This window comes from Leuresthes tenuis, unplaced genomic scaffold (genome assembly GCF_036924035.1).
Source record: "Leuresthes tenuis unplaced genomic scaffold, fLeuTen1.0.hap1 SCAF_12, whole genome shotgun sequence".
NCBI classification, from domain to species: Eukaryota; Metazoa; Chordata; class Actinopteri; order Atheriniformes; family Atherinopsidae; genus Leuresthes; species Leuresthes tenuis.
The window spans coordinates 13040562-13112650 of record NW_027325366.1 but is presented as its reverse complement, the minus strand read 5'-3'; the positions used below and the strand labels follow the sequence as shown (position 1 = coordinate 13112650).

Below are 72089 nucleotides of genomic sequence, written 5' to 3'. Positions count from 1 at the left end.
TCAAAACAGGGAGCGGAGGTGTTCTGCTGTAAGAAGGTGTGAATGTCCAACCATAGTTGGTAAAAAGCGGGTAAGAAAAGGTTAAAATACCCGACTGTACACAATCAATAGCGGGAGCGGAGTTGTTCGGCTACTAAAAGGTGTGAAAGTCCGACCATGGTTTGTAAAAAGCGGGTAAGAAAAGGTGCGAATGCCCGACAATGTATGATCAAAAGAGGGAGTGGAGGTTTTCGGCTGCAAGAAGGTCTGAATGTCCAACCATAATTTGTAAAAACCGGGGAAGAAAAGGCTCGAAAGCCCGACTATACACCATCAAAAGTGGGAGCGGAGGTGTTCAGCTGCAAGACGGTCTGAATGTCCATCAATAATTGCTAGAAAACATGAAAGAAAATTTTCGAATATCAAACTGCACATGATCATAAGCGGGAGAGGAGGTGTTCAGCTGCAAGAAGGTGTGAATGTCTACCCATAATTACTGAAAAATGGGTAAGAAAAGGTGCGAATGCCTAACCATACATCATCAAAAGAGGGAGCGGAGGTGTTCCGCTGTAAGACGGTGTGAATGTCCGACCATAGATGGTAAAAAGCGGGTAAGAAAAGGTTAAATTACCCGACTGTACACAATCAAAAGAGGGAGCGGAGTTGTTCAACTAAGAGAAGGTGTGAAAGTCCGACCTTGGTTTGTAAAAAGCGGGTAAGAAAAGGTTCGTATGCCCGAATATACACCATCAAAAGCGGAAGCGGAGGTGTTTGGCTGCAAGATATTGTGAACGTCCGACCAAAGTTTGTAAAAAGCAGTTAAGAAAAGGTTCGAATATCTAACCAAACATAAGAATGAGTCTTTTCCGCTGTAGAATGCCCGACTATAGACCATCAAATGCGGGAGCGGAGGTGTTCGGCTCTGAGTAGGTGTGAATGTCCGACCATAATTGCTGAAGAATGTGTTAGAAAAGGTAAGAATGCTGGACCATACATCATCAAAAGCGGTAGAGGTGGTGTTCGGCTGCAAAAAGGTGTGACTGTTCGACTAAAGTTTGTAAAAAGTGGGTAAGACAAGGTGCGAATGCCTGACAATGTATGATCAAAAGCGGGAGCGGAGGTGTTCAGCTGCAAGAAGGTCTACATGTCCATCAATAATTGCTAGAAAACATGAAAGAAACTTTTCGAAAATCAAACCGCACATGATCATAAGTGGGATAGGAGGTGTTCAGCTGCAAGGTGTGAATGTCCACCCATAATTCCTGAAAAATGGGCAAAAAAAAGGTGTGAATGCCCAACCATACATCATCAAAAGCAGGAGTGGAAGTGTTCGGCTACAAGAAGGTGTGAACGTCCAACCAAAATATGTAAAAAGAAGTTAAGAAAAGGTTTGAATATCCAACCAAACATAATCAAAAGTGGGAGCAGAGCTGTTCGACAGCAATGTGGTGTGAATGTCAGATCATAATTTGCAAAAAGCTGATGAGAAAGGGTGAAAATGCCCGACTATACATCATCAAAAGCGAGAGAGGTTGTGTTCGGCTGCAAGTAGGTGTGAATGTCCAGCCATAATTACTCACAAACGGGTAAGAAAAGGTAGTATTGCAGGACCATATATGATCAAAACAGGGAGTGGAGGTGGTTCAGCTGCAAGAAGGTTTGAATGTGAAACTAAAGTTCAAATATATTAACAAAAGCGGGAGGAGAGGTCTTCGGATGAAAGTGGTTGAAAATTTCCATCCATAATGTATAAAATGCGGTGAAAAAAAAGGTGTGATAGAACACTAAAAGGTTGAGCGGAAGTGTTCGGCTGCAAGAAGGTGTGAATGTCCGACTATATTTGGTGAAAAGCAGGTGAAGCAAGGTCTGAATGCCCAACCTTACATCATCAAAAGCAAGATCAGAGTTGTTTGGCTGCAAAAAGGCCATAGTTTGCCAAAAGCGGGTAAGGTGCGAATGTCCGACTAAATATCAACAAAATTTGGGGCGGAGGTTTTCGGATGCAAGTGGGTGTGAATATCCCACCATACAAGTATGGTGGAGCGGAAGCTGTGAATAGCCGACCATAGTTTGGAAAAAGCGGGTAAGAAAAGGTTAAAATACCCGACTGTACACAATCAATAGCGGGAGCGGATGTGTTTCGCTACAAGAAGGTGTGACAGTCCGACCATGGTTTGTAAAAAGCGGGTAAGAAAAGGTGCGAATGTCCGACAATGTATGATCAAAAGAGAGAGCGGAGGTTTTCGGATACACGAAGGTTTGAATGTCCTACCATAGTTTGTAAATAGCGGGTAAGAAAAGGTTCGAATGCCCGACTATATATTAACAAAAGCGGGAGGAGAGGTCTTCGGATGAGAGTGGGTGAGAATTTCCAACCATAATCTATAAAATACGGTGAAAAAAAATATGTGAATGCCTCATAGAACACTAAAAGCGGAAGTGTTCGGCTGCAAGAAGGTGTGAATGTCCGACTATATTTGGTGAAAAGCAGGTGAAGCAAGGTCTGAATGCCCAACCTTACATCATCAAAAGCGAGATCAGAGGTGTTTGGCTGCAAGAAGGCCATAGTTTGCCAAAAGCGGGTAAGGTGCGAATGACCGACTAAATATCAACAAAAGTGGGGGCGGAGGTCTTCGGATGCAAGTGGGTGTGAATATCCCACCATACAAGTATGGTGGAGAGGAAGCTGTGAATGGCCGACCATAGTAAAAGGCGGGTGAGAGAAGGTGCGAATGTCAAACCATACATAATCAAAACAGGGAGCGGAGGTGTTCTGCTGTAAGAAGGTGTGAATGTCCAACCATAGTTGGTAAAAAGCGGGTAAGAAAAGGTTAAAATACCCGACTGTACACAATCAATAGCGGGAGCGGAGTTGTTCGGCTACTAAAAGGTGTGAAAGTCCGACCATGGTTTGTAAAAAGCGGGTAAGAAAAGGTGCGAATGCCGACAATGTATGATCAAAAGAGGGAGTGGAGGTTTTCGGCTGCAAGAAGGTCTGAATGTCCAACCATAATTTGTAAAAACCGGGGAAGAAAAGGCTCGAAAGCCCGACTATACACCATCAAAAGTGGGAGCGGAGGTGTTCAGCTGCAAGACGGTCTGAATGTCCATCAATAATTGCTAGAAAACATGAAAGAAAATTTTCGAATATCAAACTGCACATGATCATAAGCGGGAGAGGAGGTGTTCAGCTGCAAGAAGGTGTGAATGTCTACCCATAATTACTGAAAAATGGGTAAGAAAAGGTGCGAATGCCTAACCATACATCATCAAAAGAGGGAGCGGAGGTGTTCCGCTGTAAGACGGTGTGAATGTAGATGGTAAAAAGCGGGTAAGAAAAGGTTAAATTACCCGACTGTACACAATCAAAAGAGGGAGCGGAGTTGTTCAGCTAAGAGAAGGTGTGAAAGTCCGACCTTGGTTTGTAAAAAGCGGGTAAGAAAAGGTTCTTATGCCCGAATATACACCATCAAAAGTGGAAGCGGAGGTGTTCGGCTGCAAGATATTGTGATCGTCCGACCAAAGTTTGTAAAAAGCAGTTAAGAAAAGGTTCGAATATCTAACCAAACATAAGAATGAGTCTTTTCCGCTGTAGAATGCCCGACTATAGACCATCAAATGCGGGAGCGGAGGTGTTCGGCTCTGAGTAGGTGTGAATGTCCGACCATAATTGCTGAAGAATGTGTTAGAAAAGGTAAGAATGCTGGACCATACATCATCAAAAGCGGTAGAGGTGGTGTTCGGCTGCAAAAAGGTGTGACTGTTCGACTAAAGTTTGTAAAAAGTGGGTAAGACAAGGTGCGAATGCCTGACAATGTATGATCAAAAGCGGGAGCGGAGGTGTTCAGCTGCAAGAAGGTCTACATGTCCATGAATAATTGCTAGAAAACATGAAAGAAACTTTTCGAAAATCAAACCGCACATGATCATAAGTGGGATAGGAGGTGTTCAGCTGCAAGGTGAGAATGTCCACCCATAATTCCTGAAAAATGGGCAAAAAAAAGGTGTGAATGCCCAACCATACATCATCAAAAGCAGGAGTGGAAGTGTTCGGCTACAAGAAGGTGTGAACGTCCAACCAAAATATGTAAAAAGAAGTTAAGAAAAGGTCCAAATATCCAACCAAACATAATCAAAAGTGGGAGCAGAGCTGTTCGACAGCAAGTAGGTGTGAATGTCAGATCATAATTTGCAAAAAGCTGATGAGAAAGGGTGAGAATGCCCAACTATACATCATCAAAAGCGAGAGAGGTTGTGTTCGGCTGCAAGTAGGTGTGAATGTCCAGCCATAATTACTCACAAACGGGTAAGAAAAGGTAGTATTGCAGGACCATATATGATCAAAACAGGGAGCGGAGGTGGTTCAGCTGCAAGAAGGTTTGAATGTCAAACTAAAGTTCAAATATATTAACAAAAGCGGGAGGAGAGGTCTTCGGATGAAAGTGGTTGAAAATTTCCATCCATAATGTATAAAATGCGGTGAAAAAAAAGGTGTGATAGAACACTAAAAGGTGGAGCGGAAGTGTTCGGCTGCAAGAAGGTGTGAATGTCCGACTATATTTGGTGAAAAGCAGGTGAAGCAAGGTCTGAATGCCCAACCTTACATCATCAAAAGCAAGATCAGAGTTGTTTGGCTGCAAGAAGGCCATAGTTTGCCAAAAGCGGGTAAGGTGCGAATGTCCGACTAAATATCAACAAAATTTGGGGCGGAGGTTTTCGGATGCAAGTGGGTGTGAATATCCCACCATACAAGTATGGTGGAGCGGAAGCTGTGAATAGCCGACCATAGTTTGGAAAAAGCGGGTAAGAAAAGGTTAAAATACCCGACTGTACACAATCAATAGCGGGAGCGGATGTGTTCGGCTACAAGAAGGTGTGACAGTCCGACCATGGTTTGTAAAAAGCGGGTAAGAAAAGGTGCGAATGTCCGACAATGTATGATCAAAAGAGAGAGCGGAGGTTTTCGGATACACGAAGGTTTGAATGTCCTACCATAGTTTGTAAATAGCGGGTAAGAAAAGGTTCGAATGCCCGACTATATATTAACAAAAGCGGGAGGAGAGGTCTTCGGATGAGAGTGGGTGAGAATTTCCAACCATAATCTATAAAATACGGTGAAAAAAAATATGTGAATGCCTCATAGAACACTAAAAGCGGAAGTGTTCGGCTGCAAGAAGGTGTGAATGTCCGACTATATTTGGTGAAAAGCAGGTGAAGCAAGGTCTGAATGCCCAACCTTACATCATCAAAAGCGAGATCAGAGGTGTTTGGCTGCAAGAAGGCCATAGTTTGCCAAAAGCGGGTAAGGTGCGAATGACCGACTAAATATCAACAAAAGTGGGGGCGGAGGTCTTCGGATGCAAGTGGGTGTGAATATCCCACCATACAAGTATGGTGGAGAGGAAGCTGTGAATGGCCGACCATAGTAAAAGGCGGGTGAGAGAAGGTGCGAATGTCAAACCATACATAATCAAAACAGGGAGCGGAGGTGTTCTGCTGTAAGAAGGTGTGAATGTCCAACCATAGTTGGTAAAAAGCGGGTAAGAAAAGGTTAAAATACCCGACTGTACACAATCAATAGCGGGAGCGGAGTTGTTCGGCTACTAAAAGGTGTGAAAGTCCGACCATGGTTTGTAAAAAGCGGGTAAGAAAAGGTGCGAATGCCTGACAATGTATGATCAAAAGAGGGAGTGGAGGTTTTCGGCTGCAAGAAGGTCTGAATGTCCAACCATAATTTGTAAAAACCGGGGAAGAAAAGGCTCGAAAGCCCGACTATACACCATCAAAAGTGGGAGCGGAGGTGTTCAGCTGCAAGACGGTCTGAATGTCCATCAATAATTGCTAGAAAACATGAAAGAAAATTTTCGAATATCAAACTGCACATGATCATAAGCGGGAGAGGAGGTGTTCAGCTGCAAGAAGGTGTGAATGTCTACCCATAATTACTGAAAAATGGGTAAGAAAAGGTGCGAATGCCTAACCATACATCATCAAAAGAGGGAGCGGAGGTGTTCTGCTGTAAGACGGTGTGAATGTCCGACCATAGATGGTAAAAAGCGGGTAAGAAAAGGTTAAATTACCCGACTGTACACAATCAAAAGAGGGAGCGGAGTTGTTCAGCTAAGAGAAGGTGTGAAAGTCCGACCTTGGTTTGTAAAAAGCGGGTAAGAAAAGGTTCGTATGCCCGAATATACACCATCAAAAGCGGAAGCGGAGGTGTTCGGCTGCAAGATATTGTGAACGTCCGACCAAAGTTTGTAAAAAGCAGTTAAGAAAAGGTTCGAATATCTAACCAAACATAAGAATGAGTCTTTTCCGCTGTAGAATGCCCGACTATAGACCATCAAATGCGGGAGCGGAGGTGTTCGGCTCTGAGTAGGTGTGAATGTCCGACCATAATTGCTGAAGAATGTGTTAGAAAAGGTAAGAATGCTGGACCATACATCATCAAAAGCGGTAGAGGTGGTGTTCGGCTGCAAAAAGGTGTGACTGTTCGACTAAAGTTTGTAAAAAGTGGGTAAGACAAGGTGCGAATGCCTGACAATGTATGATCAAAAGCGGGAGTGGAGGTGTTCAGCTGCAAGAAGGTCTACATGTCCATCAATAATTGCTAGAAAACATGAAAGAAACTTTTCGAAAATCAAACCGCACATGATCATAAGTGGGATAGGAGGTGTTCAGCTGCAAGGTGTGAATGTCCACCCATAATTCCTGAAAAATGGGCAAAAAGAAAGGTGTGAATGCCCAACCATACATCATCAAAAGCAGGAGTGGAAGTGTTCGGCTACAAGAAGGTGTGAACGTCCAACCAAAATATGTCAAAAGAAGTTAAGAAAAGGTTCGAATATCCAACCAAACATAATCAAAAGTGGGAGCAGAGCTGTTCGACAGCAAGTAGGTGTGAATGTCAGATCATAATTTGCAAAAAGCTGATGAGAAAGGGTGAGAATGCCCGACTATACATCATCAAACGCGAGAGAGGTTGTGTTCGGCTGCAAGTAGGTGTGAATGTCCAGCCATAATTACTCACAAACGGGTAAGAAAAGGTAGTATTGCAGGACCATATATGATCAAAACAGGGAGCGGAGGTGGTTCAGCTGCAAGAAGGTTTGAATGTCAAACTAAAGTTCAAATATATTAACAAAAGCGGGAGGAGAGGTCTTCGGATGAAAGTGGTTGAAAATTTCCATCCATAATGTATAAAATGCGGTGAAAAAAAAGGTGTGATAGAACACTAAAAGGTTGAGCGGAAGTGTTCGGCTGCAAGAAGGTGTGAATGTCCGACTATATTTGGTGAAAAGCAGGTGAAGCAAGATCTGAATGCCCAACCTTACATCATCAAAAGCAAGATCAGAGTTGTTTGGCTGCAAGAAGGCCATAGTTTGCCAAAAGCGGGTAAGGTGCGAATGTCCGACTAAATATCAACAAAATTTGGGGCGGTGGTTTTCGGATGCAAGTGGGTGTGAATATCCCACCATACAAGTATGGTGGAGCGGAAGCTGTGAATAGCCGACCATAGTTTGGAAAAAGCGGGTAAGAAAAGGTTAAAATACCCGACTGTACACAATCAATAGCGGGAGCGGATGTGTTCGGCTACAAGAAGGTGTGACAGTCCGACCATGGTTTGTAAAAAGCGGGTAAGAAAAGGTGCGAATGTCCGACAATGTATGATCAAAAGAGAGAGCGGAGGTTTTCGGATACACGAAGGTTTGAATGTCCTACCATAGTTTGTAAATAGCGGGTAAGAAAAGGTGCGAATGCCCGACTATACACCATAAAAAGCGGGAGCGGAGGTGTTCCGCTGTAAGACGGTGTGAATGTCCGACCATAGTTGGTAAAAAGCGGGTAAGAAAAGGTTAAAATACCCGACTGTACACAATCAATAGCGGGAGTGGAGTTGTTCGGCTACAAGAAGGTGTGAAAGTCCCACCATGGTTTGTAAAAAGCAGTTAAGAAAAGGTTCGAATATCCAATCAAACATAATCAAAAGCGGGAGCAGAGCTGTTCGACTGCAAGTAGGTGTGAATGTCCAGCCATAATTACTCACAAACGGGGGAAGAAAAGGTACCATACATGATCAAAACAGGGAGCGGAGGTTCAGCTGCAAGGTGTGAATGTCTGACTATAGTTTGTAAAAAGCGGGTAAGACAAGGTGCGAATGTCCAACAATGTATGATCAAAAGAGAGAGCGGAGGTGTTCGGCTGCAAGGTCTGAATGTCCAACCATAATTTGTAAAAACCGGGTAAGAAAAGGCTCGAAAGCCCGACTATACATCATCAAAAGCGGGAGCGGAGGTGTTCAGCTGCAAGAAGGTGTGAATGTTCGACCATAATTGCTAGAAAAATGTGTTACAAAAGGTAAGAATACTGGACCATACATCATCAAAAGCGGGAGAGGTGGTGTTCGGCTGCAAGAAGGTGTGAAAGTCCGACAATGGTTTGTAAAAAGTGGGTAAAAAAAGGTTCGAATGCCCGAATATACATCATCAAAAGCGGAAGCGGAGGTGTTCGGATGCAAGAAGGTGTGAACGTCCGACCAAAGTTTGTAAAAAGCAGTGAAAAGCGAGAAAAAGCATTTCGTGAGTTCTGCATGATTTGGGATTTTGCTTATAAAATGCATTACTTCACTCAAACTATGTTAAAACTGATTTGTCCTTCATATTTACCATGTCTATAAATATTTAAACAAAAAAACAACGTTGGACTTTGCAGTAAAAGAAAGAGCAAATCTAAAGTTTCAGGAATCCGAGTATAAGCCTGCTTTCATGAGTTCTGCACGATTTCGGATTTTGCTATAAAATGAATTGCTTTGCTCAAACCAAGTTAAAACTGCTTTGTCCTTCCATATTCATCAATGTCTAGATCGACTTCAACAAAGAAAAACATTGGACTTTGCAGTAGAAGAAGTTGAAATCCATCTACACATTGATAAATATGAAGGACAAAGCAGTTCCCACTTGCCCATAAGAAAATAAGCTTATTCTCGGATTCCTGATCCTTCAGTTTTGCTCTTTCTTCTACTGCAAAATACAATGTTGTTCTTTGTTGAAGTCGATCTAGACATTGATAAATATGAAGGAAAAAGCAGTTTTTGAGTGAATGAATTCATTTTATACATAAAATCCGAAATCGTGCAGAACTCATGAAAATAAGCTTATTCTCGGATTCCTAAAACTTTTGATTGGCTCTTTCTTTTACTGCAAAGTACAACGTTGTTTTTTTGTTTAAATCTATCGAGACATTGATAAATATGAAGGTAAAAGCCGTTTTAACATAGTTTGAGTGAACGAATTGATTTTATAGATAAAATCCCAAATCATGCAGAACTCCTCAAAAGGGGCGTATGGCTTAATCACAAGTGTGGTTCTTTCTCATTCAGGGTAGTATGAGGAAGTTTATGCTTGAAATATATGTAGAAATGGGTACATATGAAGGACAAAGCAGTGTTAACTTAGTTTGAGTGAAGGAATTCATTTTATACATAAAATCCCAAATCATGCAGAACGTATGAAAAGAAGCTTATTCTCGGATTCCTGATCCTTCAGTTTTGCTCTTTCTTCTACTGCAAAATACAATGTTGTTCTTTGTTGAAGTCGATCTAGACATTGATAAATATGAAGGAAAAAGCAGTTTTAACTTGGTTTGAGTGAATGAATTCATTTTATACATAAAATCCGAAATCGTGCAGAACTCATGAAAATAAGCTTATTCTCGGATTCCTAAAACTTTTGATTTGCTCTTTCTTTTATTGCAAAGTACAACGTTGTTTTTTTGTTTAAATCTATCGAGACATTGATAAATATGAAGGTAAAAGCCGTTTTAACATAGTTTGAGTGAAGGAATTAATTTTATAGATAAAATCCCAAATCATGCAGAACTCCTCAAAAGGGAGGTATGGCTTAATCACAAGTGTGGCTCTTTCTCATTCAGGGTAATATGAGGAAGTTTATGCTTGAAATATATGTAGAAATGGGTACATATGAAGGACAAAGCAGTGTTAACTTAGTTTGCGTGAAGAAATTCATTTTATACATAAAATCCGAAATCGTGCAGAACTCATGAAAATAAGCTTATTCTCGGATTCCTAAAACTTTTGATTTGCACTTTCTTTTACTGCAAAGTACAACGTTGTTTTTTGTTGAAATCTATCTAGACATTGATAAATACCAGCCGAAATTCTGCTGCCGCTTTTGATAATTTATGGTTGGGCATTCTTACCTTTTCTTAACCGCTTTTTACAAATTATGATCTTACATTCACACCTACTTGCAGTCGAACACCTTCTCATCCACTTATGATCATGTGCGGTTGGGCTTTCGCACCTTTTCTTACCCATTTTTCAGTAATTATGGGTGGACATTCAGACCTTGTCTTACCCGCTTTTTACAAACTTTAGTCGGACATTCAAACCTTCTTGCAGCTGAACAACCTCCGCTCCCTGTTTTGATCATATATGGTCTGGCAATACTACCTTTTCTTACCCGTTTGTGAGTAATTATGGCTGGACATTCACACCTACTTGCAGCCGAACACAACCTCTCCCGAGTTTGATTATGTATGGACCGGCATTTTTACCTTTTCTAACACATTTTTCAGCAATTATGGTTGGAGATTCACACCTACTCACAGCCGAACAACTCCGCTCCCGCATTTGATGGTGTATAGTCGGGCATTCTCACCCTTTCTCATCAGCTTTTTGCAAATTATGATCTGACATTCACACCTACTTGCAGTCGAACAGCTCTGCTCCCGCTTTTGATTATTTTTGGTTGGATATTCGAACCTTTTCTTAACTGCTTTTTACAAACTTTGGTTGGACGTTCACACCTTCTTGTAGCCGAACACATCCACTCCTGCTTTTGATGATGTATGGTTGGGCATTCGCACCTTTTTTTTACCCATTTTTCAGGAATTATGGGTGGACATTCACACCTTCTTGCAGCTGACCACCTCCTCTCCCACTTATGATCATGTGTGGTTTGATTTTCGAAAATTTTCTTTCATGTTTTCTAGCAATTATTTATGGACATTTAGACCTTCTTGAAGCTGAACACTTCCGCTCCTGCTTTTGATCATATATTGTCAGGCATTCGCACCTTGTCTTACCCGCTTTTTACAAACTTTAGTCGAACATTCACACCTTTTTGCATCCGAGCACCACCTCTCCCGCTTTTGATGATGTGTGGTCTGGCATTCTTACCTTTTCTAACACATTTTTCAGCAAATATGGTCGGACATTCACACCTACTCAGAGCCGAACACCTCCGCTCCCTCTTTTGATGGTGTATAGTGGGGCATTCTCACCCTTTCTCATCAGTTTTTTGCAAATTATGATCTAACATTCACACCTGCTTTTGATAATGTATGGTTGGGCTTTCGCACCTTTTTTTTACCCATTTTTCAGGAATTATGGGTGGACATTCACACCTTCTTGCAGCTGAACACCTCCTCTCCCGCTTATGATCATGTGCGGTTTTATATTCGAAAATTTTCTTTCACGTTTTAAAGCAATTATTGACAGACATTCAGACCTTCTTGCAGCTGAACCCCTCTGCTCCCGCTTTTGATGGTGTATGGTCTGGCTTTCGAGCCTTTTCTTCCCGGTTTTTAAAAATTATGGTTGGACATTCAGACCTTCTTGCAGCCGAACACCTCCGCTCCCTCTTTTGATCATACATTGTCGGGCATTCGCACCTTGTCTTACCCGCGTTTTACAAACTTTAGTCGGACATTCACACCTTCTTGCAGCTGAACCACCTCCGGTCCCTGTTTTGATCATGTATGGTCTGGCAATACTACCTTTTCTTACCCATTTGTGAGTAATTATGGCTGGACATTCAAACCTTCTTGTAGCCGAACACATCCACTCCTGCTTTTGATGATGTATGGTTTGGCATTCGCACCTTTTCTTAATCATTTTTCAGTAATTATGGGTGGACATTCAGACCTTCTTGCAGCTGAACCACCTCCGCTCCCTGTTTTGATCATGTATGGTCTGGCAATATTACCTTTTCTTACCCGTTTGTGAGTAATTATGGCTTGACATTCCCACCTATTTGCAGCCGAACACCACCTCTCCCGTTTTTGATGATGTATGGACCGGCATTCTTACCTTTTCTAACACATTTTTCATCAATTATGGTCGGACATTCACACATACTCAGAGCCGAAAACCTCTGCTCCCTCTTTTGATGGTGTATAGTCGGGCATTCTCACCCTTTCTCATCAGCTTTTTGCAAATTATGATCTCACATTCACACCTGCTTTTGATAATGTATGGTTGGGCATTCGCACCTTTTTTTACCCATTTTTCAGGAATTATGGGTGGACATTCACACCTTCTTGCAGCTGAACACCTACTCTCCCGCTTATGATCATGTGCGGTTTGATATTCGAACATTTTCTTTCATGTTTTAAAGCAATTATTGACAGACATTCAGACCTTCTTGCAGCTGAACCCCTCTGCTCCCGCTTTTTATGGTGTATAGTCGGGCATTCGAACCTTTTCTTACCCGCTATTTACAAACTATGGTAGGACATTCAAACCTTCGTGTATCCGAAAACCTCCGCTCTCTCTTTTGATCATACATTGTCGGACATTCGCACCTTTTATACCCGCTTTTTACAAACCATGGTCGGACTGTCACACCATCTTGTAGCCGAACACATCCGCTCCCGCTATTGATTGTGTACAGTCGGGTATTTTAACCTTTTCTTACCCGCTTTTTACCAAGTATGGTCGGATATTCACACCTTCGTACAGCGGAACACCTCCGCTCCCTCTTTTGATGGTGTATGTTCGGGCATTCAAACCTTTTCTTACCCGCTTTTTCCAAACTATGGTCGGCTATTCACAGCTTCCTCTCCACCATACTTGTATGGTGGGATATTCACACCCACTTGCATCCGAAAACGTCCGCCCCAAATTTTGTTGATATTTAGTCGGACATTCGCACCTTACCCGCTTTTGGCAAACTATGGCCTTCTTGCAGCCAAACAACTCTGATCTTGCTTTTGATGATGTAAGGTTGGGCATTCAGACCTTGCTTCACCTGCTTTTCACCAAATATAGTTTGACATTCAAACCTTCTTGCAGCCGAACACTTCCGCTCCACCTTTTAGTGTTCTATCACAACTTTTTTTTCACCGCATTTTATACATTATGGTTGGAAATTTTCAACCACTTTCATCCGAAGACCTCTCCTCCCGCTTTTGTTAATATATTTGAACTTTAGTCAGACATTCACACCTTGCAGCTGAACCACCTCCGCTCCCTGTTTTGATCATATATGGTCTGGCAATACTACCTTTTCTTACCCGTTTGTGAGTAATTATGGCTGGACATTCACACCTACTTGCAGCCGAACACAACCTCTCTCGCTTTTGATGATGTATAGTCGGGAATTCTCACCCTTTCTCATCAGCTTTTTGCAAATTATGATCTGACATTCACACCTACTTGCAGTCGAACAGCTCTGCTCCCGCTTTTGATTATGTTTGGTTGGATATTCGAACCTTTTCTTAACTTCTTTTTACATATTTTGGTTGGACGTTCACACCTTCTTGTAGCCGAACACTTCCACTCCTGCTTTTGATGATGTATGGTTGGGCATTCACACCTTTTTTTTGCCCATTTTTCAGGAATTATGGGTGGACATTCACACCTTGCAGCTGAACACCTCCTATCCCACTTATGATCATGTGCGGTTTGATTTTCGTAAAGTTTCTTTCATGTTTTCTAGCAATTATTGATGGACATGTAGACCTTCTTGCAGCTGAACACCTCCGCTCCCGCTTTTGATCATACATTGTCAGGCATTTGCACCTTGTCTTACCCACTTTTTACAAACTTTATTCGAACAGTCACACCTTTTTGCAGCCGAACACCACCTCTACCGCTTTTGATGATGTATGGTCCAGCATTCTTACCTTTTCTAACACATTCTTCAGCAATTATGGTCGGACATTCACACCTACTCAGAGCCGAACACCTCCGCTCCCGCATTTGATGGTCTATAGTCGGGCATTCTACAGCGGAAAAGACTCATTCTTATGTTTGGTTAGATATTCGAACCTTTTCTTAACTGCTTTTTACAAACTTTGGTCGGACGTTCACAATATCTTGCAGCCGAACACCTCCGCTTCCGCTTTTGATGGTGTATATTCGGGCATACGAACCTTTTCTTACCCGCTTTTTACAAACCAAGGTCGGACTTTCACACCTTCTCTTAGCTGAACAACTCCGCTCCCTCTTTTGATTGTGTACAGTCGGGTAATTTAACCTTTTCTTACCCGCTTTTTACCATCTATGGTCGGACATTCACACCGTCTTACAGCGGAACACCTCCGCTCCCTCTTTTGATGATGTATGGTTAGGCATTCGCACCTTTTCTTACCCATTTTTCAGTAATTATGGGTAGACATTCACACCTTCTTGCAGCTGAACACCTCCTCTCCTGCTTATGATCATGTGCAGTTTGATATTCGAAAATTTTCTTTCATGTTTTCTAGCAATTATTGATGGACATTCAGACCGTCTTGAAGCCGAAAACCTCCACTCCCTCTTTTGATCATACATTGTCGGGCAATCGCACGTTTTCTTACCCGCTTTTTACAAACCATGGTCGGACTTTCACATCTTCTTGTAGCCGAACAACTCCGCTCCCGCTATTGATTGTGTACAGTCGGGTATTTTAACCTTTTCTTACCTGCTTTTTACCAACTATTGTTGGACATTCACACCGTCTTACAGCGGAACACCTCCGCTCCCTCTTTTGATGGTGTATGTTCGGGCACTCGAACCTTGTCTTACCCGCTTTTTACAAACTATGGTCAGACATTCAAACCTTCTTGTAGCCGAACACATCCACTCCTGTTTTTGATGATGGGTATTCAAACCTACTTGTTGCCAGCTTTTCATTAATTATGGGTGGACATACACACCTTGTCGCAGCCAAACACCTCCGCTCCCTGTTTTGATCATGTATGATTGGACATTCGCACCTTTTCTCACCCGCTTTTTACTATGGTCGGCCATTCACGGCTTCCTCTCCACCATACTTGTATGGTGGGATATTCACACCCACTTGCATCCGAAGACCTCCGCCCCCACTTTTGTTGATATTTAGTCGGTCATTCGCAGCTTACCCGCTTTTGGCAAACTATTGCCTTCTTGCAGCCAAACACCTCTGATCTCGTTTTTGATGATGTAAGGTTGGGCATTCAGACCTTGCTTCACCTGCTTTTCACCAAATATAGTCGAACAGTCACACATTCTTGCAGCCGAACACTTCTGCTCCACCTTTTAGTGTTCTATGGGGTATTCACACCTTTTTTTTCACCGCATTTTATTGATTATGGTTGGAAATTCTCACCCACTCTTATCCGAAGACCTCTCCTCCTGCTTTTGTTAATATATAGTCGGGCATTCAAACCTTTTCTTACCCGCTTTTTACAAATTATGGTCGAACATTCACACCTACTTGCAGCCGAACACCTCCGCTCCCGCTTTTGATGGTGTATAGTCGGGCTTTCGAGCCTTTTCTTCCCCGGTTTTTACAAATTATGGTTGTACATTCAGACCTTCTTGCAGCCGAAAACCTCCGCTCCCTCATTTGATCATACATTGTCAGGCATTCGCACCTTGTCTTGCCCGCTTTTTATAAACTTTAGTCGGACATTAAAACCTTCTTGCAGCTGAACCACCTCCGCTCCCTGTTTTAATCATATATGGTCTGGCAATAGTACCTTTTCTTACCCGTTTGTGAGTAATTATGGCTGGATATTCACACCTTCTTGCAGCCGAACACAACCTCTCCCGCTTTTGATGATATATGGTCCGGCATTCTTACCTTTTCTAACACATTTTTCAGCAATTATGGTCGGACATTCACACCTACTCACAGACGAACACCTCCGCTACCACATTTGATGGTGTATAGTCGGGCATTCTCACCCTTTCTCATCAGCTTTTTGCAAATTATGATCTGACATTCACACCTACTTGCAGTCGAACAGCTCTGCTCCCGCTTTTGATTATGTTTGGTTGGATATTCGAAACTTTTCTTCACTGCTTTTTACAAACTTTGGTCGGACGTTCACACCTTCTTGCAGCCGAACACCTCCGCTTCCGCTTTTGATGGTATATATTCGGGCATTCGAACCTTTTCTTACCCGCTTTTTACAAACCATGGTCGGACTTTCACACCTTCTTGTAGCCGAACAACTCCGCTCCCGCTATTGATTGTGTACAGTCGGGCATTCGAACCTTTTCTTACCCGCATTTTACGAACTATGGTCGGACATTCAAACCTTCTTTTAGCCGAACACATCCACTCCTGCTTTTGATGATGTATGGTTGAGCATTCGCACCTTTTCTTACCCATTTTTTACAAACTATGGTCGGACATTCACACCTTCTTGCAGCTGAATACCTCCTCTCCCGCTTATGATGATGTGTGGTTTGATATTCGAAAATTTTCTTTCATGTTTTCTAGCAATTATTGATGGACATTCAGACCTTCTTGCAGCTGAACACCTCCGCTCACGCTTTTGATGATGTATAGTCGGGCTTTCGAGCCTTTTCTTCCCCGGTTTTTAAAAAATTATTGTTGGACATTCAGACCTTCTTGCAGCCGAAAACCTCCGCTCCCTCTTTTGATCATACATTGTCGGGCATTCGCACCTTCTCTTACCCGCTTTTTACAAACCAGGGTCGGACTTTCACACCTTTTAGTAGCCGAACAACTCCGCTCCCGCTATTGATTGTGTACAGTCGGGTATTTTAACCTTTTCTTACCCGCTTTTTACCAACTATGGTCAGACATTCACACCTTCTTACAGTGGAACACCTCCTCTCCCGCTTATGATCATGTACGGTTTGATATTCGAAAATTTACTTTCTTGTTTTAAAGCAATTATTGATGGACATTCAAACCTTCTTTTTGATGGTGTGTAGTCGGGCTTTCGAGCCTTTTCTTCCCGGTTTTTACAAACCATGGTCGGACTTTCACACCTTCTTGTAGCCAAACAACTCCGCTCCCGCTATTGATTGTGTACAGTCGGGTATTTTAACCTTTTCTTACCAGCTTTTTACCAACTATGGTCGGACATTCACACCGTCTTACAGCGGAACACCTCTGCTCCCGTTTTTGATGGTGTATAGTCGGGCATTCGAACCTTTTCTTACCCGCTTTTTACAAACTATGGTGGGACATTCAAACCTTCTTGTATCCGAAAACCTCCGCTCTCTCTTTTGATCATACATTGTTGGACATTCGTACCTGTTCTTACCCGCTTTTTACAAACCATGGTCGGACTTTCACACCTTCTTGTAGCCGAACACATCCGCTCCCGCTATTGATTGTGTACAGTCGGGTATTTTAACCTTTTCTTACCTGCTTTTTACCAACTATGGTCGGACATTCACACCTTCGTACAGCGGAACACCTCCGCTCCCTCTTTTGATGGTGTATAGTCGGGTATTCAAACCTTTTCTTACCCGCTTTTTCCAAACTATGGTCGGCTATTCACAGCTTCCTCTTCACCATACTTGTATGGTTGGATATTCACACCCACTTGCATCCGAAGACCTCTGCCCCCACTTTTGTTGATATTTAGTCGGACATTCGCACCTTACCCGCTTTTGGCAAACTATGGCCTTCTTGCAGCCAAACACCTCTGATCTCGCTTTTGATGATGTAAGGTTGGGCATTCAGACCTTGCTTCACCTGCTTTTCACCAAATATAGTCGGACATTCACACCTTCTTGCAGCCGAACACTTCCGCTCCACCTTTTAGTGTTCTATGGGGTATTCACACCTTTTTTTCACCGCATTTTATACATTATGGTCGGAAATTTTCAACCACTCTCATCCGAAGACCTCTCCTCCCGTTTTCTTTAATATATTTGAACTTTAGTCGGACATTCAAACCTTCTTGCAGCTGAACCACCTCCGCTCCCTGTTTTGATCATATATGGTCTGGCAATACTACCTTTTCTTACCCGTTTGTGAGTAATTATGGCTGGACATTCACACCTACTTGCAGCCGAACACAACCTCTCTCGCTTTTGATGATGTATGGACCGGCATTTTTACCTTTTCTAACACATTTTTCAGCAATTATGGTCGGAGATTCACACCTACTCACAGCCGAACAACTCCGCTCCCGCATTTGATGATGTTTGGTTGGATATTCGAACCTTTTCTTAACTGCTTTTTACATATTTTGGTTGGACGTTCACACCTTCTTGTAGCCGAACACTTCCACTCCTGCTTTTGATGATGTATGGTTGGGCATTCACACCTTTTTTTTGCCCATTTTTCAGGAATTATGGGTGGACATTCACACCTTGGAGCTGAACACCTCCTATCCCACTTATGATCATGTGCGGTTTGATTTTCGAAAAGTTTCTTTCATGTTTTCTAGCAATTATTGATGGACATTTAGACCTTCTTGCAGCTGAACACCACCTCTCCCGATTTTGATGATGTATGGACCGGCATTTTTACCTTTTCTAACACATTTTTCAGCAATTATGGTTGGACATTCACACCTACTCACAGCCGAATAACTCCGCTACCGCATTTGATGGTGTATAGTCGGGCATTCTCACCCTTTCTCATCAGCTTTTTGCAAATTATGATCTGACATTCACACCTACTTCCAGTCGAACAGCTCTGCTCCCGCTTTTGATTATGTTTGGTTAGATATTCGAACCTTTTCTTAACTGCTTTTTACAAACTTTGGTCGGACGTTCACAATATCTTGCAGCCGAACACCTCCGCTTCCGCTTTTGATGGTGTATATTCGGGCATACGAACCTTTTCTTACCCGCTTTTTACAAACCAAGGTCGGACTTTCACACCTTCTCTTAGCTGAACAACTCCGCTCCCTCTTTTGATTGTGTACAGTCGGGTAATTTAACCTTTTCTTACCCGCTTTTTACCATCTATGGTCGGACATTCACACCGTCTTACAGCGGAACACCTCCGCTCCCTCTTTTGATGATGTATGGTTAGGCATTCGCACCTTTTCTTACCCATTTTTCAGGAATTATGGGTAGACATTCACACCTTCTTGCAGCTGAACACCTCCTCTCCCGCTTATGATCATGTGCAGTTTGATATTCGAAAATTTTCTTTCATGTTTTCTAGCAATTATTGATGGACATTCAGACCGTCTTGCAGCTGAACACCTCCGCTCCCACTTTTGATGGTGTATAGTCGGGCTTTCGAGCCTTTTCTTCCCCGGTTTTTACAAATTATGGTTGGACATTCAGACCCTCTTGCAGCCGAAAACCTCCACTCCCTCTTTTGATCATACATTGTCGGGCATTCGCACCTTTTCTTACCCGCTTTTTACAAACCATGGTCGGACTTTCACACCTTTTAGTAGCCGAACAACTCCGCTCCCGCTATTGATTGTGTACAGTCGGGTATTTTAACCTTTTCTTACCCGCTTTTTACCAACTATGGTTGGACATTCACACCTTCTTACAGCAGAACACCTCCGCTCCCTGTTTTGATTATGTATGGTTTGACATTCGCACCTTCTCTCACCCGCCTTTTACTATGGTCGGCCATTCACAGCTTCCTCTCCACCATACTTGTATGGTGGGATATTCACACCCACTTGCATCCGAAGACCTCCGCCCCCACTTTTGTTGATATTTAGTCGGTCATTCGCACCTTACCCGCTTTTGGCAAACTATGGCCTTCTTGCAGCCAAACACCTCTGATCTCGATTTTGATGATGTAAGGTTGGGCATTCAGACCTTGCTTCACCTGCTTTTCACCAAATATAGTCGGACATTCACACCCACTTGCATCCGAAGACCTCCGCCCCAAATTTTGTTGATATTTAGTCGGACATTCGCAACTTACCCGCTTTTGGCAAACTATGGCCTTCTTGCAGCCAAACACCTCTGATCTCGCTTTTGATGATGTAAGGTTGGGCATTCAGACCTTGCTTCACCTGCTTTTCACCAAATATAGTCGGACATTCACACCTTCTTGCAGCCGAACACTTCCGCTCCACCTTTTAGTGTTCTATCACACCTTTTTTTCACCGCATTTTATACATTATGGTTGAAAATTTTCAACCACTCTCATCCGAAGACCTCTCCTCCCGCTTTTGTTAATATATTTGAACTTTAGTCGGACATTCAAACCTTCTAGCAGTTTAACCACCTCCGCTCCCTGTTTTGATCATATATGGTCTGGCAATAATACCTTTTCTTACCCGTTTGTGAGTAATTATGGCTGGACATTCACACCTACTTGCAGTCGAACACAACCTCTCTCGCTTTTGATGATGTATGGACCGGCATTCTTACCTTTTCTAACACATTTTTCAGCAATTATGGTCGGAGATTCACACCTACTCACAGCCGAACAACTCCGCTCCCGCATTTGATGGTGTATAGTCGGGCATTCTCACCCTTTCTCATCAGTTTGTTGCAAATTATGATCTGATATTCACACCTACTTGCAGTCGAACAGCTCTGCTCCCGCTTTTGATTATGTATGGTTGGATATTCGAACCTTTTCTTAATTGCTTTTTACAAACTTTGGTTGGACGTTCACACCTTCTTGTAGCCGAACACATGCACTCCTGCTTTTGATGATGTATGGTTGGGCATTCGCACCTTTTTTTTACCCATTTTTCAGGTATTATGGGTGGACATTCACACCTTCTTGCAGCTGAACACCTCCTCTCCCACTTATGATCATGTGTGGTTTGATTTTCGAAAATTTTCTTTCATGTTTTCTAGCAATTATTGATGGACATTTAGACCTTCTTGCAGCTGAACACCACCTCTCCCGATTTTGATTATGTATGGACCAGCATTTTTACCTTTTCTAACACATTTTTCAGCAATTATGGTTGGAGATTCACACCTACTCACAGCCGAACAACTCCGCTACCGCATTTGATGGTGTATAGTCGGGCATTCTCACCCTTTCTCATCAGCTTTTTGCAAATTATTCTCTGACATTCACACCTACTTGCAGTCGAACAGCTCTGCTCCCGCTTTTGATTATGTTTGGTTAGATATTCGAACCTTTTCTTAACTGCTTTTACACAAACTTTGGTTGGACGTTCACACCTTCTTGCAGCCGAACACCTACGCTTCCGGTTTTGATAGTGTATATTCGGGCATACAAACCTTTTCTTACCCGCTTTTTACAAACCAAGGTCGGACTTTCACACCTTCTCTTAGCTGAACAACTCCGCTCCCTCTTTTGATTGTGTACAGTCGGGTAATTTAACCTTTTCTTACCCGCTTTTTACCATCTATGGTCGGACATTCACACCGTCTTACAGCGGAACACCTCCGCTCCCTCTTTTGATGATGTATGGTTAGGCATTCGCACCTTTTCTTACCCATTTTTCAGGAATTATGGGTAGACATTCACACCTTCTTGCAGCTGAACACCTCCTCTCCCGCTTATGATCATGTGCAGTTTGATATTCGAAAATTTTCTTTCATGTTTTCTAGCAATTATTGATGGACATTCAGACCGTCTTGCAGCTGAACACCTCCGCTCCCACTTTTGATGGTGTATAGTCGGGCTTTCGAGCCTTTTCTTCCCCGGTTTTTACAAATTATGGTTGGACATTCAGACCTTCTTGCAGCCGAAAACCTCCACTCCCTCTTTTGATCATACATTGTCGGGCATTCGCACCTTTTCTTACCCGCTTTTTACAAACCATGATCGGACTTTCACACCTTTTAGTAGCCGAACAACTCCGCTCCCGCTATTGATTGTGTACAGTCGGGTATTTTAACCTTTTCTTACCCGCTTTTTACCAACTATGGTTGGACATTCACACCTTCTTACAGCAGAACACCTCCGCTCCCTGTTTTGATTATGTATGGTTTGACATTCGCACCTTCTCTCACCCGCCTTTTACTATGGTCGGCCATTCACAGCTTCCTCTCCACCATACTTGTATGGTGGGATATTCACACCCACTTGCATCCGAAGACCTCCGCCCCCACTTTTGTTGATATTTAGTCGGTCATTCGCACCTTACCCGCTTTTGGCAAACTATGGCCTTCTTGCAGCCAAACACCTCTGATCTCGCTTTTGATGATGTAAGGTTGGGCATTCAGACCTTGCTTCACCTGCTTTTCACCAAATATAGTCGGACATTCACACCTTCTTGCAGCCGAACACTTCCGCTCCACCTTTTAGTGTTCTATCACACCTTTTTTTCACCGCATTTTATACATTATGGTTGAAAATTTTCAACCACTCTCATCCGAAGACCTCTCCTCCCGCTTTTGTTAATATATTTGAACTTTAGTCGGACATTCAAACCTTCTTGCAGCTTAACCACCTCCGCTCCCTGTTTTGATCATATATGGCCTGGCAATACTACCTTTTCTTACCCGTTTGTGAGTAATTATGGCTGGACATTCACACCTACTTGCAGTCGAACACAACCTCTCTCGCTTTTGATGATGTATGGACCGGCATTCTTACCTTTTCTAACACATTTTTCAGCAATTATGGTCGGAGATTCACACCTACTCACAGCCGAACAACTCCGCTTCCCGCATTTGATGGTGTATAGTCGGGCATTCTCACCCTTTCTCATCAGTTTTTTGCAAATTATGATCTGATATTCACACCTACTTGCAGTCGAACAGCTCTGCTCCCGCTTTTGATTATGTATGGTTGGATATTCGAACCTTTTCTTAACTGCTTTTTACAAACTTTGGTTGGACGTTCACACCTTCTTGTAGCCGAACACATGCACTCCTGCTTTTGATGATGTATGGTTGGGCATTCGCACCTTTTTTTTACCCATTTTTCAGGTATTATGGGTGGACATTCACACCTTCTTGCAGCTGAACACCTCCTCTCCCACTTATGATCATGTGTGGTTTGATTTTCGAAAAGTTTCTTTCATGTTTTCTAGCAATTATTGATGGACATTTAGACCTTCTTGCAGCTGAACACCACCTCTCCCGATTTTGATTATGTATGGACCGGCATTTTTACCTTTTCTAACACATTTTTCAGCAATTATGGTTGGAGATTCACACCTACTCACAGCCGAACAACTCCGCTACCGCATTTGATGGTGTATAGTCGGGCATTCTCACCCTTTCTCATCAGCTTTTTGCAAATTATGATCTGACATTCACACCTACTTGCAGTCGAACAGCTCTGCTCCCGCTTTTGATTATGTATGGTTAGATATTCGAACCTTTTCTTAACTGCTTTTACACAAACTTTGGTTGGACGTTCACACCTTCTTGCAGCCGAACACCTACGCTTCCGGTTTTTATAGTGTATATTCGGGCATACAAACCTTTTCTTACCCGCTTTTTACAAAACATGGTCGGACTTTCACACCTTCTCTTAGCTGAACAACTCCGCTCCCTCATTTGATTGTGTACAGTCGGGTATTTTAACCTTTTCTTACCCGCTTTTCACCAACTATGATCGGACATTCACACCGTCTTACAGCGGAACACCTCCGCTCCCTCCTTTGATGGTGTATGTTCGGGCATTCAAACCTTTTCTTACCCGCTTTTTACAAACTATGGTCGGACATTCAAACCTTCTTGTAGCCGAACACATCCACTCCTGCTTTTGATGATGTATGGTTGGGCATTCGAACCTACTTGTTGCCCGCTTTTCATTAATTATGGGTGGACATTCACACCTTGTCGCAGCCAAACACCTCCGCTCCCTGTTTTGATCATGTATGGTTTGACATTCGCACCTTCTCTCAACCGCTTTTTACTATGGTCGGCCATTCACAGCTTCCTCTCCACCATACTTGTATGTTGGGATATTTACACCCACTTGCATCCGAAGACCTCCGCCCCCACTTTTGTTGATATTTAGTCGGTCATTCGCACCTTACCTGCTTTTGGAAAACTATGGCCTTCTTGCAGCCAAACACCTCTGATCTCGCTTTTGATGATGTAAGGTTGGGCATTCAGACCTTGCTTCACCTGCTTTTCACCCAATATAGTCGGACATTCACACCTTCTTGCAGCCGAAAACTTCCGCTCCACCTTTTAGTGTTCTATGGGGCATTCAAACTTTTTTTTCACCGCATTTTATAGATTATGGTTGGAAATTCTCACCCACTCTAATCCGAAGACCTCTCCTCCCGCTATATAGTCAGGCATTCGAACCTTTTCTTACCCGCTTTTTACAAATTATGGTCGAACATTCACACCTACTTGCAGCCGAATACTTCCGCTCCACCTTTTAGTGATGTATGGTTGGCATTTGTACCTTTTCTTACCCTCTTTTTATACTGATTGCTAAAGATTAAGTTGTTCTTTCTCAAACTACAACATTTTTTAAATTGTTGAAACTTGATTTGAAGTGGATAAATAAGGAGGACAAACAGTTTTAAGTCAGGCTGATAGAAGGAATTAATTTTATAGCAAAATCTGTACTACGTAAAATGTCGAGAGATGCTTATTGCTGAAGAAGTTCTTTCTCATTCTACAAAGTACAACATTGTTTATCGTTGAAACTTGATTAGACATGAATAAATATGGACAAAGCAGTCTTAACTTGGTTTGAGTTAAGGAATTCGTTTTATAGGAGAATCCTTTAAAATAGAGCTTTTTTTCGGATTCCTGAAGATTGTGTCCTGTTGAATGTTACATGTTTGGGCTTTGACACGCTTCACTGTGGTTGTTAACTGTGTGGTGTGTCCTGAAATGTTATATGTTTGGGCTGTGTGACATGCTTAATGCTTGTCAGTAGCTACCCACTTATTCATATATAGCAACTGACAACATAAGAAGTCCGGACATACTTAGATAGTAGTTGTAGAAGTATCCTTATTGATAATAGATAAACTAATTCATAGTGATAGAACAGTAGATGAACAGGTGCCTGCACATGTCTCACGAAAATAAAATGGATGTATGATTGCTGACGGCAGAGCAATACTGCCAAACTTATGAGTTCTTGTGGCAAACTTGATTCAGTGTCTTGACGTGTATACGCTGTTTCGCTGACTTGATTGTCACAAGAAACAAAGTGTGTTTGATAAGATCCGACCATTTTATTACGGGAGGATCAGTATATATGGATTCTGATGTGACTGATAAACCCATTCGTATCTTAAGCACAATCTAATACGTGAGACAACTCCCTGGCACACGATAAAAAAAAAAAGAGAGAGCGGTTTTGTGTCCCCACAGTCCATAATGTAGAAAAGAGAGAAAAAAGCCTTTCTGATTTGGTGTGTGTGCTCATAGTGCAGAGTGTAGAGAAAAGAAAGCCGTTTTGGTGTCACGGGTGTTGTGACTTACACACACACATTTCTAAATTGAGAAAGGAAATTATTTTAGAGGAAGCACTAGAGTTTAGATCCCACATTTGTTGATAGGCATTCATTTATTTCTTCACTTCTGATAAAAATGATAAGACTGACCTAAAGAATTGGAGGCCCATCACACTTTTAAACTTTGACTGTAAACTTTTTAGCAAGGTTTTAACGACACGGATGTCCTCTGTTTTAGAGGAGGTAATTCACCCAGACCAGGCTTGTGCCATCTCAGAGAGACAACTGACCGACAGCTTCGTACTGATTCGAGACATCATTGATTACGCTAGAGACAGAAACACCCGGCTTGTCATCTTAAATTTAGACTTTGAAAAGGCTTTTGATCGGGTCTCGCATCAATATCTCTTTCAGGTGTTGCAGCCATCGAATAGGGCCCGATTGTTCCTACTTGGTGAGATTTGCTTGGTTGAGACGCTTGCTCCCCCCCCTTGCTCCTCGGCTGACCAAGTAGGAACAATCGGGCCCTATTCGATGGCTGCCTTGTCTTTTACTCTGTGCAAAAGACAAGGCAGCCACAAACACCACGGGAACACCGTATTGAGGCTTTGTTCTGACCACTCATTCGGTGTCGCGTTTCTTTCAAGCAATTCTCCCGGTTAGCCCACACTCGGCTCGCTCCCAGAGCTGTGTTAAAGTCTACTTCGCATTCACTCTCTTCTCTCTTTTCTCAGCAGATTAAAAGAAAGTTTCATCTTGGGCTCCCTGAAACTTCCATCCTGCACCGCTGTTTGCTTTTTCACAAGAGCAGAGAAGAGCGCACCATTCCCAGCGGCACTGCAGTACTGGGTCGATGCTTAGAGTGAACGGAGCAAGCTTCTTTTTCAACTCCTATTCTTAAAAATCCATTTAATATGTAGTCCTCGTATAGAGGACATATTAAACTGATAAGAACAGATACTACACTTGATCTTAGCCAAAAGGCCGAGAAGCGATAACTGTCCACTGTTTCAGGTCCGAGGGCCCTTGCTGGCACAATGCGCACTTGTAGCAGTGTTCTTTTTATGGCCATAGGTGGCCAGAGTGTCACGTTGCACCTCCGCCCACCCGCTGCACTGAGCACTCTTCAGCCCTTTTAAATGGTATAACTTTGCACTCCCGCATGCTCCAGCAAGCACCATTCAAGCAACAACTTTGCACTCCAGCTTCGAACATCGGCACAATCGCAACAAGTAAGGCGACTCAACTCAGAGAAGTCACTCTGCACAGTAACAAGATTTCTTTTGCACAGACAGAAAGGGCTTCACCCGCAAAGGTAAAGCCTGCCAAAAATAGAAACAACTCATTAGTGCTGCTCTCCACGAAAGTCTTTAGTAAAAGGCGAAAGACTTGTATGTTATGAAGAGAAACCAGAGTACGATTATCCGTCACTGCGGGAGCAGGGCATCAGGCTAGTTGCCATAGCCACCTTCCCCATGGTGAGCGTTGCTTGGTTGAAACGCTTGCCCCTGTGCAATCGACAAGGCAGCAACAAAAACACCACGGGAACACCGTATTGAGGCTTTGTTCTGACCGCTCATTCGGTGTCGCGTTTCTTTCAAGCAATTCTCCCGGTTAGCCCACACTCGGCTCGCTCCCAGAGCCGTGTTAAAGTCTACTTCGCATTCACTCTCTTTTCTCAGCAGACTCTTGGGATTTTATCTATAAAATGAATTCCTTCACTCAAACTATGTTAAAACTGCTTTGTCCTTCATATTTACCATGTCTAGAAAGATTTAAACAAAAAAAAACAACGTTGTACTTTGCAGTAAAAGAAAGAGCAAATCTAAAGTTTCAGGAATCCGAGAATAAGCTTACTTTCATGAGTTCTTCACGATTTCGGATTTTGCTATAAAATGAATTCCTTCACTCAAGCTAAATTAAAACTGCTAAACCGCTAATCTGTTACATGTAAGGCAGATGTCAAATTCACCGAAATAGGATCTAAGGGTATTCGGCCAATCGAGCTGTAGCAGCTTTGGTAAAAGAGTATAAGTTGAAGAGTTTGTGAATAAAGGTGTGCGCACACATAGTGAGCTGTAGGAAAATAGGCAGGGAGCAATGCCGGCTGGGGTATATGTTCTTGTATGTTGTCTGACTGTTTGATTTGAATGTGTTGTGTAAGTGTCCTGTTGAATGTTACATGTTTGGGCTTTGACACTTCACTGTGGTTGTTAACTGTGTGGTGTGTCCTGAAATGTTATATGTTTGGGCTGTGTGACATGCTTAATGCTTGTCAGTAGCTACCCACTTATTCATATATAGCAACTGACAACATAAGAAGTCTGGACATACTTTGATAGTAGTTGTAGAAGTATCCTTATTGATAATAGATAAACTAATTCATAGTGATAGAACAGTAGATGAACAGGTGCCTGCACATGTCTCACGGAAATAAAATGGGTGTATGATTGCTGACGGCAGAGCAATACTGCCAAACTTATGAGTTCTTGTGGCAAACTTGATTCAGTGTCTTGGCGTGTATACGCTGTTTCGCTGACTTGATTGTCACAAGAAACAAAATGTGTTTGATAAGATCCGACCATTTTATTACGGGAGGATCAGTATGTATGGATTCTGATGTGACTGATAAACCCATTCGTATCGTAAGCATAATCTAATACGTGAGACAACGCCCTGGCACACAATCAAAAAAAAAAAGAGAGAGCGGTTTTGTGTCCCCACAGTCCATAATGTAGAAAAGAGAGAAAAAAGCCTTTCTGATTTGGTGTGTGTGCTCACAGTGCAGAGTGTAGAGAAAAGAGAGAAAAGAAAGCCGTTTTGGTGTCACGGGTGTTGTGACTTACACACACACATTTCTGAATTGAGAAAGGAAATTATTTTAGAGGAAGCACTAGAGTTTAGATCCCACATTTGTTGATAGGCATTCATTTATTTCTTCACTTCTGATGAAGTTTCAACAATAAACAACAAACGTTGTATTATGAGAAAGAACCAGACTCATTCTTCAGGAATCCGAAAATAAGCTCTATTTTACGAGTTATGCACGAATTCGGATTCTCCTATAAAACGAATTCCTTAACTCTAACCAAGTTAAGACTGCTTTGTCCTTCATATTTATTCATGTCTAATCAAGTTTCAACGATAAACAACGTTGTACTTTGTAGAATGAGAAAGAACTTCTTCAGCAATAAGCATCTCTCGACATATGACGAAATACAGATTTTGCTATAAAATTAATTCCTTCTATCAGCCTGACTTAAAACTGTTTGTCCTCCTTATTTATCCACTTCAAGTCAAGTTTCAACAATTAAAAAAATGTTGTAGTTTGAGAAAAAACAACTTAATCTTAAGCAATCAGTAGGGTAAGAAAGGGTAAGAAAAGGTGCAAATGCCAACCATACATCACTAAAAGGTGGAGCGGAAGTATTCGGCTGCAAGTAGGTGCGAATGCCTGACAATGTATGATCAAAAGAGGGAGCGGAGGTTTTCGGCTGCAAGGTCTGAATGTCCAACCATAATTTGTAAAAACCGGGGAAGAAAAGGCTCGAAAGCCCGACTATACACCATCAAAAGCGGGAGCGGAGGTGTTCTGCTGCAAGTAGGTGTGAATGTTCGACCATAATTTGTAAAAAGCGGGTAAGAAAAGGTTCGAATGCCCGACTATATATTAACCAAAGCAGGAGGAGAGGTCTTCGGATAAGAGTGGGTGAGAATTTACAACCATAATCTATAAAATGCGGTGAAAAAAAAGGTGTGAATACCCCATAGAACACTAAAAGGTAGAGCGGAAGTGTTCGGCTGCAAGAAGGTGTGAATGTCTGACCATAGTTTGTAAAAAGCGGGTAAGAAAAGGTTCGAATGCCCGAACATACACCATCAAAGGAGGGAGCGGAGGTGTTCCGCTGTAAGAAGGTGTGAATGTCCGACCATAGTTGGCAAAAAGCGGGTAAGAAAAGGTTAAAATACCCGATTGTACACAATCAATAGCGGGAGCAGAGTTGTTCCGCTACTAAAAGGTGTGAAAGTCCGACCATGGTTTGTAAAAAGCGGGTAAGAAAAGGTGCGAATGCCCGACAATGTATCATCAAAAGAGGGAGCGGAGGTTTTCGGCTGAAACAAGTTCTGAATGTCCATCCATATTTTGTAAAAATCTGGGAAGAAAAGGCTCGAAAGCCCGACTATACACCATCAACAGCTGGAGCGGAGGTGTTCAGCTGCAAGAAGGTCTGAATGTGCATCAATAATTGCTAGAAAACATGGAAGAGAATTTTCGAATATCAAACCGCACATGATCATAAGCGGGAGAGGAGGTGTTCAAATGCAAGAAGGTGTGAATGTCCACCCATAATTACTGCAAAATGGGTAAGAAAAGGTACGAATGCCCAACCATACATGATCCTAACAGGGAGCTGAGGTGTTTGGCTGCGACAAGGTGTGTATGTCCACCCATAATTAATGAAAAGCGGGCAACAAGTAGGTTTGAATACCCATCATCAAAAGCAGGAGTGGATGTGTTCGGCTACAAGAAGGTTTGAATGTGTGACCATAGTTTGTAAAAAGCGGGTAAGAAAAGGTTCGAATGCCCGAACATACACCATCAAAGGAGGGAGCGGAGGTGTTCCGCTGTAAGAAGGTGTGAATGTCCGACCATAGTTGGCAAAAAGCGGGTAAGAAAAGGTTAAAATACCCGATTGTACACAATCAATAGCGGGAGCAGAGTTGTTCCGCTACTAAAAGGTGTGAAAGTCCGACCATGGTTTGTAAAAAGCGGGTAAGAAAAGGTGCGAATGCCCGACAATGTATCATCAAAAGAGGGAGCGGAGGTTTTCGGCTGAAACAAGTTCTGAATGTCCATCCATATTTTGTAAAAATCTGGGAAGAAAAGGCTCGAAAGCCCGACTATACACCATCAACAGCTGGAGCGGAGGTGTTCAGCTGCAAGAAGGTCTGAATGTGCATCAATAATTGCTAGAAAACATGGAAGAGAATTTTCGAATATCAAACCGCACATGATCATAAGCGGGAGAGGAGGTGTTCAAATGCAAGAAGGTGTGAATGTCCACCCATAATTACTGCAAAATGGGTAAGAAAAGGTACGAATGCCCAACCATACATGATCCTAACAGGGAGCTGAGGTGTTTGGCTGCGACAAGGTGTGTATGTCCACCCATAATTAATGAAAAGCGGGCAACAAGTAGGTTTGAATACCCATCATCAAAAGCAGGAGTGGATGTGTTCGGCTACAAGAAGGTTTGAATGTGTGACCATAGTTTGTAAAAAGCGGGTAAGAAAAGGTTCGAATGCCCGAACATACACCATCAAAGGAGGGAGCGGAGGTGTTCTGCTGTAAGACGGTGTGAATGTCCAACCATAATTGGCAAAAAGCAGGTAAGAAAAGGTTAAAATACCCTATTGTACACAATCAATAGCGGGAGCAGAGTTGTTCCGCTACTAAAAGGTGTGAAAGTCCGACCATGAATTGTAAAAAGCTTGTAAGAAAAGGTGTGAATGCCCGACAATGTATGATCAAAAGAGGGAGCGGAGGTTTTCGGCTGAAAGAAGGTCTGAATGTCCATTCATAATTTGTAAAAATCGGGGAAGAAAAGGCTCGAAAGCCCGACTATACACCATCAACAGCTGGAGCGGAGGTGTTCAGCTTCAAGACGGTCTGAATGTCCATCAATAATTGCTAGAAAACATGAAAGAGAATTTTCGAATATCAAACCGCACATGATCATAAGCGGGAGAGGAGGTGTTAAAATGCAAAAAGGTGTGAATGTCCACCCATAATTACTGCAAAATGGGTAAGAAAAGGTACGAATGCCCAACCATACATCATCAAAAGCAGGAGTGGATGTGTTCGGCCACAAGAAGGTTTTAATGTCCGACCATAGTTTGTAAAAAGCGGGTAAGAAAAGGTTCGAATGCCCGAACATACACCATCAAAAGAGGGAGCGGAGGTGTTCCACTGTAAGAAGGTGTGAATGTCTGACCATAGTTGGTAAAAAGCGGGTAATAAAAGGTGAAAATACCCGACTGTACACAATCAATAGCGGGAGCGGAGTTGTTCGGCTACTAAAAGGTGTGAAAGTCCGACCCTGGTTTGTAAAAAGCGGGTAAGAGAAGGTGCGAATGCCCGACAATGTATGATCAAAATAGGGAGCGGAGGTTTTCGGCTGCAAGAAGGTCTGAATGTCCAAGAATAATTTTTTAAAAACCGGGGAAGAAAAGGCTCGAAAGCCCGACTATACATCATCAAAAGCGGGAGCGGAGGTGTTCAGCTGCAAGAAGGTCTGAATGTCCATCAATAATTGCTAGAAAACATGAAAGAAAATTTTCGAATATCAAACCACACATCATCATAAGCGGGAGAGGAGGTGTTCAGCTGCAAGAAGGTGTGAATGTCCGACCATAGTTTGTAAAAAATGCTTAAGAAAAGGTGCGAATGCTCAACCATACATCATCAAAAGCAGGAGTGGATGTGTTCGGCTAAAAGAAGGTTTGAATGTCCGACCATAGTTCGTAAAATGCTGGTAAGAAAAGGTTCGAATGCCCGAACATACACCATCAAAAGAGGGAGCGGAGGTGTTCCGCTGTAAGACGGTGTGAATGTCCAACAATAGTTGGTAAAAAGCGGGTAAGAAAAGGTTAAAATACCCGACTGTACACAATCAATAGCGGGAGCGGAGTTGTTCGGCTGCAAGAAGGTGTGAAAGTCCGACCATGGTTTGTAAAAAGCGGGTAAGAAAAGGTTCGAATGCCCAAATATATACCATCAAAAGCGGAAGCGGAGGTGTTCGGCTGCAAGAAGGTGTGAACGTCCGACCAAAGTTTGTAAAAAGCAGTGAAGAAAAGTTTCGAATATCCAACCAAACATAATCAAAAGCGGGAGCAGAGCTGTTCGACTGCAAGTAGGTGTGAATGTCAGATCATAATTTGCAAATAGCTGATGAGAAAGGGTGAGAATGCCCGAATATACACCATCAAATGCGGGAGCGGAAGTGTTCGGCTGTGAGTAGGTGTGAATGTCAAACCATAATTGCTGAAAAATGTTTTAGAAAAGACTAGAATGCCGGACCATACATCATCAAAAGCGGGAAAAGTGGTGTTCGGCTGCAAGTAGGTGTGAATGTCCAGCCATAATTACTCACAAACGGGTAAGAAAAGGTAGTATTGCCAGACCATATATGATCAAAACAGGGAGCGGAGGTGGTTCAGCTGCAAGAAGGTTTGAATGTCAAACTAAAGTTCAAATATATTAACAAAAGCGGGAGGAGAGGTCTTCGGATGAAAGTGGTTGAAAATTTCCATCCATAATGTATAAAATGCGGTGAAAAAAAAGGTGTGATAGAACACTAAAAGGTGGAGCGGAAGTGTTCGGCTGCAAGAAGGTGTGAATGTCCGACTATATTTGGTGAAAAGCAGGTGAAGCAAGGTCTGAATGCCCAACCTTACATCATCAAAAGCAAGATCAGAGTTGTTTGGCTGCAAGAAGGCCATAGTTTGCCAAAAGCGGGTAAGGTGCGAATGTCCGACTAAATATCAACAAAATTTGGGGCGGAGGTTTTCGGATGCAAGTGGGTGTGAATATCCCACCATACAAGTATGGTGGAGCGGAAGCTGTGAATAGCCGACCATAGTTTGGAAAAAGCGGGTAAGAAAAGGTTTAAATACCCGACTGTACACAATCAATAGCGGGAGCGGATGTGTTCGGCTACAAGAAGGTGTGAACGTCCGACCAAAGTTTGTAAAAAAGCAGTTGAGAAAAGGTTCGAATATCCAACCAAACATAATCAAAAGCGGGAGCAGAGCTGTTCGACTGCAAGTAGGTGTGAATGTCAGATCATAATTTGCAAATAGCTGATGAGAAAGGGTGAGAATGCCCGACTATACACCATCAAATGCGGGAGCGGAAGTGTTCGGCTGTGAGTAGGTGTGAATGTCAAACCATAATTGCTGAAAAATGTGTTAGAAAAGACTAGAATGCCGGACCATACATCATCAAAAGCGGGAAAAGTGGTGTTCGGCTGCAAGTAGGTGTGAATGTCCAGCCATAATTACTCACAAACGGGTAAGAAAAGGTAGTATTGCCAGACCATATATGATCAAAACAGGGAGCGGAGGTGGTTCAGCTGCAAGAAGGTTTGAATGTCAAACTAAAGTTCAAATATATTAACAAAAGCGGGAGGAGAGGTCTTCGGATGAAAGTGGTTGAAAATGTCCAACCATAATGTATAAAATGCGGTGAAAAAAAAGGTGTGATAGAACACTAAAAGGTGGAGCGGAAGTGTTCGGCTGCAAGAAGGTGTGAATGTCCGACTATATTTGGTGAAAAGCAGGTGAAGCAAGGTCTGAATGCCCAACCTTACATCATCAAAAGCAAGATCAGAGTTGTTTGGCTGCAAGAAGGCCATAGTTTGCCAAAAGCGGGTAAGGTGCGAATCCGACTAAATATCAACAAAATTTGGGGCGGAGGTTTTCGGATGCAAGTGGGTGTGAATATCCCACCATACAAGTATGGTGGAGAGGAAGCTGTGAATAGCCGACCATAGTTTGGAAAAAGCGGGTAAGAAAAGGTTTGAATGCCCGAACATACACCATCAAAAGAGGGAGCGGAGGTGTTCCGCTGTACGAAGGTGTGAATGTCCGACCATACTTGGTAAAAAGCGGGTAAGAAAAGGTTAAAATACCCGACTGTACACAATCAATAGCGGGAGCGGATGTGTTCGGCTACAAGAAGGTGTGACAGTCCGACCATGGTTTGTATAAAGCGGGTAAGAAAAGGTGCGAATGTCCGACAATGTATGATCAAAAGAGAGAGCGGAGGTTTTCGGATACACGAAGGTTTGAATGTCCTACCATAGTTTGTAAATAGCGGGTAAGAAAAGGTTCGAATGCCCGACTATACACCATAAAAAGCGGGAGCGGAGGTGTTCCGCTGTAAGACGGTGTGAATGTCCGACCATAGTTGGTAAAAAGCGGGTAAGAAAAGGTTAAAATACCCGACTGTACACAATCAATAGCGGGAGCGGAGTTGTTCGGCTACAAGAAGGTGTGAAAGTCCGACCATGGTTTGTAAAAAGCAGTTAAGAAAAGGTTCGAATATCCAACCAAACATAATCAAAAGCGGGAGCAGAGCTGTTCGACTGCAAGTAGGTGTGAATGTCCAGCCATAATTACTCACAAACGGGGGAAGAAAAGGTAGTATTGCCAGACCATACATGATCAAAACAGGGAGCGGAGGTTCAGCTGCAAGGTGTGAATGTCTGACTATAGTTTGTAAAAAGCGGGTAAGACAAGGTGCGAATGCCCAACAATGTATGATCAAAAGAGAGAGCGGAGGTGTTCGGCTGCAAGGTCTGAATGTCCAACCATAATTTGTAAAAACCGGGTAAGAAAAGGCTCGAATGCCCGACTATACATCATCAAAAGCGGGAGCGGAGGTGTTCAGCTACAAGAAGGTGTGAATGTTCGACTAAAGTTTGTAAAAAGCTGGTAAGACAAGGAGCGATGTCCCGACATTGTATGATCAAAAGCGGGAGCGGAGGTGTCCAGCTGTGAGTAGGTGTGAATGTCCGACCATAATTGCTGAAAAATGTGTTAGAAAAGGTAAGAATACTGGACCATACATCATCAAAAGCGGGAGAGGTGGTGTTCGGCTGCAAGAAGGTGTGAAAGTCCGACAATGGTTTATAAAAAGCGGGTAAAAAAAGGTTCGAATGCCTGAATATACATCATCAAAAGCGGAAGCGGAGGTGTTCGGATGCAAGAAGGTGTGAACGTCCGACCAAAGTTTGTAAAAAGCAGTGAAAAGCGAGAAAAAGCATTTCGTGAGTTCTGCATGATTTGGGATTTTGCTTATAAAATGCATTACTTCACTCAAACTATGTTAAAACTGATTTGTCCTTCATATTTACCATGTCTAGAAATATTTAAACAAAAAAACAACGTTGTACTTTGCAGTAAAAGAAAGAGCAAATCTAAAGTTTCAGGAATCCGAGTATAAGCCTGCTTTCATGAGTTCTGCACGATTTCGGATTTTGCTATAAAATGAATTGCTTTGCTCAAACCAAGTTAAAACTACTTTGTCCTTCCATATTCATCAATGTCTAGATCGACTTCAACAAAGAAAAACATTGGACTTTGCAGTAGAAGAAGTTGAAATCCCAAATCATGCAGAACTCCTCAAAAGGGGCGTATGGCTTAATCACAAGTGTGGTTCTTTCTCATTCAGGGTAGTATGAGGAAGTTTATGCTTGAAATATATGTAGAAATGGGTACATATGAAGGACAAAGCAGTTTTAACTTAGTTTGAGTGAAGGAATTCATTTTATACATAAAATCCCAAATCATGCAGAACGTATGAAAAGAAGCTTATTCTCGGATTCCTGATCCTTCAGTTTTGCTCTTTCTTCTACTGCAAAATACAATGTTGTTCTTTGTTGAGGTCGATCTAGACATTGAAAAATATGAAGGAAAAAGCAGTTTTAACTTGGTTTGAGTGAATGAATTCATTTTATACATAAAATCCGAAATCGTGCAGAACTCATGAAAATAAGCTTATTCTCGGATTCCTAAAACTTTTGATTTGCTCTTTCTTTTATTGCAAAGTACAACGTTGTTTTTTGTTTAAATCTATCGAGACATTGATAAATATGAAGGTAAAAGCCGTTTTAACATAGTTTGAGTGAAGGAATTAATTTTATAGATAAAATCCCAAATCATGCAGAACTCCTCAAAAGGGGCGTATGGCTTAATCACAAGTGTGGTTCTTTCTCATTCAGGGTAGTATGAGGAAGTTTATGCTTGAAATATATGTAGAAATGGGTACATATGAAGGACAAAGCAGTTTTAACTTAGTTTGAGTGAAGGAATTCATTTTATACATAAAATCCCAAATCATGCAGAACGTATGAAAAGAAGCTTATTCTCGGATTCCTGATCCTTCAGTTTTGCTCTTTCTTCTACTGCAAAATACAATGTTGTTCTTTGTTGAGGTCGATCTAGACATTGAAAAATATGAAGGAAAAAGCAGTTTTAACTTGGTTTGAGTGAATGAATTCATTTTATACATAAAATCCGAAATCGTGCAGAACTCATGAAAATAAGCTTATTCTCGGATTCCTAAAACTTTTGATTTGCTCTTTCTTTTATTGCAAAGTACAACGTTGTTTTTTGTTTAAATCTATCGAGACATTGATAAATATGAAGGTAAAAGCCGTTTTAACATAGTTTGAGTGAAGGAATTAATTTTATAGATAAAATCCCAAATCATGCAGAACTTCTCAAAAGGGAGGTATGGCTTAATCACAAGTGTGGCTCTTTCTCATTCAGGGTAATATGAGGAAGTTTATGCTTGAAATATATGTAGAAATGGGTACATATGAAGGACAAAGCAGTGTTAACTTAGTTTGCGTGAAGAAATTCATTTTATACATAAAATCCAAAATCGTGCAGAACTCATGAAAATAAGCTTATTCTCGGATTCATAAAACTTTTGATTTGCACTTTCTTTTACTGCAAAGTACAACGTTGTTTTTTGTTGAAATCTATCTAGACATTGATAAATACCAGCCGAAACTCTGCTGCCGCTTTTGATAATTTATGGTTGGGCATTCTTACCTTTTCTTACCCGCTTTTTACAAATTATGATCTTACATTCACACCTACTTGCAGTCGAACACCTTCTCATCCACTTATGATCATGTGCGGTTGGGCTTTCGCAGCTTTTCTTACCCATTTTTCAGTAATTATGGGTGGACATTCAGACCTTCTTGCAGCCGAAAACCTCCGCTCCTCTTTTGATCATACATTGTCGGGCATTCACACCTTGTCTTACCCGCTTTTTACAAACTTTAGTCGGACATTCAAACCTTCTTGCAGCTGAACCACCTCCGCTCCCTGTTTTGATCATATATGGTCTGGCAATGGTACCTTTTCTTACCCGTTTGTGAGTAATTATGGCTGGACATTCACACCTTCTTGCAGCCGAACACAACCTCTCCCGCTTTTGATGATATATGGTCCGGCATTCTTACCTTTTCTAACACATTTTTCAGCAATTATGGTCGGACATTCACACCTACTCACAGACGAACACCTCCGCTCCCACATTTGATAGTGTATAGTCGGGCATTCTCACCCTTTCTCATCAGCTTTTTGCAAATTATGATCTGATATTCACACCTACTTGCAGTCGAACAGCTCTGCTCCCGCTTTTGATTATGTTTGGTTGGATATTCGAACATTTTCTTAATGCTTTTTACAAACTTTGGTCGGACGTTCACACCGTCTTGCAGCCGAACACCTCCGCTTCCGCTTTTGATGGTGTATAGTCGGGCATTCGAGCCTTTTCTTACCCACCTATTACTTACTATGGTCGGACATTCAAACCTTCTTGTAGCCGAACACATCCGCTCCTGCTTTTGATGATGTATGATTTGGCATTCGCACCTTTTCTTACCCATTTTTCAGTAATTATTTCGGACATTCAGACCTTCTTGCACCTGAACACCTCTGCTCCCGCTTTTGATGGTGTAGAGCCTTTTCTTCCCCGATTTTTACAAATTATGGTTGGACATTCAGACCTTGCAGCCGAAAACCTCCGCTCCCTCTTTTGATCATACATTGTCGGACATTCGCCCCTTGTCTTACACGGTTTTTACAAACTTTAGTCAGACATTCACACCTTGCAGCTGAACCACCTCCATTCCCTGTTTTGATCATGTGTGGTCTGGAAATACTACCTTTTCTTCCCCTGTTTGTGAGTAATTATGGCTGGACATTCACACCTACTTGCAGCCGAAAAACCACCTCTCCCGCTTTTGATGATGTATTGTCCGGCATTCTAGTCTTTTCTATCACATTTTTCAGCAATTATGATCTGACATTCACACCTACTTGCAGTCGAACAGCTCTGCTCCCGCTTTTGATTATGTTCGGTTGGATATTCAAACCTTTTCTTAACTGCTTTTTACAAACTTTGGTCGGACGTTCACACCTTCTTGCAGCCGAACAACCCCGCTTCCGCTTTTGATGGTATATATTCGGGTATTCGAACCTTCTCTTACCCGCTTTTTACAAACCATGGTTGGACTTTCATACCTTCTTGTAGCTGAACAACTCCACTCCTGCTTTTGATGATTTATGGTTGGACATTCGCATCTTTTCCTACCCATTTTTCAGTAATTATGGGTGGATATTCACATCTTCTTGCAGCTGAACACCTCCTCTCCCGCTAATGATCATGTAAGGTTTGATATTCGAAAATTTTCTTTCATGTTTTAAAGCAATTATTAATGGACATTCACACCTACTTGCAGCCGAACACCACCTCTCCCGCTTTTGATTATGTATGGACCGGCATTCTTACCTTTTCTAACACATTTTTCAGCAATTATGGTTGGAGAATCACACCTACTCACAGCCGAACAACTCCGCTACCGCATTTGATGGTGTATAGTCGGGATTTCTCACCCTTTCTCATCAGCTTTTTGCAAATTATTCTCTGACATTCACACCTACTTGCAGTCGAACAGCTCTGCTCCCGCTTTTGATTATGTTTGGTTAGATATTCGAACCTTTTCTTAACTGCTTTTTTACAAACTTTGGTCGGACGTTCACACCTTCTTGCAGCCGAACACCTACGCTTCCGGTTTTGATAGTGTATATTCGGGCATACGAACCTTTTCTTACCCGCTTTTTACAAACCATGGTCGGACTTTCACACCTTCTCTTAGCTGAACAACTCCGCTCCCTCTTTTGATTGTGTACAGTCTGGTATTTTAACCTTTTCTTACCCGCTTTTTACCAACTATGATCGGACATTCACACCGTCTTACAGCAGAACACCTCCGCTCCCTCTTTTGATGGTGTATGTTCGGGCATTCGAACCTTTTCTTACCCGCTTTTTACAAACCAGGGTCGGACTTTCACACCTTTTAGTAGCCGAACAACTCCGCTCCCGCTATTGATTGTGTACAGTCGGGTATTTTAACCTTTTCTTAACCGCTTTTTATCAACTATGGTCGGACATTCACACCGTCTTACAGCGGAACACCTGCTCTCCCGCTTATGATCATGTACGGTTTGATATTCGAAAATTTACTTTCTTGTTTTAAAGCAATTATTGATGGACATTCAAACCTTCTTTTTGATGGTGTATAGTCGGGCTTTCGAGCCTTTTCTTCCCGGTTTTTACAAACCATGGTCGGACTTTCACACCTTCTTGTAGCCGAACAACTCCGCTCCCGCTATTGATTGTGTACAGTCGGGTACTTTAACCTTTTCTTACCCGCTTTTTACCAACTATGGTCGGACATTCACACCGTCTTACAGCGGAACACCTCTGCTCCCGCTTTTGAAGGTGTATAGTCGGGCATTCGAACCTTTTCTTACCCGCTTTTTACAAACTATGGTGGGACATTCAAACCTTCTTGTATCTGAAAACCTCCGCTCTCTCTTTTGATCATACATTGTCGGACATTCGCACCTTTTCTTACCCGCTTTTTACAAACCATGGTCGGACTTTCACACCTTCTTGTAGCCGAACACATCCGCTCCCGCTATTGATTGTGTACAGTCGGGTATTTTAACCTTTTCTTACCCGCTTTTTACCAACTATGGTCGGACATTCACACCTTCGTACAGCGGAACACCTCCGCTCCCTCTTTTGATGGTGTATGTTCGGGTATTCAAACCTTTTCTTACCCGCTTTTTCCAAACTATGGTCGGCTATTCACAGCTTCCTCTCCACCATACTTGTATGGTTGGATATTCACACCCACTTGCATCCGAAGACCTCTGCCCCAAATTTTGTTGATATTTAGTCGGACATTCGCACCTTACCCGCTTTTGGCAAACTATGGCCTTCTTGCAGTCAAACACCTCTGATCTCGCTTTTGATGATGTAAGGTTGGGCATTCAGACCTTGCTTCACCTGCTTTTCACCAAATATAGTCGGACATTCACACCTTCTTGCAGCCGAACACTTCCGCTCCACCTTTTAGTGTTCTATCACATCTTTTTTTCACCGCATTTTATACATTATGGTCGGAAATTTTCAACCACTCTCATCCGAAGACCTCTCCTCCCGCTTTCTTTAATATATTTGAACTTTAGTCGGACATTCAAACCTTCTTGCAGCTGAACCACCTCCGCTCCCTGTTTTGATCATATATGGTCTGGCAATACTACCTTTTCTTACCCGTTTGTGAGTAATTATGGCTGGACATTCACACCTACTTGCAGCCGAACACAACCTCTCTCGCTTTTGATGATGTATGGACCGGCATTTTTACCTTTTCTAACACATTTTTCAGCAATTATGGTCGGAGATTCACACCTACTCACAGCCGAACAACTTCGCTCCCGCATTTGATGATGTATAGTCGGGCATTCTCACCCTTTCTCATCAGCTTTTTGCAAATTATGATCTGACATTCACACCTACTTGCAGTCGAAAAGCTCTGCTCCCGCTTTTGATTATGTTTGGTTGGATATTCGAACCTTTTCTTAACTGCTTTTTACATATTTTGGTTGGACGTTCACACCTTCTTGTAGCCGAACAGTTCCACTCCTGCTTTTGATGATGTATGGTTGGGCATTCACACCTTTTTTTTGCCCATTTTTCAGGAATTATGGGTTGACATTCACACCTTGCAGATGAACACCTCCTATCCCACTTATGATCATGTGCGGTTTGATTTTCGAAAAGTTTCTTTCATGTTTTCTAGCAATTATTGATGGACATGTAGACCTTCTTGCAGCTGAACACCACCTCTCCCGATTTTGATGATGTATGGACTGGTATTTTTACCTTTTCTAACTCATTTTATAGATAAAATCCCAAGAGTCTGCTGAGAAAAGAGAGTGAATGCGAAGTAGACTTTAACACGGCTATGGGAGCGAGCCGAGTGTGGGCTAACCGGGAGAATTGCTTGAAAGAAACGCGACACCGAATGAGCGATCAGAACAAAGCCTCAATACGGGATTCTCGTGGTGTTTTTGTTGCTGCCTTGTCTTTTGCACAGAGTAAAAGACAAGGCAGCCATCGAATAGGGCCCGATTGTTCCTAGTTGGTCAGCCGAGGAGCAAGGGGGGGGGGGAGCAAGCGTCTCAACCAAGCAAAGCTCACCATGGGGAAGGTGGCTATGCCAACTAGCCTGATGCCCTGCTCCCGCAGTGACGGATAATCGTACTCTGGTTTCTCTTCATAACGTACAAGTCTTTCGCCTTTTACTAAAGATTTCTGTGGAGAGCAGCACTAATGAGTTGTTTCTATTTTTGGCAGGCTTTACCTTTGCGGGTGAAGCCCTTTCTGTCTGTGCAAAAGAAATCTTCTTACTGTGCAGAGTGACTTCTCTGAGTAGAGTCGCCTTACTTGTTGCGACTGTGCCGATGTTCGAAGCTGGAGTGCAAAGTTGTTGCTTGAATGGTGCTTGCTGGAGCGTGCGGGAGTGCAAAGTTATACCATTTAAAAGGGCTGAAGAGTGCTCAGTGCAGCGGGTGGGCGACACTCTGGCCACCTTGAAAACCGAGGTTACATCCACTACCAGGGGCAGCCCAAGTTCTGCCGCAAGTGTGGTGAGCATGGGCACCTGGTTGAGGCTTGTACCAAGGTGTTATGTGGGAAGAGCAGAGAAATTGGGCAAACTTTTGGAGAGTGTCCAAATGGCAGGAAATGTAATCTCTGTGGAGAATTAAATCACCTCTTCAGAGATTGCCCTAAATCTTTTGCCAGCAAATTAAAGACGGTAAAGCCACAGTCAAGCCAACAAAGAGAAGGACCAAAGGTGGCAGTTGGTGAACAAAGTGAAGAGGTTGACCCAATAAATTCAAACTTCCCGCCAAAAGCTTGGATTGGAAGTGAGGAGCAAAAAGGGGAGGGGCCTGTAGAGGCCTCACCACTCAGTGTTGAAGTCTGTGAGAATTCACAGGCAGAGGGTGGAGCTACGCTAAATGAGGAGGAAGAGCAGACAGGTGAGTCTAGTGAAGATACTCACCTCCCCGAAGGTCAACAGCCGAAGAGGACGGCATCTGAGCCTCTGATTCCCCAGTGGTATCAGAGAAGAGGGGAAGGGTTAGGTCCCTTTCAGACAGTTCTTCAGTGGAAGAACCTAGAGTCTTCCCCTCCGACTCACCAAATGAGCTCTCCTTTTTAACTTCAGCTCTGCAATCAACCCCCAGGGACTCAAAGTTAAATGCAACATTGCGTCAGAGGCCAACACCGAGAGTCCGAAAAGGAAATATAGATCACCCTACTCACTTTTCACCTAAAGAAATGAAGGAAGAGCTAGTTTCCCAAGAAATAACCTGTGTGTAATTTGTTTTGATAACTTAGAAAAACGAAAATGACATACCTACTTTCCTTTATGCTTTTAATGGTTCTCACCTTCTCAACACTAAATGTGAGAAGTGTGAAATCAAAGACAAGAGCCCAGAGTATTTTATCCTTCTTAGACTCCATAAAATCAGATGTGTTTTTAATACAAGAATGTGGACTACCTTTTTTAAAAAACCATAGACAGTGGGAGGAAATGTGGCCCCATTTATCGATATGGAGTGGCTCAAATCAAAATAAAAATGATGGTGTGGCCATTCTAATTAAAAATCCGCATGTTCTGGTGAAAGGTAGCACAGTGGTGAGAGACGGACGGGCACTTTTAGCACACTTGAATTTTATGGGGCAAGACTTTAACCTCTTAAATATTTATGGTTTCAATGGAGAAAATGAAAGGTATGACCTTTTAGAAGATATACAGCTTTACATGCTAGGGCAAGTACCTTTAGTTGTAGGAGGGGATTTTAACTGTATCTTGAGCAGGAAAGATAGAAAAAGAGCAGGGGTAGATTTTAAAGTGGATAAGACTTCGATTTTACTTCAGGGCATATGCAGGGATTTTAAGCTTACTGACTGTTTTAAAACCATGCATCCCAGAGAGGAGGGCTTCACCTGGTTTAGTCATGATGGCACCAGAGCCTCTCGCATTGATTATTTCTTTACTAGAGATTGCCCACCCACTGATGTTAGATTAACCCCTGTTTTCTTTTCAGACCACCTTATGCTCTCCTGCACCCTTTCACCCCCTTCTGGTGTTACGGTAGGAAGTGGTCTGTGGAAACTCAACTGTTCCCTGTTGGAGGATGAAATCATAGTCAGTCAGTACAGGGAATGTTATAAAGAGTGGCAGACCCTTCAAGACCTCTACGAAACACATGCACAATGGTGGGAAATGGTGAAGGAAACGACCCAGACTTTTTTTAAACAGCAAGGTAAACGTAAAAAAAGGAAAGAGAATAGATGTATGATGGGACTACATAAACGCTTACAGCGCTACTTTAAACTAAATCAGTGTGGCATAGACTTTAAAGAAGAAATCAAAGATGTCAAAAAGGAAATGTCAGTTTTAGCAGAAATAAAGAGTAAAGGAATTTTTGTAAGAAGCAGGGAGCAGGAAATTGAGGAAGGTGAAAAAGAAAGAAAGTTATAAATAAAAAGGAGTGTATTCAAAATCTAAAAAGAGAAGATGGGTTTTTAACAAAATCCACACAGGAGATGATTGAAACTGTACATACCTTTTATAGTAACATGTACAAAGAGAAACCAGTGCACTTGGAAACATCGGCAGAAATCTTAAAATTCGTTGACAAAACCGTAAAAGAGAATGCACACTTAAAAAAATGCCTAACAGGTTTTAAGAGAAGTCGAGCTCCGGGTTTAGACGGGCTTCCTGCAGAATTCTATCTGACCTATTGGGACCTTTTATCATCAGACATTTTAGATGTTTTTAAAGATTTTGAAAAACTCGACCGACTGCCTGACAGTTTTAGAGTGGGAATAGTGACTCTACTTTATAAAAAAAATGATAAGACTGACCTAAAGAATTGGAGGCCCATCACACTTTTAAACTTTGACTGTAAACTTTTTAGCAAGGTTTTAGCGACACGGATGTCCTCTGTTTTAGAGGAGGTAATTCACCCAGACCAAGCTTGTGCCATCTCAGGGAGACAACTCACCGACAGCCTCGTACTGATTCGAGACATCATTGATTACGCTAGAGACAGAAACACCCGGCTTGTCATCTTAAATTTAGACTTTGAAAAAGCATTTGATCGGGTCTCGCATCAATATCTCTTTCAGGTGTTGCAGCCATCGAAAAGGGCCCGATTGTTCCTACTTGGTGAGCTTTGCTTGGTTGAGACGCTTGCCCCCCCCCCCCCTGCTCCTTGGCTGACCAAGTAGAAACAATCTATTCGATGGCTGCCTTGTCTTTTACTCTGTGCAAAAGACAAGGCAGCCACAAACACCACGGGAACACCATATTGAGGCTTTGTTCTGACCACTCATTCGGTGTCGCGTTTCTTTCAAGCAATTCTCCCGGTTAGCCCGCACTCGGATCGCTCCCAGAGCCGTGTTAAAGTCTGCTTTGCATTCACTCTCTTTTCTCAGCAGATTAAAAGAAACTTCCATCCTGCACCGCTGTTTGCTTTTTCACAAGAGCAGAGGAGAGCGCACCGTTCCCAGCGGCACTGCAGTACCGGGTCGATGCTTGGAGTGAACGGAGCAAGCTCCTTTTTCAACTCCTATTGATAAAAATCCATTTAATATGTAGTCCTTGCATAGACATATCACATATTAAACTGATAAGAACAGATACTACACTTGATCTTAGCCAAAATGCCGAGAAGCGATATCTGTCCACTGGTTCACGTCCGAGGGCCCTTCCTGGCACAATGCGCACTTGTAGCGGTGTTCTTTTTATAGCCATAGTGTCACTTTGCACCTCCGCCCACCCGCTGCACTGAGCACTCTTCAGCCCTTTTAAATGGTATAACTTTACACTACCACACGCTCCAGCGAGCACCATTCAAGCAACAACTTTGCACTCCAGCTTCGAACATCGGCACAGTCGCAACAAGTAAGGCGACTCTACTCAGAGAAGTCACTCTGCACAGTAAGAAGATTTCTTTTGCACAGACAGAAAGGGCTTCACCCGCAAAGGTAAAGCCTGCCAAAAATAGAAACAACTCATTAGTGCTGCTCTCCACGGAAGTCTTTAGCAAAAGGCGAAAGACTTGTACATTATGAAGAGAAACCAGTGTATGATTATCCATCACTGCAGGAGCAGGGCATCAGGCTAGTTGGCATAGCCACCTTCCCCATGGTGAGCTTTGCTTGGTTGAGACGCTTGCTCCCCCCCTTGCTCCTCGGCTGACCAAGTAGGAACAATCAGGCCCTATTCGATGGCTGCCTTGTCTTTTACTCTGTGCAAAAGACAAGGCAGCCACAAACAACACGGGAACACCGTATTGAGGCTTTGTTCTGACTGCTCATTCGTATCTTAAGTATAATCTAATACGTGAGACAACGCCCTGGCACACAATCAAAAAAAAAAAGAGAGAGAGCGGTTTTGTGTCCCCACAGTCCATAATGTAGAAAAGAGAGAAAAAAGCCTTTCTGATTTGGTGTGTGTGCTCACAGTGCAGAGTGTAGAGAAAAGAGAGAAAAGAAAGCCGTTTTGGTGTCACGGATGTTGTGACTTACACACACACATTTCTGAATTGAGAAAGGAAATTATTTTAGAGAAAGCACTAGAGTTTAGATCCCACATTTGTTGATAGGCATTCATTTAATTTTTCTTTTAATCAGTTTTAAAGTGAATACTAACTGAGAAATGAAAAAGGTGAAGAGTTTAGAAGCTTGGTTCAAGAGCAAAACTTGGTTTATGATCAGCTGAGTCTCTAAACAGAACAGCAAAGGGCTTCATCGAACATTTAAAAAAGATTCAGATTGTTAGAATATCCAGAATTTATAGGAATGGTGGTGATTACTCTTATTTTCTAGAATGGAAATAACTGCACCATGTCTGTTTTATGAATTTAAGGGGCTAAAAAGTTTTGTTCTCGTTTTTCTATGATTAACCGAATGTATGTGAGAGTCCAAACAGACAGAAGGGTTACGGCCGAGCGCTGGACCTTCCAAAAAAGATGAGACAGGCTGGACCTGTGCCATACTAGTTAAGACCTGCCTGTGGATAACAGGTTCATTAAACTCTCACATACACAAACTCACACACGTTCGCACACATACACCCATTCACACACCTATTCTTGAACTTGCTGCAAGATTAAACATTTGCATTAACTGACTCCAGCAACTCTGAGTCTCATTGAGAGACTTTTCTCAACAATTGGGTCCTCAAACCAGATCTCAACGTTTTTTCCGCTTTCCAGGGTCGGAGCTGAAACCGTGCACGGGGGAGTCCAGTACTCCTAATGAAAGACCCCCTGCTGAATTGCGGTAATTAGGGGCCAGTGTCCACTGAAAGGGGGAAAAAGGGACGAGATCGTACTTTTGAATCAATGGCCAGAAGCCATTGGCAGTGCAGGCATCAACAATAATGGTGTTATTTCACCCATTAACACTTAAGGTACCTCATGCAGTGGCTGTGATATGGTTACTTAACAAAATATCTTTACCAGACATCTCTCCTACATAACAGTTCTTCTTTCACAGCCACACCTTGTTGTCGAGAGATGTGCTACACTTAATCCATCCACACTGCTACCTACCCCACAGATGGAAAGCCTCATGATTGCATGTCAGAAATAACCATCAGTGTTTTACCCAGGCCAGACTTAACTGATATACGTTATGAAAATGCAGAAATAACTATATTTATTCAACAGGTCAAGCAAAAAACCCTGATGGCACAAATGCTACAGGATTTGCAGTAGTAACAGAAACTGAAGTTTTCTTAAAACAACCACTACCAAAAAATTACTCGAATTGGTAGCTTTAACTGAAGCTTGTAAATTAAATAACAAAAAGGTTGTTAACGTTTACACTGACAGTCAGTATGCCTTCTCAACTGTACATGTGTTAACACAGCATTGGAAAAACAGGTATGTAGACATTCACAGCTAAATGTATAAACTACAAATATTTTAGCATTATTAGATGTTATTCAATTGCCATCTACAATAGACTCGTATGAATGACCGGAAGGAAAACCATACTGCCAAAGAATTTGTTTAAATATGCTGCAGTATTGAGCCACAGACCATGTCATGTCTCAACAGGAGGGATGGAAGCAATAATGAACCAGGTTTTTACAGCATATGGTTTTACTAATTATTGAATTTTTTTTTTAGAATAAATAAATGAATAAAGTTTTGTCTAGCAGGTCAAATATGTGCAAAATACATTCCACAGGGCAATCTAAGACCAAAACGAAGATAATTCCCTAAGCCAGTGTATCTTTTTCAACATATTTGTTTGGATTTCATTATTTCATTATTGTGTAGATTTCATTGAACTAAATAAATGTTAAGGGAAACGATTCTGCTCAGTGACAACAGAGGTTTTTACCAAATGGTCTGAAATATTTCCATGTGCACAAGCAGATGCACTCTCAGTAGCAAAATCACGCGTAAAATAACTCATTTCTAGATTTGAAATTCCTGAAAAGATCTTCAGTGATAATTTTACACACTTTGTAAACAATGTCATCTCACTGATGGCAAAGAACTTAAAATAGACCTTAGAAACCACTGTGATATAGAAGGTTTCGCTAACACATTGGAATTGTTTTACTATTTACATATGCATGTGCAGTGAAGAATTGCTTGCTGCTGATAAATGCAAAGAAGAACAGCTTACACATAGATGCTCACATATAGGCTGCTGAATGCAATGAAGACCTGCTTATCCAGTAAAGTTCAATGTCAATGTGTAATATTCAATTAGGATTTGCAAAACAGTGAAGTTAAACAATGAATGGGTCCATAGTCGGTATGAGAAGACTACAGGAATATTTACCTGGGTGTACGTTCAAACAGAGATGAGAAAATTGCGATAAATTATTGTTTGTTTGTTTGTTAGTATGTATATGAATGTTATGTGTATAAACTGTGTTGAGTTATAGTTACTCAGTAGTGTCTCAGTGAAACAACCGACGGGGGAAGCCTTGCGGTGACAACAAAAGCAGTGTTTTACTGATCAGTCAAGTTGCTCCAGTGTACTCCATACAAACTGGTTGGCTACTGAAGGGATAGAAAATGGGGAATACTTGTTTTAAAGCAAACAAGGAATTAGATGGGAAAAATACATGTTTTAACGGGACCCAGACAATATTATTTAGATGTCGCCACTGAAGTAAAGAACATTTACGTGGGATGGTGTGAGGGTCCTCGTTTGGCTGACGTTCGCCGATATGCTCGCCATGCTCAGAACCAAGTTGAGACGCGTAAGACAACCAAAAGGGACAAGTGTGAAAAGGAGCTGCATTTGGCAACCATGACCATGTATTACGCAGTTGGTGTAAACAGAGGACGAGGCCGAAGTCGAAGACGTGGACGTGTGGGAGAGGAGGTCGAAATGGGCCACGCCAGAGCTATGATCCGAATATTTGTTTTTACTGTGGCCAGACTGGACACTGGAAGAAGGACTGTCCACAGCTAAAAAGTGATGAAATTGGGCAAAAGGCTGACTGAGGGTGGGAGGCAGGTTCTGGACGTCACGCGGCAGCGGAGCCTCCACTAATGGGTGATAGCACAAACACACTCACACATTTTTCCTGCTCTGTGTAGTGAAGCAACGCTTGCCGACTGTGATTCACGTAGTAAAGTTTTGCATGCTATTTCCGTCCTAGAGCAAAGATATTTCTCTCAGAATATAGGAACTTATGTTCATCAGTAGTGACGTCAGGGGAGTTTGATTGTCCTCCAAAGTTAAGTGGAAACCACGTTTACTGTATGTCTGCATCAGGCCAGGTTGTGAAGGAGAAAATGACAATGCCCATTGCGTGTTGTCACTCCCGATGAGCTCTCCTTCAAACACTCATTTTTGTTATCAGAGTTGTGTCCCATTAACCTGATGGGCTGTGATCTCATGTGTAAATTAGGCATTATTTTAACTTCTACACCAGAGGGTGTTAAGGTTATGTTACAGCCTGACAAAGTTTTCACAGCAGTGCAGTTTGATTCATCGGCACTTACATATGCTTATGAGTGGAAACTTCCCAGCTCTCCTTTTTCACAACAACTAGTGGAAGAAGCAAAAGCGTTAGTTTCACCCCTTTCTGATTTCATGCAACCTGCTGATTTGCACTGCACATCACACATTTCTTTGGGGCCTGACAATGACTATGAGAAGAAGTGAAAAAATATGTGCGCCTACTTTATTGGCTGTGTCGCTCACTCCAGAGCACTTCGATTTTTTTAATGTTTGTGGTACTCGCCCTCACATTTCCTTGGCCAAACGTACACACTGGCAGTGACAAGGTGTGGGAGAGTTTGTTGCTACATGTCAGAAAGAAATGGAGTGGACTGTTTCACCTGCTGATCCAAATTTGATGTTTTCTGAACGATTGTCAGCATACAAAAAAATATTTTTGAGTACAATGCATTGTCAAAGAACTGTGGACTTAATTCCTACCACAGAATCACATTTTGAAGCATGTTTTTTATCTGAAACAGATTTGTCTTCGATACCCATGTTGGCTGAAGTGCCCAATGATCTTTGGGCTAAGAGCAAATATGATGTGGGGTTGATAAAAGGCTGTGAACCAGTAATTGTCACCCCTAAATCAGACTTTTGTCCATGTAAAAAACAATACCCTTTTAAGCCTGAAGCAATTAAAGGGATTAAACCTGTTTTTCAATCTTTTCAGAAAACAAGCGTTATTGTTCCTTTTGAAAATTCACCTGTGCTTACTCCATTGTTTCCTGTTAAAAAGATTAAAGATGCTGGCCAGCCAGATGAATGGCGTTTTGTACAGGACCTCCAAGCGGTGAATGCTGCAGTTCAGCCACATGCTCCTACTGTGCCCAACCCACACACTATTTTGTCTCAAATTACATCAGATGCACAGTTTTTCTCAGTGGTTGACTTGTCGCCAGTGCACCCTGATAGCCCATTTTGGTTTGCTTTTTAGTTTGAAGGGAGATCTTGGACTTTTACCCGGTTATGCCAGGGGTACTGTGAAAGTCCCACTATTTACAATGCTGCCCTCAAAGCTAGTCTGGATTAACTTCAATCAACCACAGGCTCTGCTCTTTTGCAGTATGTGGATGACATCCTTTTATGTAGTCCATCTAAACAACAGTGTGAAAAAGACCAAATGACTCAAATAACTTTTCCTCAAAATTTTTCCTCTAGTGACGCTGACTTAGAGAGGGATGAAGATAATCATGTTTAATTGTTCATGTTTTGATTGTTTATCATTGGACCCTTTATTACTATGATGCCTGCATTTCAAACTCACATTGTGTGCAAATGCAGGCTGATGTTTTACAGATAAAGTTATTATTTTCCTTGTTTCTTTTGGGTTGATTAATATAATGGTATTATTATAATCAAAAGGGAGGAATGTAATGGAAAATAATTCTTATATGCATTGTATTGAGTGTTACTGTGTATAACCTGCAAATGACCGAGCTGCAAGGTACCACCCTGCCCTGTTTTCTTAAATTCCTCTTTACAATGGTGGGCTTGTTATAATGAGATAGGTGCACTTTAGGGGGGACAGGGTTAGGCTGGTATTTACGAGTGTGTCTGGGTAACCTCAACTGATGGTTGGGGAGGAAAGTTAGAAGAACAATCAATTATACCCAAAAACAGATGACGTGATGAGCGGGCAATATAACTGTGTGTTTTTGCTTCAGTGGTCAGAGCAACTCTGTATTCTGTACTGTGTTGTTCTCTCTTGCAAGATATTATTATTAAAGCCTCTTATCTCCTCACAAGAAAATAACTGACTCCCCAAATGCAAGTGTCAGGACAAATGATCAAACTTCTCCAAGCTTCAGTCTGCAGAGAAGTACAAGACAGGGTTGCTCACTTTCTCCCTCACTTTTTGATATTTTCATCAAACCTTTAGCAGCTGCTATCAGACAAGATAGAAATATTAAAGACATCCAACCCCAAAATATTGAGCATAAAATAAGTCTTTATGCTGATGATGTATTACTTTTCCTTCAGAACTCACAGACGTCTCTCACTCACACGATCACACTCATAAATAAATTCTCAGCACTTTCTGACTACTCTATCAATTGGTCTAAGACCACAGTTCTGCCCATTAACTGTAGGGTCCAGAATATACCTGCGATCACTTTACAGTCAGGAAATATTAGATATTTAGGCATAAACATTTCCTCCAGGCTCTCAGAGCTAACAAAGCTAATTTATGTGCAATTATTAAAGACAGTAGAGGACAATCTCTCTCGTTGGAAGTCCTTACCTATATCACTTATGGGGAGAGTTACAACCATTAAAATGATGATACTACCAAAAGTTAACTATTTGTTCTCAATGATCCCCATAAAACCAACCTGCTACTTGGTTTAAGTCACTAGATTCATGCATCTCCAAATTTCTGTGGAAAAACAAACCACCACGTATTAGTTTAAAAACCCTACAGAAGACCAAGGACAGTGGTGGATTAGATTTACCTAATTTTCAGCACTATTCCTTAGCCAATAGGCCCAATAGATGAACATGGATAAATATAGAACAAGCATTGTGTGATAATCTGGAAATCTCTGACCTGCCACTTATTAGTCAAAACGTAAAAAATCACAAATGTTTCAAAAGCATTAACATCAGCACCTCTCTGACAGCCTGGTGGGAATTTCTTAAAATAACAAAGTCTTCACTTGTCCCGTGTAAGCTTACACCCATCTGGAACAATCCTGACATCCTGCAAAACAAAAAAATGCTAAACTTTACTCTATGGAAGATCAAAGGAATCAAACATCTGGAACATATAATCCAAAATGGACATTTTATTTCATTTGATGAGCTCATATCACAACATGAGATAGGCAGCAATAAATTCCTAGAATATCAACAACTTAAGTCTATAATAACAAAGAAATATATCCTCCACCAACCAGACTTACAACTCCCAATTAGGGTAGCAGAATTTCTAAGCATCTGCACCCCAAAACTACTATCAAAAATATATAAATTATTGTCTAAGATAGATGACACAATGTCTCTACCGTCCTCAAAATGGGAGGCAGATTTATCCATCAGTTCTAGTCATAGTTTCTGGCCACAAATATGTTTGAACACCTTCAGAATGACTCAAAATCCTAATTTACAGCTCATACAATACAAAATTCTTCATAGAACACACTATACAGGACAAAGGATGTTCAGGATGGGTCTAACACACTCAAACATCTGCTCACATTGCACAGATAACACACCTGATGATTATGCACACGCTTTGTGGTTTTGTGCGCCTGTCCAGAAGTTCTGGCTTGAAGTCTGTGCGGACCTGTCAACATGGCTAAAGTGTAGCATTCCTGCATGCCCCACACTGTGCATACTGGGTGACTTAGACAACATCAACGTGGAATTTAGCTTAGCACACATGATCCTCACAGTGTTATGTATAGCAAAGAAAACTATTCTCATGAACTGGAAAGCGAAGAACAATCTGTGTATTAACCAGTTTAGAAATCGCTCTGGGTGGTTGGGTGTGTGCTGGGGGGGGGCTGTGTGGCTTCGGGCGTCTGGTGGTCTCTCGGGTCGTGGGGACCGGGTTGGTCATTGCTGGGGGGGACTGTGTGTCGGGCTTGGAGGGCAGTTTTGGGGGCTTGCGGGTGGGGCTGTCTTGCGGTGTGGGGCGGGGTCCCTTAGGGGCCTTGGGGTGGTGGCTGCTGGCTCTGTACCGGGTGACCGGGCCGCTCTGGCGTGGGTGGTGGAGCTGGGCCTGGACCTGGTGGCTTGCCGCTGCCTTGCGCCCGGGGCGGGGCCCTGCCTGTGCCTGGGGGGTCTGGGTTGCCCTGGACATGCCACAGTATGCGTGGGTTGGTGCAGGTCCTGGTGCCGGCCTTGTTGCTCTGGGAACTCCAAGGTGTCCGCAGGTGGTTGTTTTTTTTAGGGTGTTGGGGCGTGCGGTGAGGAGGAGGGGGTCTGTATGGGGGTGTGCTTTTCCCCAGTTGGGGGGGGCCTGGGGGGGCCTGGGTGATGGTGGGTCTCAGGCCCGGGCTGCTGCGACTGGTGTAACCGGGTGATTTGTTTGTTTGTTTGTTTGATTTTTGTTGTTGTTTGTTTGTTTTTGTAGAGGTCCTCCGGGGTGGGGTTGGGTTGAGTGGGGTGGGGCGGGATGGGTTCCTTCTGGGGGTACAGTAGCTCCCGGAATATGGTGACTGCAGGCCCCGAGCCTGGTGGACATCAGGCCCTCCTGCCCTGTGTTGGGTCCCAGGTAGCGGGGATGCCTATTGCAGCCAGTCTCTGGCTGCCCTCTCTGGGGTGGGAGGGACAAGGAGGATGAATTAATTATTCTGCTAGTTTATATATTGTAAACATAAACAATAAACATTTATAAAACTTCCCTTGGCAAAGCAAATCTGTTTGGCATAAAGGTATTCAGACTACAATTCTAGTGCAGCAAGTTCAAGAATGTGTGTGTGTATGGGTGTATGTATGCGAACGTGTGTGAGTTTGTGTGTGTGAGAGTTTAAACAACCTGTTATCCACAGGCAGGTCTTAACTAGTATGGCACGGGTCCAGCCTGTCTCATCTTTTTTGGAAGGTTCAGCGCTCGGCCGTAACCCTTCTGTCTGTTTGGACTCTCACATACATTCGGTTAATCATAGAAAAACGAGAACAAAACTTTTTAGCCCCTTAAATTCATAAAACAGACATGGTGCAGTTATTTCCATTCTAGAAAATAAGAGTAATCACCACCATTCCTATAAATTCTGGATATTCTAACAATCTGAATCTTTTTTAAATGTTCGATGAAGCCCTTTGCTGTTCTGTTTAGAGACTCAGCTGATCATAAACCAAGTTTTGCTCTTGAACCAAGCTTCTAAACTCTTCACCTTTTTCATTTCTCAGTTAGTATTCACTTTAAAACTGATTAAAAGAAAAATTAAATGAATGCCTATCAACAAATGTGGGATCTAAACTCTAGTGCTTCCTCTAAAATAATTTCCTTTCTCAATTCAGAAATGTGTGTGTGTAAGTCACAACACCCGTGACACCAAAACGGCTTTCTTTTCTCTCTTTTCTCTACACTCTGCACTGTGAGCACACACAACAAATCAGAAAGGCTTTTTTCTCCCTTTTCTACATTATGGACTGTGGGGACACAAAACCGCTCTCTCTTTTTTTTTTTTGATTGTGTGCCAGGGCGTTGTCTCACGTATTAGATTATGCTTAAGATACGAATGGGTTTATCAGTCACATCAGAATCCATACATACTGATCCTCCCGTAATAAAATGGTCGGATCTTATCAAACACACTTTGTTTCTTGTGAAAAGTCAGCCAAACAGCGTATACACGTCAAGACACTGAATCAAGTTTGCCACAAGAACTCATAAGTTTGGCAGTATTGCTCTGCCGTCAGCAATCATACACCCATTTTATTTTCATGAGACATGTGCAGGCACCTGTTCATCTACTGTTCTATCACTATGAATTAGTTTATCTATTATCAATAAGGATACTTCTACAACTACTATCAAAGTATGTCCGGACTTCTTATGTTGTCAGTTGCTATATATGAATAAGTGGGTTGCTACTGAAAAGCATTAAGCATGTCACACAGCCCAAACATATAACATTTCAGGACACACCACACAGTTAACAACCACAGTGAAGCATGTCAAAGCCCAAACATGTAACATTCAACAGGACACTTACACAACACATTCAAATCAAACAGTCAGACAACATACAAGAACCTATACCCCAGCTGGCATTGCTCCCTGCCTATTTTCCTACAACTCACTATGTGTGCGCACACCTTTATTCACAAACTCTTCAACTTATACTCTTTTACCGAAGCTGCTACAGCTCGATTGGCCAAATACCCTTAGATCCTATTTCGGTGAATTTGACATCTGCCTTGCATGTAACAGATTAGCGGTTTAGCAGTTTAAATTTAGTTTGAGTGAAGGAATTCATTTTATAGCAAAATCCAAAATCGTGAAGAACTCATGGAAGTAAGCTTATTCTCGGATTCCTGAATCTTTAGATTTGCTCTTTCTTTTACTGCAAAGTACAACGGTGGGCAGCACTAATGAGTTGTTTCTATTTTTGGCAGGCTTTACCTTTGCGGATGAAGCCCTTTCTGTCTGTGCAAAAGAAATCTTGTTACTGTGCAGAGTGACTTCTCTGAGTAGAGTCGCCTTACTTGTTGCGACTGTGCCGATGTTCGAAGCTGGAGTGCAAAGTTGTTGCTTGAATGGTGCTCGCTGAAGCGTGCGGTAGTGTAAAGTTATACCATTTAAAAGGGCTGAAGAGTGCTCAGTGCAGCGGGTGGGCGGAGGTGCAAAGTGACACTATGGCCATAAAAAGAACACCGCTACAAGTGCGCATTGTGCCAGGAAGGGCCCTCGAACGTGAACCAGTGGACAGTTATCGCTTCTCGGCCTTTTGGCTAAGATCAAGTGTAGTATCTGTACTTATCAGTTTAATGTCTGATGTGTCCTCTTTGCAAGGACTACATATTAAATGGATTTGTATCAATAGGAGTTGAAAAAGGAGCTTGCTCCGTTCACTCCAAGCATCGACCCGGTACTGCAGTGCCGCTGGGAACGGTGCGCTCTCCTCTGCTCTTGTGAAAAAGCAAACAGCGGTGCAGGATGGAAGTTTCTTTTAATCTGCTGAGAAAAGAGAGTGAATGCGAAGCAGACTTTAACACGGCTCTGGCAGCGAGCCGTGTGCGGGCTAACCAGGAGAATTGCTTGAAAGAAATGCGACACCGAATGAGCAGTCAGAACAAAGCCTCAATACGGTGTTCCTGTGGTGTTTTTATAAAAAAAAAGGTGTGAATGCCCCATAGAAAACTAAAAGGTGGAGCGGAAGTGTTCGGCTGCAAGAAGGTGTGAATGTCCGACTATATTTGGTGAAAAGCAGGTGAAGCAAGGTCTGAATGCCCAACCTTACATCATCAAAAGCGAGATCAGAGGTTTTTGGCTGCAAGAAGGCCATAGTTTGCCAAAAGCGGGTAAGGTGCGAATGACCGACTAAATATCAACAAAAGTGGGGGCGGAGGTCTCCGGATGCAAGTGGGTGTGAATATCCCACCATACAAGTATGGTGGAGAGGAAGCTGTGAATGGCCGACCATAGTTTGCAAAAAGCGGGTGAGAAAAGGTGCGAATGTCCAACCATACATGATCAAAACAGGGAGCGGAGGTGTTTGGCTGCGACAAGGTGTGAATGTCCACCCATAATTAATGAAAAGCGGGCAACAAGTAGGTTCGAATGCCCAACCATACATCATCAAAAGCAGGAGTGGATATGTTCGGCTACAAGAAGGTTTGAATGTCCGAGCATAGTTTGTAAAAAGCGGGTAAGAAAAGGTGCGAATGCCCGACAAAGTATGATCAAAAGAGGGAGTGGAGGTTTTCGGCTACAAGAAGGTTTGAATGTACGACCATAGTTTGTAAAAAGCGGGTAAGAAAAGGTTCGAATGCCCGAATATATACCATCAAAAGCGGAAGCGGAGGTGTTCGGCTGAAAGACGGTGTGAATGTCCGACCATAGTTGGTAAAAAGCGGGTAAGAAAAGGTTCGAATGCCCGAATATATACCATCAAAAGCGGAAGCGGAGGTGTTCGGCTGCAAGAAGGTGTGAACGTCCGACCAAAGTTTGTAAAAAGCAGTTAAGAAAAGGTTCGCATATCCAACCAAATATAATCAAAAGTGGGAGGAGAGCTGTTCGACTGCAAGTAGGTGTGAATGTCCACCCATAATTCCTGAAAAATGGGTAAGAAAAGGTGCGAATATCCAACCATACATCATCAAAAGAAGAAATGGATGTGTTCTGCTACAAGAAGGTTTGAATGTCCGAACATAGTTTGTAAAAAGTGGGTAAGAAAAAGTTCGAATGCCCGAACATACACCATCAAAAGAGGGAGCGGAGGTGTTCCGCTGTAAGACGGTGTGAATGTCCGAGCATAATTGGTAAAAAGCGGGTAAGAAAAGGTTAAAATACCCGACTCTACACAATCAATAGCGGGAGCGGAGTTGTTCGGCTAAAAGAAGGTGTGAAAGTCCGACCATGGTTTGTAAAAAGCGGGTAAGAAAAGGTTCGAATGCCAAAATATACACCATCAAAAGCGGAATACGAGGTGTTCGGCTGCAAGTAGGTGTGAATGTCAGATCATAATTTGCAAAAAGCTGATGAGAAAGGTGTGAATGACCGACAATAATTGCTGAAAAATGTGTTAGAAAAGGTAAGAATGCCGGACCATTCATCATCAAAAGCGGGAGAAGAGGTGTTCCGCTGTAAGATGGTGTGAATGTCCGACCATAGTTGGTAAAAAGCGGGTAAGAAAAGGTTCGAATGCCCGAATATATACCATCAAAAGCGGAAGCGGAGGTGTTCGGCTGCAAGAAGGTGTCAACGTCCGACCAAAATTTGTAAAAAGCAGGTAAAAAAAGGTGCGAATGCCCGAACATACACCATCAAAAGAGGGAGCGGAGGTGTTCCGCTTTAAGATGGTGTGAATGTCCGACCATAGTTGGTAAAAAGCGGGTAAGAAAAGGTTCGAATGCCCGAATATATACCATCAAAAGCGGAAGCGGAGGTATTCAGCTGCAAGAAGGTGTGAACGCCCGACCAAAGTTTGTAAAAAGCAGTTAAGAAAAGGTTCGAATATCCAACCAAACATAATCAAAAGTGGGAGCAGAGCTGTTCGACTGCAAGTAGGTTTGAATGTCCACCCATAATTCCTGAAAAATGGGTAAGAAAAGGTGCGAATGCCCAACCATACATCATCAAAAGAAGAACTGGTAGTGTTCTGCTACAAGAAGGTTTGAATGTCCGACCATAGTTTGTAAAAAGTGGGTAAGAAAAAGTTTGAATGCCCGAACATACACCATCAAAAGAGGGAGCGGAGGTGTTCCGCTGTAAGACGGTGTGAATGTCCGACCATAATTGGTAAAAAGCGGGTAAGAAAAGGTTAAAATACCCGACTGTACACAATCAATAGCGGGAGCGGAGTTGTTCGGCTACAAGAAGGTGTGAAAGTCCGACCATGGTTTGTAAAACGCGGGTAAGACAAGGTGCGAATGCCCGACAATGTATGATCAAAAGAGGGAGCGGAGGTTTTCGGCTGGAAAGTCTGAATTTCCAACCATAATTTGTAAACACTGTTGAAGAAAAGCCTCGAAAGCCCGACTATACACCATCAAAAGCGGGAGCAGAGGTGTTCAGCTGCAAGAAGGTCTGAATGTCCATCAATAATTACTGAAAAATGGGTAAGAAAAGGTTCGAATGCCAGAACATACACCATCAAAAGAGGGAGCGGAGGTGTTCCGCTGTAAGAAGGTGTGAATGTCCGACCATAGTTTGTAAAAAGCGGGTAAGAAAAGGTTAAAATACCCGACTCTACACAATCAATAGCGAGAGCGGAGTTGTTCGGCTAAAAGAAGGTGTGAAAGTCCGACCATGGTTTGTAAAAAGCGGGTAAGAAAAGGTTCGAATGCCAAAATATACACCATCAAAAGCGGAAGCCGAGGTGTTCGGCTGCAAGTAGGTGTGAATGTCAGATCATAATTTGCAAAAAGCTGATGAGAAAGGTGTGAATGACCGACAATAATTGCTGAAAAATGTGTTAGAAAAGGTAAGAATGCCGGACCATTCATCATCAAAAGCGGGAGAAGAGGTGTTCGGCTGCAAGAAGCTGTGAATGTCCAGCCATAATTACTGAAAAACGGGTAAGAAAAGGTAGTATTGCCAGACCATAAATGATCAAAACAGGGAGCGGAGGTGTTCCGCTGTAAGAAGGTGTGAATGTCCGACCATAATTGGTAAAAAGCGGGTAAGAAAAGGTTAAAATACCCGACTGTACACAATCAATAGCGGTAGCGGAGTTGTTTGGCTACTAAAAGGTGTGAAAGTCCGACCATGGTTTGTAAAAAGCGGATAAGAAAAGGTGTGAATGCCGGACAATGTATGATCAAAAGAGGAAACGGAGGTTTTCGGCTGCAAGAAGGTCTAAATGTCCAACCGTAATTTGTAAAAACCGGGGAAGAAAAGGCTCGGAAGCCCGACTATACACCATCAAAAGCGGGTGCAGAGGGTTTCAGCTGCAAGAAGGTCTGAATGTCCATCAATAATTGCTAGAAAACATGAAAAAAAAATTTCGAATATCCAACCGCACATGATCATAAGTGGGAGAGGAGGTGTTCAGCTGCAACAAGGTGTGAATGTCCACCCATAATTTCTCAAACATGGGTAAAAAAAAAGGTGCGAATGCCCAACATACATCATCAAAAGCAGGACTGGATGTGTTCGGCTACAAGAAGGTTTGAATGTCCGAACATAGTTTGTAAAAAGCGGGTAAGAAAAGGTTCGAATGCCTGAACATACACCATCAAAAGAGGGAGCGGAGGTGTTCCGCCATAAGAAGGTGTGAATGTCCGACCATAGTTGGTAAAAAGCGGGTAAGAAAAGGTTAAAATACCCGACTGTACACAATCAATAGCGGGAGCGAATGTGTTCGGCTACAAGAAGGTGTGAAAGTCCGACCATGTATTGTAAATAGCGGGTAAGAAAAGGTGCGAATGCCCGACAATGTATGATCAAAAGAGGGAGCGGAGGTTTTCGGCTAAAAGAAGGTCTGAATGTCCAACCATAATTTGTAAAAACCGGGGAAGAAAAGGCTCGAAAGCCCGACTATACACCATCAAAAGCGGGTGCAGAGGGGTTCAGCTGCAAGAAGGTCTGAATGTCCATCAATAATTGCTAGAAAACATGAAAGAAAATTTTCGAATATCAAACCGCACATGATCATAAGTGGGAGAGTAGGTGTTCAGCTGCAAGAAGGTGTGAATGTCCACCCATAATTCCTCAAAAATGGGTAAAAAAAATGGTGCGAATGCCCAACCATACATCATCAAAAGCAGGAGTGGATGTGTTCGGCTACAAGAAGGTTTGAATGTCCGAGCATAGTTTGTAAAAAGCGGGTAAGAAAAGGTTCGAATGCCCGAACATACACCATCAAAAGAGGGAGCGGAGGTGTTCCGCCATAAGAAGGTGTGAATGTCTGACCGTAGTTGGTAAAAAGCGGGTAAGAAAAGGTTAAAATACCCGACTGTACACAATCAATAGCGGGAAGGGATGTGTTCGGCTACAAGAAGGTGTGAAAGTCCGACCATGTTTTGTAAAAAGCGGTTAAGAAAAGGTGCGAATGCCCAACAATGTATGATCAAAAGAGGGAGCGGAGGTTTTCGGCTGCAAGAAGGTCTGAATGTCCAACCATAATTTGTAAAAACCGGGGAAGAAAAGGCTCGAAAGCCCGACTATACACCATCAAAAGCGGGAGCAGAGGTGTTCAGCTGCAAGAAGGTCTCAATGTCCATCAATAATTGCTAAAAAACATGAAAGAAAATTTTCGAATATCAAACCGCACATGATCATATGCGAGAGAGGAGGTGTTCAGCTGCAAGAAGGTGTGAATGTCCACCCATAATTCCTGAAAAATGGGTAAAAAAAGGTACGAATGCCCAACCATACATCATCAAAAGCCGGTGTGAATGTCAGATCATAATTTGCAAAAACCTGATGAGAAATGGTGAGAATGCTCGTGGAACTCGTGGAAATAAGTTTATTCTTTGATTCCTAAAGGTTTAATGTTGTTCTTTGGTATACTGCAAAGTAATACTTTCTATTTTGTTGAAACCGATTCAGACATGGATGAATATGAAGGACAAAGCAGTTTTAACTTGGTTTGAGTGAAGGAATTCATTTTATATCAAAATCCGAAATTGTGTAGAACTCGTCAATCGACGCTTATTCTCGGATTCCTGAAAAGGTTTAGAGTTGTTCTTTCCTATCCTGCAAAGTACAACGTTCTTTTTTTGTTTAAAGCTATTTAGACATGGATAAATATGAAGGACAAAGCAGTTCCTTCTGTGGGTACAGTAGCTCCCGGAATATGGTGACTGCAGGCCCTGAGCCTGGTGGACATAAGGCCCTCCTGCCCTGTGTTGGGTCCCAGGTTGCGGGGATGCCTATTGCAGCCAGTCTCTGGCTGCCCTCTCCGGGGTGGGAGGGACCAGGCGGATGAATTAATTATTCTGCTAGTTTATATATTTTAAACATAAACAATAAACATTTATAAAACTTCCCTTGGCAAGGCAAATCTGTTTGGCATAAAAGGTATGCAGACTACAATTCTGCTGCCATAATGCACAACTCTGGATTTTGATATAAAATGAATTCCTTCACTCAAACCAAGTTAAAACTGCTTTGTCCTTCATATTTATCCATGTCATAATAGCTTTAAAGAAAAAAAGAACGTTGTACTTTGCAGGATAGGAAATAACAACACTAAACCTTTAGGAATCCGAGTATAATCTTATTTTCACGAGTTCTACACAATTTCGGATTTTGATATAAAATGAATTCCTTCACTCAAACCAAGTTAAAACTGCTTTGTCCTTCATATTTATCCATGTCTAAATAGCTTTAAACAAAAAAAGAACGTTGTACTTTGCAGGATAGGAAAGAACAACTCTAAACCTTTTCAGGAATCCGAGAATATGCGTCGATTGACGAGTTCTACACAATTTCGGATTTTGATATAAAATGAATTCCTTCACTCAAACCAAGTTAAAACTGCTTTGTCCTTCATATTTATCCATGTCTGAATAGGTTTCAACAAAAAAGAAAGTATTACTTTGCAGTATACCAAAGAACAACACTAAACCTTTAGGAATCCGAGAATAAGCTTCTTGTCACCAGTTCTACACAATTTCGGATTTTGATATAAAATGAATTCCTTCACTCAAACCAAGTTAAAACTGCTTTGTCCTTCATATTTACCCATGTCTAAATAGCTTTAAACAAAAAAGAACGTAGTACTTTGCAGGATAGGAAAGAACAACACTAATTTTTTTCATGAATCCGATAATAAGCTTCTTTTCACGAGTTCTACACAATTCCGGATTTTGATATAAAATGAATTCCTTCACTCAAACCAAGTTAAAACTGCTTTGTCCTTAATATTTATCCATGTCTGAATAGGTTTCAACAAAAAAGAAAGTATTACTTTGCAGTATACCAAAGAACAACACTAAACCTTTAGTAATCCGAGAATAAGCTTCTTTTCACCAGTTCTACACAATTTAGGATTTTGATATAAAAAGAATTCCTTCACTCAAACCAAGTTAAAACTGCTTTGTCCTTCATATTTATCCATGTCTGAATAGGTTTCAACAAAATAGAAAGTATTACTTTGCAGTATACCAAAGAACAACACTAAACCTTTAGGAATCCGAGAATAAACTTATTTCCACGAGTTCTACACAATTTCGGATTTTGATATAAAATGAATTCCTTCACTCAAACCAAGTTAAAACTGCTTTGTCATATTTTTCAGCAAGTATGGTCGGACATTCACTCCTACTCACAGCTGAACACCTCCGCTCCCGCATTTGATGGTGTATAGTCGGGCATTCTCACCATTTCTCATCAGGTTTTTAAATTATGATCTGACATTCACACCTGCTTTTGATGTTGTATGGTTGGGCATTCGCACCTTTTTTATCCATTTTTCAGGAATTATGGGTGGACATTCACACCTTGCAGCTGAACACCTCCTCTCCCGCATATGATTGTGTGCGGTTTGATATTCAAAAAATTTTCTTTCATGTTTTCTAGCAATTATTGATGGACATTGAGACCTTCTTGCAGCTGAACACCTCTGCTCCCGCTTTTGATGGTGTATAGTCGGGCTTTCGAGCCTTTTCTTCCCCGGTTTTTACAAATTATGGTTGGACATTTAGACCTTCTTGCAGCTGAAAACCTCCGTTCCCTCTTTTGATCATACATTGTCCGGCATTCGCACCTTTTCTTACCCGCTTTTTACAAACCATGGTCGGACTTTCACACCTTCTTTTAGCCGAACAACTCCGCTCCCGCTATTGATTGTGTAGAGTCGGGTATTTTAACCTTTTCTTACCCGCTTTTTACCAACTATGGTCGGACATTCACACCTTCTTGCAGCGAAACACCTCCGCTCCCTCTTTTGATTGTGTATGTTCGGGCATTCGAACCTTTTCTTACCCGCCTTTTACAAACTATGGTCGGACATTCAAACCTTCTTGTGGCCGAACACTTCCACATCTGCTTTTGATGATGTATAGTTGGGCATTCACACCTTTTCTTACCCATTTTTCAGTAATTATTGGTGGACATTCAGACCTTCTTGCAGCTGAACACCTCCGCTCCCGCTTTTGATGGTGTATAGTCGGGCTTTCGAGGCTTTTCTTCAACGGTGTTTACAAATTATGGTTGGAAATTCAGACCTTGCAGCCGAACAACTCCGCTCCCTCTTTTGATCATACATTGTCGGGTATTCGCACCTTGTCTTACCCGCGTTTTACAAACCATGGTCGGACTTTCACACCTTCTTGTAGCCGAACAACTCCGCTCCCGCTATTGATTGTGTACAGTCGGGTTTTTTAACCTTTTCTTACCCGCTTTTTACCAACTATGGTCGGACATTCGCAGCATCTTACAGCGGAACACCTCCGCTCCCTCTTTTGATGGTGTATGTTCGGGCATTCGAAGTTTTTCTTACCCACTTTTTACAAACTATGGTCGGACATTCAAACCTTCTTGTAGCAGAACACATCCACTTCTTCTTTTGATGATGTATGGTTGGGCATTCGCACCTTTTCTTACCCATTTTTCAGGAATTATTGGTGGACATTCACACCTACTTGCAGTCGAACAGCTCTGCTCCAACTTTTGATTATGTTTGGTTGGATATTCGAACCTTTTCTTAACTGCTTTTTACAAACTTTGGTCGGATGTTCACACCTTCTTGCAGCCGAACACCTCCGCTTCCTCTTTTGATGGTATATATTTGGACATTCGAACCTTTTCTTACCCGCTTTTTACCAACTATGGTCAGACATTCACACCGTCTTTCAGCGTAACACCTCCACTCCCTCTTTTGATGGTGTATGTTCGGGCATTCGCACCTTTTCTTACCCGCTTTTTACAAACTATGGTCGGACATTCAAACCTTCTTGTAGCCGAAAACCTCCACTCCCTCTTTTGATCATACTTTGTCGGGCATTCGCACCTTTTCTTACCCGCTTTTTACAAACTATGCTTAGACATTCAAACCTTCTTGTAGCCAAACACATCCACTCCTGCTTTTGTTGATGTATGGTTGGACATTCGAACCTACTTGTTGCCCGCTTTTCATTAATTATGGGTGGACATTCACACCTTGTCGCAGCCAAACACCTCCGCTCCCTGTTTTGATCATGTATGGTTGGACATTCGCACCTTTTCTCACCCGCTTTTTGCAAACTATGGTCGGTCATTCACAGCTTCCTCTCCACCATACTTGTATGGTGGGATATTCACACCCACTTGCATCCGAAGATCTCCGCCCCCACTTTTGTTGATATTTAGTCGGTCATTCACACCTTACCCGTTTTCTTGCCGCCAAACACCTCTGATCTCACTTTTGATGATGTAAGATTGGGCATTCAGACCTTGCTTTTCCTGCTTTTCACCAACTATAGATGGACATTCACACCTTCTTGCAGCCGAACACTTCCGCTCCACCTTTTAGGTTTCTATCACACCTTTTTTTTCACCGCATTTTATAGATTATGGTCGGAAATTCTCAACCACTCATCCGAAGACCTCTCCTCCCGCTTTTGTTAATATATTTGAACTTTAATCAGACATTCACACCTACTTGCAGCCGAACACCACCTCTCTAGCTTTTGATGATGTATGGTCCGGCATTCTTACCGTTTCTAACACATTTTTCAGCAATTATGGTAGGACATTCACACCTTCTTGCAGCTGAACACCTCCTCTCCCACTTATGATCATGTGCGGATTGATTTTCGAAAATTTTCTTTCATGTTTTCTAGCAATTAATGATGGACATTTAGACCTTCTTGCAGCTGAACACCTCTGCTCCCGCTTTTGATCATACATTGTCAGGCATTCGCACCTTGTCTTACCCGCTTTTTACAAACTTTAGTCAAACATTCACACCTTTTTGCAGCCGAACACAGTTTTTTGCAGCCGAATTTCGGCATTCGAACCTTTTCATACCCACTTTTTACCAAATATGGTCGGACATTCACACAGTCTTACAGCGGAACACCTCCGCTCCCTCTTTTGATGGTGTATGTTCGGGCATTCGAACCTTTTCTTACCCGCTTGTTACAAACTATGCTCAGACATACAAACCTTCTTGTAGCCGAACACATCCACTCCTGCTTTTGATGATGTATGGTTGGGCATTCGAACCTACTTGTTGCCCGATTTTCATTAATTATGGGTGGACATTCACACCTTGTCGCACCCAAACACCTCCGCTCCCTGTTTTGATCATGTATGGTTGGACATTCGCACCTTTTCTCACCCGCTTTTTGCAAACTATGGTCGGCCATTCACAGCTTCCTCTCCACCATACTTGTATGGTGGGATATTCACACCCACTTGCATCCGAAGACCTCCGCCCTCACTTTTGTTGATATTTAGTCGGTCATTCGCACCTTACCCGCTTTTGGCAAACTATGGCCTTCTTGCAGCCAAAAACCTCTGATCTCGCTTTTGATGATGTAAGGTTGGGCATTCAGACCTTGCTTCACCTGCTTTTCACCAAATATAGTCGGACATTCACACCTTCTTGCAGCCGAACACTTCTGCTCCACCTTTTAGTTTTCTCTGGGGCATTCACACCTTTTTTTTCAACGCATTTTATAAAAACACCACAGGAACACCGTATTGAGGCTTTGTTCTGACCGCTCATTCGGTTCGCGTTTCTTTCAAGCAATTCTCCTGGTTAGCCCGCACTCGGCTCGCTCCCAGAGCCGTGTTAAAGTCTACTTCGCATTCACTCTCTTTTCTCAGCAGACTAAAAGAAACTTCCATCCTGCACCGCTGTTTGCTTTTCCACAAGAGCAGAGGAGAGCACACCGTTCCCAGCGGTACTGCAGTACAGGGTCGATGCTTGGAGTGAATGGAGCAAGCTCCTTTTTCATCTCCTATTGATAAAAATCCATTTAATATGTAGTCCTCGCATAGAGGACATATCAGACATTAAACTGATAAGAACAGATACTACACTTGATCTTAGCCAAAAGGCCGAGAAGCGATAACTGTCCACTGGTTCACGTCCGAGGGCCCTTCCTGGCACAATGGGCACTTGTAGCAGTGTTCTTTTTATGGCCATAGTGTCACTTTGCACCTCCGCCCACCCGCTGCACTGAGCACTCTTCAGCCCTTTTAAATGGTATAACTTTACACTACCGCATGCTCCAGCGAGCACCATTCAAGCAACAACTTTGCACTCCAGCTTCGAACATCGGCACAGTCGCAACAAGTAAGGCGACTCTACTCAGAGAAGTCACTCTGCACAGTAACAAGATTTCTTTTGCACAGACAGAAAGGGCTTCATCCGCAAAGGTAAAGCCTGCCAAAAATAGAAACAACTCATTAGTGCTGCTCAACGTTGTACTTTGCAGTAAAAGAAAGAGCAAATCTAAAGTTTAAGGAATCCGAGAATAAGCTTACTTTCTTCTTTCTTCTTCATGATTTTGGATTTTGCTATAAAATGAATTCCTTCACTCAAACTAAATTAAAACTGCTAAACCGCTAACCTGTTAAATGCAAGGCAGATGTCAAATTCACCGAAATAGGATCTAAGGGTATTTGGCCAATCGAGCTGTAGCAGCTTCGGTAAAAGAGTATAAGTTGAAGAGTTTGTGAATAAAGGTGTGCGCACACATAGTGAGTTGTAGGAAAATAGGCAGGGAGCAATGCCGGCTGGGGTATATGTTCTTGTATGTTGTCTGACTGTTTGATTTGAATGTGTTGTGTAAGTGTCCTGTTGAATGTTACATGTTTGGGCTTTGACACGCTTCACTGTGGTTGTTAACTGTGTGGTGTGTCCTGAAATGTTATATGTTTGGGCTGTGTGACATGCTTAATGCTTTTCAGTAGCAACCCACTTATTCATATATAGCAACTGACAACATAAGAAGTCCGGACATCTTTGATAGTAGTTGTAGAAGTATCCTTATTGATAATAGATAAACTAATTCATAGTGATAGAACAGTAGATGAACAGGTGCCTGCACATGTCTCATGAAAATAAAATGGGTGTATGATTGCTGACGGCAGAGCAATACTGCCAAACTTATGAGTTCTTGTGGCAAACTTGATTCAGTGTCTTGACGTGTATACGCTGTTTCGCTGACTTGTCACAAGAAACAAAGTGTGTTTGATAAGATCCGACCATTTTATTACGGGAGGATCAGTATGTATGGATTCTGATGTGACTGATAAACCCATTCGTATCTTAAGCATAATCTAATACGTGAGACAACGCCCTGGCACACAATCAAAAAAAAAAAAAAGAGAGAGCGGTTTTGTGTCCCCACAGTCCATAATGTAGAAAAGAGAGAAAAAAGCCTTTCTGATTTGGTGTGTGTGCTCACAGTGCAGAGTGTAGAGAAAAGAGAGAAAAGAAAGCCGTTTTGGTGTCACGGGAGACAGAACAGCAAAGGGCTTCATTGAACATTTAAAAAAGATTCAGATTGTTAGAATATCCAGAATTTATAGAAATGGTGGTGATTACTCTTATTTTCTAGAATGGAAATAACTGCACCATGTCTGTTTTATGAATTTAAGGGGCTAAAAAGTTTTGTTCTCGTTTTTCTATGATTAACCGAATGTATGTGAGAGTCCAAACAGACAGAAGGGTTACGGCCGAGCGCTGGACCTTCCAAAAAAGATGAGACAGGCTGGACCCGTGCCATACTAGTTAAGACCTGCCTGTGGATAACAGGTTCTTTAAACTCTCACAAACTCACACACGTTCGCACACATACACCCATACACACACACATTCTTGAACTTGCTGCAAGATTAAACCTTTGCATTAACTGACTCCAGCAACTCTGAGTCTCATTGAGAGACTTTTCTCAACAATTGGGTCCTCAAACCAGATCTCAACGTTTTTTCCGCTGTCCAGGGTCGGAGCTGAAACCGTGCACGGGGGAGTCAAGTACTCCTAATGAAAGACCCCCTGCTGAATTGCGGTAATTAGGGGCCAGTGTCCACTGAAAGGGGGAAACAGGGACGAGATCGTACTTTTGAATCAATGGCCAGAAGCCATTGGCAGTGCAGGCATCAACAATAATGGTGTTATTTCACCCATTAACACTTAAGGTACCTCATGCAGTGGCTGTGATATGGTTACTTAACAAAATATCTTTACCAGACATCTCTCCTACATAACAGTTCTTCTTTCACAGCCACACCTTGTTGTCGAGAGATGTGCTACACTTAATCCATCCACACTGCTACCTACCCCACAGATGGAAAGCCTCATGATTGCATGTCAGAAATAACCATCAGTGTTTTACCCAGGCCAGACTTAACTGATATACGTTATGAAAATGCAGAAATAACTATATTTATTCAACAGGTCAAGCAAAAAACCCTGATGGCACAAATGCTACAGGATTTACAGTAGTAACAGAAACTGAAGTTTTCTTAAAACAACCACTACCAAAAAATTACTCTGTTCAAGCAGTCGAATTGGTAGCTTTAACTGAAGCTTGTAAATTAAATAACAAAAAGGTTGTTAACGTTTACACTGACAGTCAGTATGCTAAGTGTGACCAAATTTCATCTGCAGAGGCAAAAGTTTGCAAAGCATGGAGATCTGTGAGGGAGTCTTCTGCCTGCAAAGAGAGGGAAGCGAAAACAGGAAAAGATTTAGCTGCTTGCTTAGCTGCAGCATCAGCTCTGGCATTGCCACAAGCAACAGGATCGTCTGAGTTAGTGTGAGCCGCACACTTACAGACCGAGATTGCTGTAGGCAAAAGGATCGCATCAAGAAGATCAGAAACCTGCTTGGAGTTCAGAATAGTTTTACCATCTGATTTAAGGAAATGCCTGTGTTTCCACAGCGCACCAAAGTCATGAACAACACCAAAAGCATATCTGGAATCTGTGTAAATAGTGACTTACCAGCTGCCAACTTACAAGCTTCAGTAAATGCAATAAGCTCAGTAGTTTGAGCAGAGAAATGTTTAGGAAGAGAACCAGACAACAAAGTGTCATGTGAAGAACATACTGCAAACCAAACACAGTTAGTACCTGTGGCTGGATCACGCAAAGCTGATCCATCTACAAAAAGAATCATGTCAGAGTTTGGAAGAGGAGTCTCTAAAAGATCAGGTCGGGGTGTACAAACTTGTTCCAAAACAGCTTCACAGTCATGAGGCTCCCCATCCTCAGGAGTTGGAAGCAAAGTAGCAGGATTCAGAACAGTACAACGTTTAACAGTGACATTTGGCATATCACAGAGGTGTATCTGAGCCAACGAGCAGTTGAAAGATGTGAAGTTTTCTGCTCGAGAAGAATAATGGCAACAGCATGAGGAACCAAAACAGTCAAATTAGCGTAGCCCACAATATCTTGGGAGGCCAGGACAGCTTTCTCTGCAGCTGCAACAGCACGAAGACAACCAGGCAGGCCTGCAGCCACAGAGTCCAGTTTTGCTGAGAAATGAGCCACTGGCCTTTGCCTGCCCCATGTTCCTGCATAAGAACAGATGTCATACAACCATGCTTCTCATCAACTGCCTGTATGAAAGGTTTATGAGGATCTGGAATGCCAAGTGTTGGTGCTGTTTGAAGAGCCAGCTTAAGCTGACTAAAGGCTGATTCAGCCTCAGGAGTCCATGGAACACGATCAGCTGACTGGAGGCCTTTACCATGGATAAGAGCACCTAAGAGAGCTTCGAGAAAAGAGTAGTTAGGAATAAAGTTCCTGCAGTAAGATGTTATACCTAAGAATGACATAAGCTGTTTTTTAGTAACCGGTTTAGGAATGATCTGAACTGCAGCAACACGTTTAGGAGAAAGTGAGCGCCCATCCTTAGAAATCACATGACCCAAAAAGGTGACTTCGTCCTGTACAAACTGTAAATTAGAAAGGCTGGCTTTATGGCCATAAGAAGGAAGATGTTTCAACAGATTCACTGTCTTTTTCACACTGTTGTTTAGATGGACTACATAAAAGGATGTCATCCACATACTGCAAAAGAGCAGAGCCTGTGGTTGATTGAAGTTAATCCAGACTAGCTTTGAGGGCAGCATTGTAAATAGTGGGACTTTCACAGTACCCCTGGCATAACCGGGTAAAAGTCCAAGATCTCCCTTCAAACTAAAAAGCAAACCAAAATGGGCTATCAGGGTGCACTGGCGACAAGTCAACCACTGAGAAAAACTGTGCATCTGATGTAATTTGAGACAAAATAGTGTGTGGGTTGGGCACAGTAGGAGCATGTGGCTGAACTGCAGCATTCACCGCTTGGAGGTCCTGTACAAAACGCCATTCATCTGGCTGGCCAGCATCTTTAATCTTTTTAACAGGAAACAATGGAGTAAGCACAGGTGAATTTTCAAAAGGAACAATAACGCCTGTTTTCTGAAAAGATTGAAAAACAGGTTTAATCCCTTTAATTGCTTCAGGCTTAAAAGGGTATTGTTTTTTACATGGACAAAAGTCTGATTTAGGGGTGACAATTACTGGTTCACAGCCTTTTATCAACCCCACATCATATTTGCTCTTAGCCCAAAGATCATTGGGCACTTCAGCCAACATGGGTATCGAAGACAAATCTGTTTCAGATAAAAAACATGCTTCAAAATGTGATTCTGTGGTAGGAATTAAGTCCACAATTCTTTGACAATGCATTGTACTCAAAAATGTTTTTTTGTACGCTGACAATCGTTCAGAAAACATCAAATTTGGATCAGCAGGTGAAACGGTCCACTCCATTTCTTTCTGACATGTAGCAACAAACTCTCCCACACCTTGTCACTGCCAGTGTGTACGTTTGGCCAAGGAAATGTGAGGGCGAGTACCACAAACATTAAAAAAATCGAAGTGCTCTGGAGTGAGCGACACAGCCAATAAAGTAGGCGCACATATTTTTTCACTTCTTCTCATAGTCATTGTCAGGCCCCAAAGAAATGTGTGATGTGCAGTGCAAATCAGTAGGTTGCATGAAATCAGAAAGGGGTGAAACTAACGCTTTTGCTTCTTCCACTAGTTGTTGTGAAAAAGGAGAGCTGGGAAGTTTCCACTCATAAGCATATGTAAGTGCCGATGAATCAAACTGCACTGCTGTGAAAACTTTGTCAGACTGTAACATAACCTTAACACCCTCTGGTGTAGAAGTTAAAATAATGCCTAATTTACACATGAGATCACAGCCCATCAGGTTAATGGGACACAACTCTGATAACAAAAATGAGTGTTTGAAGGAGAGCTCATCGGGAGTGAAAACACGCAATGGGCATTGTCATTTTCTCCTTCACAACCTGGCCTGATGCAGACATACAGTAAACGTGGTTTCCACTTAACTTTGGAGGACAATCAAACTCCCCTGACGTCACTACTGATGAACATAATTTCCTATATTCTGAGAGAAATATCTTTGCTCTAGGACGGAAATAGCATGCAAAACTTTACTACGTGAATCACAGTCGGCAAGCGTTTCTTCACTACACAGAGCAGGAAAAATGTGTGAGTGTGTTTATGCTATCACCCATTAGTGGAGGCTCCGCTGCCGCGTGACGTCCAGAACCTGCCTCCCACCCTCAGTCAGCCTTTTGCCCAATTTCATCACTTTTCAGCTGTGGACAGTCCTTCTTCCAGTGTCCAGTCTGGCCACAGTAAAAACAAATATTCGGATCATAGCTCTGGCGTGGCCCATTTCGACCTCCTCTCCCACACGTCCACGTCTTCGACTTCGGCCTCGTCCTCTGTTTACAC

General features: G+C 42.4%; 7 non-coding genes across 7 annotated transcripts; 2 read left to right on the top strand and 5 right to left on the bottom strand.

Moving 5' to 3' along the window:
- Positions 1-26072: 26072 nt before the first annotated feature.
- On the bottom strand, positions 26073-26256 carry LOC140320574 (U2 spliceosomal RNA). The gene has a single exon (XR_011918409.1). It is a non-coding gene; the product is annotated as a U2 spliceosomal RNA (small nuclear RNA).
- A 308-nt stretch (positions 26257-26564) lies between these two features.
- Positions 26565-26678, bottom strand: LOC140265998 (U5 spliceosomal RNA). Its single transcript, XR_011906672.1, has one exon. It is a non-coding gene; the product is annotated as a U5 spliceosomal RNA (small nuclear RNA).
- Positions 26679-41458: 14780 nt separating this feature from the next.
- Positions 41459-41572, top strand: LOC140265957 (U5 spliceosomal RNA). The gene has a single exon (XR_011906636.1). It is a non-coding gene; the product is annotated as a U5 spliceosomal RNA (small nuclear RNA).
- A 3196-nt stretch (positions 41573-44768) lies between these two features.
- Positions 44769-44956, bottom strand: LOC140320546 (U2 spliceosomal RNA). Its single transcript, XR_011918382.1, has one exon. It is a non-coding gene; the product is annotated as a U2 spliceosomal RNA (small nuclear RNA).
- A 298-nt stretch (positions 44957-45254) lies between these two features.
- Positions 45255-45368, bottom strand: LOC140266064 (U5 spliceosomal RNA). Its single transcript, XR_011906732.1, has one exon. It is a non-coding gene; the product is annotated as a U5 spliceosomal RNA (small nuclear RNA).
- A 10284-nt stretch (positions 45369-55652) lies between these two features.
- LOC140320526 (U2 spliceosomal RNA) lies at positions 55653-55843 on the top strand. The gene has a single exon (XR_011918364.1). It is a non-coding gene; the product is annotated as a U2 spliceosomal RNA (small nuclear RNA).
- A 10355-nt stretch (positions 55844-66198) lies between these two features.
- On the bottom strand, positions 66199-66389 carry LOC140320355 (U2 spliceosomal RNA). The gene has a single exon (XR_011918212.1). It is a non-coding gene; the product is annotated as a U2 spliceosomal RNA (small nuclear RNA).
- Between the last annotated feature and the right edge of the window lie 5700 nt (positions 66390-72089).